The sequence below is a fragment of the Polyodon spathula genome, chromosome 8 (genome assembly GCF_017654505.1).
Source record: "Polyodon spathula isolate WHYD16114869_AA chromosome 8, ASM1765450v1, whole genome shotgun sequence".
In the NCBI taxonomy this organism is placed as follows: Eukaryota; Metazoa; Chordata; class Actinopteri; order Acipenseriformes; family Polyodontidae; genus Polyodon; species Polyodon spathula.
Genome location: NC_054541.1, coordinates 10,910,002 through 10,976,896, shown reverse-complemented (window position 1 = coordinate 10,976,896; position 66,895 = coordinate 10,910,002). Strand labels below are relative to the sequence as shown.

At 42.5% G+C, this 66,895-nt stretch overlaps 6 protein-coding genes and 1 pseudogene across 13 annotated transcripts; 5 read left to right on the top strand and 2 right to left on the bottom strand.

Annotated features, from left to right (window-relative positions):
• Window positions 1-6,451: 6,451 nt before the first annotated feature.
• On the top strand, window positions 6,452-12,383 carry LOC121319370 (serine/arginine-rich splicing factor 6-like). The gene is made up of 6 exons (XM_041256740.1): window positions 6,452-6,655; window positions 7,692-7,852; window positions 10,183-10,322; window positions 10,550-10,752; window positions 10,987-11,064; window positions 11,148-12,383. The coding sequence occupies exons 1-6, from the start codon at window positions 6,549-6,551 to the stop codon at window positions 11,608-11,610; spliced, it is 1,152 nt and encodes a 383-aa protein (XP_041112674.1). The 5' UTR covers window positions 6,452-6,548; the 3' UTR covers window positions 11,611-12,383.
• A 558-nt stretch (window positions 12,384-12,941) lies between these two features.
• Window positions 12,942-26,071, top strand: LOC121319368 (lethal(3)malignant brain tumor-like protein 1). Of its 2 annotated transcripts, none has more exons than XM_041256736.1 (22): window positions 12,942-13,203; window positions 14,960-15,125; window positions 15,546-15,739; window positions 16,167-16,293; window positions 16,904-17,027; window positions 17,208-17,340; window positions 17,649-17,733; window positions 18,176-18,267; window positions 18,666-18,770; window positions 19,004-19,139; window positions 19,315-19,406; window positions 19,628-19,779; window positions 19,888-19,964; window positions 20,104-20,189; window positions 20,488-20,598; window positions 21,110-21,224; window positions 21,733-21,829; window positions 22,052-22,252; window positions 22,481-22,530; window positions 22,918-23,075; window positions 23,234-23,296; window positions 23,800-26,071. In XM_041256736.1, the coding sequence occupies exons 1-22, from the start codon at window positions 13,165-13,167 to the stop codon at window positions 23,932-23,934; spliced, it is 2,538 nt and encodes an 845-aa protein (XP_041112670.1). In that variant the 5' UTR covers window positions 12,942-13,164; the 3' UTR covers window positions 23,935-26,071. The 2 variants fall into 2 exon arrangements, with proteins under 2 accessions (XP_041112670.1, XP_041112669.1); XM_041256735.1 differs by having other exon boundaries at window positions 12,944-13,203; window positions 19,004-19,154.
• Window positions 26,072-28,033: 1,962 nt separating this feature from the next.
• LOC121319369 (serine/threonine-protein kinase Sgk2-like) lies at window positions 28,034-35,337 on the top strand. 3 transcript variants are annotated; one of them, XM_041256737.1, is made up of 14 exons: window positions 28,034-28,109; window positions 29,497-29,566; window positions 29,928-29,988; window positions 30,236-30,288; window positions 31,495-31,552; window positions 32,029-32,112; window positions 32,199-32,330; window positions 32,613-32,725; window positions 33,061-33,097; window positions 33,278-33,364; window positions 33,741-33,836; window positions 34,084-34,239; window positions 34,717-34,806; window positions 34,912-35,337. In XM_041256737.1, the coding sequence occupies exons 1-14, from the start codon at window positions 28,049-28,051 to the stop codon at window positions 35,074-35,076; spliced, it is 1,263 nt and encodes a 420-aa protein (XP_041112671.1). In that variant the 5' UTR covers window positions 28,034-28,048; the 3' UTR covers window positions 35,077-35,337. The 3 variants fall into 3 exon arrangements, with proteins under 3 accessions (XP_041112671.1, XP_041112673.1, XP_041112672.1); XM_041256739.1 differs by lacking the exon at window positions 28,034-28,109 and adding an exon at window positions 28,181-28,235; XM_041256738.1 differs by lacking the exon at window positions 28,034-28,109 and adding an exon at window positions 29,147-29,223.
• Window positions 35,338-37,358: 2,021 nt separating this feature from the next.
• On the top strand, window positions 37,359-41,158 carry LOC121319367 (annotated as a pseudogene).
• Window positions 41,159-41,194: 36 nt separating this feature from the next.
• LOC121320189 lies at window positions 41,195-42,934 on the bottom strand. Its single transcript, XM_041258441.1, has 2 exons — window positions 42,929-42,934; window positions 41,195-42,337 (listed from the first exon to the last, which is right to left on the bottom strand). The coding sequence occupies exons 1-2, from the start codon at window positions 42,932-42,934 to the stop codon at window positions 41,549-41,551; spliced, it is 795 nt and encodes a 264-aa protein (XP_041114375.1). The 3' UTR covers window positions 41,195-41,548.
• A 1,306-nt stretch (window positions 42,935-44,240) lies between these two features.
• Window positions 44,241-59,587, top strand: mybl2b (v-myb avian myeloblastosis viral oncogene homolog-like 2b). Of its 5 annotated transcripts, XM_041256732.1 has the most exons (15): window positions 44,241-44,503; window positions 45,696-45,783; window positions 46,041-46,112; window positions 46,577-46,669; window positions 46,897-47,117; window positions 47,519-47,666; window positions 48,541-48,600; window positions 48,949-49,185; window positions 56,247-56,564; window positions 56,661-56,803; window positions 56,980-57,079; window positions 57,406-57,513; window positions 58,028-58,144; window positions 58,475-58,615; window positions 59,340-59,587. In XM_041256732.1, exons 1-15 carry the CDS (start codon window positions 44,484-44,486, stop codon window positions 59,466-59,468), a joined length of 1,995 nt encoding a protein of 664 aa, XP_041112666.1. In that variant the 5' UTR covers window positions 44,241-44,483; the 3' UTR covers window positions 59,469-59,587. The 5 variants fall into 5 exon arrangements, with proteins under 5 accessions (XP_041112666.1, XP_041112667.1, XP_041112663.1 ...); XM_041256733.1 differs by lacking the exon at window positions 48,949-49,185; XM_041256729.1 differs by lacking the exons at window positions 56,247-56,564; window positions 56,661-56,803; window positions 56,980-57,079; ... (2 more) ...; window positions 58,475-58,615; window positions 59,340-59,587 and adding exons at window positions 50,069-50,263; window positions 50,838-54,882.
• A 3,180-nt stretch (window positions 59,588-62,767) lies between these two features.
• On the bottom strand, window positions 62,768-63,696 carry LOC121320187 (E3 ubiquitin/ISG15 ligase TRIM25-like). The gene has a single exon (XM_041258440.1). It carries the CDS (start codon window positions 63,683-63,685, stop codon window positions 62,768-62,770), a length of 918 nt encoding a protein of 305 aa, XP_041114374.1. The 5' UTR covers window positions 63,686-63,696.
• Window positions 63,697-66,895: the final 3,199 nt, after the last annotated feature.

Below are 66,895 nucleotides of genomic sequence, written 5' to 3'. Positions count from 1 at the left end.
TTTTGATTGCCAGGAGTGGAATCTGTAAATGGTAAACGCATAGAAAACACTACAAAGCATGCCACTGCACATTATGGCAAAAAAAACGTGATGATTGGCATGGAATTTGCACAGTAAGGGTAAGGTCACTTCACTGTGTTCATTTCTCTGAAATACTGCTGTACCATTCATTTAGTGTAGGTAACCCACCCCTCACAGCTCCTCGCATTCCAGTTTAACAACTGGCATTTGTAGTTATGTTCTTCATTCTTAAGGAACCTCCTAGATTGTACAGTACTGATTGTGAGGACGTCTATTTGCTTGTTTAGCCCCAGATGGTTGGAACAAATAACCAGATGTCCTTAAAAAAATTGCTTTGAGCTGCTTTAAGAAACAATTGTATCAGGGGATAGGTGGTGCAGCAGGCTTATTCATGAGTTAAGATAGGGATCACGACACAATTGAGATGAGTTTGTTGGTCAATTAAACTCTCAGTGGACATTAATCCACATCACAAAACCAGGTACGGATCAGGAGCGGATCAGGGGTGGATCAAGAGTAGATCAGGAGTGGATTGGGGTGGATCAGGGGTGGATCAGGGACGGATCAGGGTGGATCAGGGGCGGATCAGGAGTGGATCAGGGTGGATCAGGGACGGATTGAGGGGCGTATCAGGTATGGATTGGGCGGATCAGGGGTGATCAGGGGCGGATCAGGAGTGGATCAGGGTGGATCAGGGTGGATCAGGGACGGATCAGAGGCGGATCAGGGTTCATCAGGGTGACTCAGGGGCAGATCAGGGAGGATCAGGGGCGGATCAGGAGTGGATCAGGGTGGATCAGGGGCGGATCAGGAGTGGATCAGGGTGGATCAGGGACGGATTGAGGGGCGTATCAGGTATGGATTGGGGTGGATCAGGAGTGGATTGGGCGGATCAGGGGTGATCAGGGGCGGATCAGGAGTGGATCAGGAGTGGATCAGGGTGGATCAGGGACGGATCAGAGGCGGATCAGGGTTCATCAGGGTGACTCAGGGGCAGATCAGGGAGGATCAGGGGCGGATCAGGAGTGGATCAGGGTGGATCAGGGGCGGATCAGGAGTGGATCAGGGTGGATCAGGGACGGATTGAGGGGCGTATCAGGTATGGATTGGGGTGGATCAGGAGTGGATTGGGCGGATCAGGGGTGATCAGGGGCGGATCAGGAGTGGATCAGGGTGGATCAGGGGTGATCAGGGTGGATCAGGAGCGGATCAGGTGTGGATTGGGGTGAATCAGGAGTGGATTGGGGCGGATCAGGAGCGGATCAGGGTGGATCAGGAGTGGATCAGGAGCGGATCACGGTGGATCAGGGGCGGATCAGGGAGGATCGGGTGGATCAGGAGCGGATCAGGTGCGGATCAGGAGTGTATCAGGAGTGGATTGGGGCGGATCAGGAGCAGATCAGGGTTGATCAGGAGTGGATTGGGGCGGATCAGGAGCGGATCAGGGTGGATCAGGGTGACTCAGGCTCAGCTCCTGACTCAATCACATCAAGCAGTCATTGATATATATCCAAAAGAGCCATATACTGAAGCAGCTATGGGCTAAATTTTCAAAGCTATTTACTCCAATTAGTCATTAGTGCAGTTTTTGTCAGAAAGGAGAAATGCACCCATGTGGCAAAGTGGTCAATTGTGTAAAGGAGCAGGTGATGCAGTGTGTGAAAGAAGCAGACAGAGATAACAATAATCTGGTTTGAAAATGTTAATTAATTTGTGATTCCAGGTCTGGCGACCAAACAATAATTCCCCAGCAGTACACGTCAATGTGTACAGCATGAGGTACATAATACAAGAACAGACAGTCCCAAATAATAAACAATATCAGTCCCACAATAATACAAACATGGTCACCAGTCCTGGGTCCGTGCAGTAATGCTCGTGGTGGGTGATACAGGTTTGTATTTGTGACAAAGGTGCAGTGTTGTTCGGTTTAGTGCTGGCCCTTGACGACAGCTCTGGAAACTGTGTTAATTGCGTGTAACATACAAGACAAGACAATTACAAACAAACAAAACACAACACTCACGATTACAGAAACTGTTTTGGTTTTCACTATTCTTCTCGGTTCTTACTCACAATAAACCGATGGGAAGGAACAGATTACGATTCTCCGTCCCCTTTTTTATCCTGTCACACATGACCCCTTGGTAGATGAGTGCAACCATCTCTCCAATCTGCAGCTGCCACATCATTTCCCTTCCAGGTCAATGTTTTCTTGCAATGGAGTCAAATCTTTTTCCAGACTGGTCGACTTCCCGACCCTGGGAAAGAACTGTCAGACCAGCCCGTCCAAAGAACTCTGTTCTCGCTGCTTAGTGCACTCACAGGTCGGGAAGAACATTTACAATCAAAAATCATTGTATCTCTGTCACAACCCAATATAAAGTTACCAAATCACAAATAAACAAGTGAGACTGTCGATTCAGGGGCTTGAATGCAGAATGAAATTGTTTCTTGTTCGTTTTAGTCGTTTACTTGGTGGGTTTTTTTCTTTCAGAAAAAAAACGGATTTGGATTAAAAAAAGGTTTGAGAATCTAGCCCAATGTATGCTGGATTTGTTGCCTTTTAAATGTTAGACTTCATTTTTTACACTGTTCCGGTTTGCTCTGCTTTCTCTCCCCCTCTCCATTAACAGACAGATAGACAGATTTCTCCTGGAGTTGCATTCCAGCTGGGCAGCCCCCAAAGTCAGTGACCATCTGTGTCGCTTCATACCTCCTTCCAGCATGAGCATTTATCAAACAGGACATGGGTTAAAGAGGCAGATTAAACCCTCCACTGCCTGATTGCTCACGCTGCAAATTAATGAAAACCCCTTACAGCCTAACAAGCATTCCGAACGTCGCTAAAGCATTTGTAAGCTGGTACTGAATTTTAGGATAAAGTCAATAATTACACTCTAACCCAAAATGGACACAAATCCGTTAACCTGCTTAACCTTTTGTATAATATTTCAATAAAATGAACCTAGGCTAGGGCCGACACGTCATGCGACAATTTATGTAGACAACTGAGAAGTCATATGATCTAGAGGGCAGCATCTAAGACAAAGGGCTGTTAGTTAGCAGCTGCTCTTGATGTGTGTAAAACAAAAGTCTGAAAGGACAGTATAGCGGGTGCTGACTCTTATGTAGGTCTTTAGGAATGGGAAATTTTACAAAAGACAACCACTGATATAACACATACAATAATCCAAACCCATGCTGTATCTACCAGAACAGTGTGCAGGACATCACAAGGAACATTGTTTTATTCAGAATCTGAGGGTATGTGTCCATCTGTTATGCTATATATATATATTACCAGATTAAATAAAGAGCCCCACGTTGGGTGGCCCTGCCTTTCATCCTTGAATCTAATCTGCAGTATTCTTACTGTTCTGGAGCCCGGAGAGTGGAGCCCTCTGATATTGAAATGTACTCAGCAGGGGTGAGGCCAGCGTTTGAAGCTTCCTGCTCCTTCTGTATATCAAGGGCTCTGATGCCACAAATCTGCTCTCTTTTTCTTTTGCGTGATCTGGTTCAGGAGAACAGAAATCTTGATAAAGATCATTTTTATAAGAAATGGTCGTCATTAAAAATATAGTTCTTCAATCACATGGTGAGACATGTGGAAGAGTTTCGGAGTGTGGGGATAGGGCGAGGGGGAATGGTAACACAAAAACTGATTTCATATATTGCAGTGTGGAGCAAACCACTAGATGGTGCTATTGTCTTATCGTTACAGAATAGCATGGGTTGAATAAACACCCTGTCATTGTTTTCTCTGTTGTAGCAGACCTTTCATTGCATTCCCAGGAACGGACACTACATCAGCCTCGTTGTTTGTAGTAGCATATTGTTATACTGCTTATTACAAATGCTGGCATTGTTGAACAGTAATGTCTCTGTTATTCGCAGTATCACTCCATCCCACCGTTCCTGGACTGGTGGCAATAAACAAACATTCATTCAGTATTTCATTCATTCATCAGCTTCCTAATTATGTACTGAAAGCCAAATCACTGTTTCAAGTGGGATTCCTCAGCTTTAACCAATTTAGCCACACTGCATCCAGGTCCACAGCTCTAACTTCTAAGCCAGTCTTGCATCTGCAAACTATTTTAACAACATTTAATTAGTTGCAGCATCAAAGGAGACTCATTTTAGAACTGAGTAACCATCATTTGCTGAGGTAGAAAGTACTGTAAAAGGAGTTCTGGCCCAGCAGTAACACTGTGCCCCTACTGATTCAACGGCAAAACACAGCTAATTACCATACAGTCTGAGATTAATTTCCCACCTAAGTAATGAACAGACCCAGCATCTGAGAATTGACAAGCTTTAGATTCAACGTCATATCGCTGTCCTTGACCGGTCAATCTCTTACTTTTTGTTGAAAGCTCTGTCGGCACCCAGGGTGTTTCTCTCAGCTGTCATTCATCCCTATCAGCTCTTTGGCTATCAGCACTTAACATTTTCTTAGTGCTTTAAAGATGGGAGTTTCGGGTTAAATATAAATACAGAAGCTATTAGACAAAAGGGTGCTTATTTATGAATTAATAACACCATTGCCTGTCAGCCAGTTACATGAAATTCTCTAATGCAAGGGTTTAATAAAACATGATATGCATTCTGCAATATATATATGTATAAAGTGCGTGATTAATATGACTGTAGAACGTTTTTTTTTTCATATTATTGAATTATTTGAGATGCCCTTTTGGTTGATTAGAATTGTCGCCACTTATTCAGACAATCAATAGCATGCAGTGATGCTGGATTCTGGTTTGCTGCATGCTTATTGTTAGAGTTTATGACCAGGATTTTCAGGAAGGTGTGGACGATGGTCTAGCACACCCAGGTCACCCCGCTGCTGCTCTGGATTAGGGGTGTGTCAACAGAACGAATTTACATTCTACCAGCAGGATTAGGGGTGTGTCAACAGAACGAATTTACATTCTACCAGCCGGTGCCTTTGGAGTGTTATGAAGTATTTGTATTCCGCTAAAGTAGGATAGTGACCTGTAGGGGGTGCTAGATGTCATAAACCGTCACTAAGAATTCAGACTAGTGACTAGTCATGTGTTGGACCATTCCATCTCACAAAGGAGGGGGGAGTAGGAAAACACTGCATCTTTGCAGGGGCGTGTCTAGATAAGGTGGCTGGAAAATTATGCGATATATAAAGCGGAAACATATGGTATCCAAACCGCCCCTGACAGAAAATAGTTTCAATTACTGACTCTAAAATGAGTTTGGGAAAAATCCCTGCAGTGTTTTCTTTTTGTGTTGCATTAAAAAATATATAGTCTATCTGTGTACAAAATATTGACAAACTGCAGGTAGAGAATGCAGAAACGGATCATCTCCTGCAAAATTATTAAATGGAAATGCGGTGTCATGACTGTCTGAATTGTTGACAAATGATGGTTCACCAAAAGATGAATCTATAAATAGAAAGCTGTATGCTCCTTCTAATGCCAGAAATGTAAAATACATTTTGTGGTGGAATTTCAGACATCTAAGCTTACAGTAGATCATTAAATGCACTCTTTAAAGACAGACTGTAGTTTGCAGTTTGCTGCTGCCACCTATTGGACATTCTTTAAAATAGCATTCCATTCCCAGTGCGGTGATTGCTCGTCAGACTGAGGTACCTTTCACTAAACTGTTCCCATCCACCAGGCATGAGATCAGTGCAGTTTGGCAAACCCCATTAAAGACAGCATCTGTATCCATCATGCCTGTGTAATCTGTGGGCAATATGCAGTATGCAAGCAGGTTTGGTGCTACTACAGTACGTTCTTGTTCAAGTTAGTTTGCCCTTGTTTTTCGCAGTAATAATGTCACATGTATTACTGAGTGTGTTGACTGAGCACATCTTGTACACGCATAGCACTCAACCAAAGCCTCTCTTTATTTAAATTATTCCACCTTAATTCAAAAGATACACGAAAACATACTAAATTGTTTTCTTTTAGGAATTGATCTATGAAGAAATTGGCCAAAATGATAATAAGTAACTGTAAATTTCATAAGAACATAAGAAAGTTTACAAACGAGACGAGGCCATTCGGCCCATCTTGCTCGTTTGGTTGTTAGTAGCTTATTGATCCCAGGATCTCATCAAGCAGCTTCTTGAAGGATCCCAGGGTGTCAGCTTCAACAACACTACACTCCAAACGCGTCATAAAGTAGGCACTAAGTATGTCTTAATAGGCCAATTCAAACCCTAACATTACATAAGGGTGAGATAAGTGCTCTTCCTCTTGAGATTTACAAAGCCTGTATTATTAATCTCAATCAATACTAACGGCACTTTCTGTTTGTTGCAAAACAGAACTCTTGCGCCTGCGTTGGTCTTTTTTGTGATTCGATCTCAAGGAAGACGTTCTACGCAGCCCCGCCCCTCCCCTTACGTCCTATAAAGACGAAATACGGCGTTCGCGCTTTCTTCGTGCTCAGGCAGGGAGGAGGGAGGGCTTCCCTTTGTTGTAGGTTTACTAAAAAACAAAACAGCAACAGACCGTACAATTTGAAAGAAAATGCCCCGTGTTTATATTGGCAGATTGAGCTATCATGTGCGGGAGAAGGATATCCAAAGGTTCTTCAGCGGCTACGGCAAGTTGCTGGAGATCGACCTGAAAAACGGGTAAGGAGAGGGGGAGCGCGTAGCGGCCGTTACCCCTGGGCTTGGAACCGGATTAAAAACATGTATTGCGTGACAGGGAAATTGTACTCCGCGTTATTTTGATGTAATTTGCTTGCTTGTTAGCTGGGATGTTGCGCAGGCGGGGTCAAATTTATGAATTGGAAGGATGTGTTTTTCTGGCAGTTGCCCAATGTTGTAAATTGCCGCGTGTACAAAATGGCCGCTTTGCACACAAAGACACACGTGTGGTTTTACTCGTGCGTTCGGAGAAATGGGACTAAACGTCTGTTTTTCAATTCTGATCTTGAACTGCTTCCCGAAAATGTGAAGCGGATATATTGCCATTTTGCAAACGTACAAACTGTATTTGTAACACAGTAAAATGCCTGAGATGGGGTTGATGTCTACATTAGTCACGTTTAAAATGTGTGTGTGTGTGTAAAATGTAGCGTGGTGTTCCTCTGAGACTGGGCCTTCTTGCCTAATAGTTGTTGATGTTTTAAACTATTTAGATTTATAAATTTGCCACCGCCATAAAGATATATTAAATGACTGCAATCAACGGAATAAAACAATTTGAACATGTATTGAACCGTGCTTTGCAAACTTAATAGACGACGTAAGAGGGGCGATGAGAACAAAGCATTGTAATCTATGGCGTGGGGAGCTGTCGATGTAGGCCACAAACGACCGATCCATATATATTTTTTGCACGATAGCGTGAAATCCTTGGCAGTGCATGACTTATCTGCTAAACCAGATGGCGTTTCACACAAAGGGGAAGTGTCGTAAACTGGTAGGATTGATGAAAAAAAAAATCTGCGCCATAGTTCAGAAGCGGACAAAGTCCAATGTTTTTTTTTTTTTAAATTGTAATCAGTGTACCTCTGGACGCTGCATATTTGTTTGGCTTCCTTTACAGTTTAAGACATGGCTAATTTCCAGTTTTACGTTCCCCTCTGCCGCATTTGCCATGGCTATGTGAGGGGTGGTTTGTGAATGTCCACGAGCTAAAACGTGTCTAACTTTGCTGCAGGTATGGTTTTGTGGAGTTTGAAGACACCCGTGATGCTGACGATGCCGTGTACGAGCTGAACGGCAAGGAGCTGTGCGGGGAGCGTGTGATCGTTGAGCATGCCCGCGGACCTCGCAGGGACCGAGATGGATACGGAGGCGGAGGAGGTTATGGTGGACGCAGTAAGGACTGTTTATCCTTGAGAGGGATTGTCATTTCTTAATTTGTGTAATATTTGACACTTTCAGGAAACCATTCAGACTTGCAGAAGGTGTATTCAATGCAGTTAGTGACGCTTTCAAATGTAAACAACTTTGAAACAGTTATCAAACTAGGGGGTACACACCTCTGGTGGTATGGGGGGGTGGGTGGACTCGTGAAGAAAAAAAATAGAAGTGACACATGGCACATCTTGATATGACATGTCAGCTTTTCTAGATGGCACTGTGCAGCTAGCTGGTGCTTTTTGAGCTTATATGTACCTGTGTAGGGGTTGGTGTCATGTGCAAGCAGGTGTATTCAGGTACAAGAAGTTTGAGAAACACTGTTCTATAGCAGTAGTGTGATAGAAAGCAACAGTTAATGCATGGTCCTAAATTTACAATGAATGAGCCCTTTTAGAAGGCAGTAAAATCATATTTACATTTACTGGGTAAGTTGGCAAGGAGTTTTGAGCTACACATTTGGTACACCAAGTGGTGATTCCCCATTTAAAATCCCAGCAAATGCACATGTTCCCTCTATTTAATTATCCACATAGCGCCAGTCAGATATCAAACGCCAAGTTTTTGAAATGTCTCCAAGGTGCACTGCTGTTTTATGAGTATTAGCAGGTGTTTTGGTCAAGTGGCATAGGTCATTGAAGATATTTCTTCAGTTCTACACTGAACTGGATGATGTGACTAGCTTTGCTAGCATATCCTGAGTGTCTTGCCTGGTTGATGGTAGGTTTTGGGGGTGAGTGTTGCCAAATGGTGCATCTGCTATTTTTAATAGCTACCTAAGCACCTATGTAAGCTTAACATTTGTACAAGTTATAATGTTAGGATATGGTTATTTAAATGGCAGCTGGGTTGCAAGTTTATTTCATGCAATCTGCACAGCACTGGACTCAGGTTATAATTAGGTCACAGATTTTGTAGTTTTATCAAGCACTTATGCTCTTTACTGAAATAACTGGATTCCGTAGGTAGCCTAGATACAATATAAAGATGTGAATATATTTACCCTGTCATTTTAATGACGTATGGCTGGTTATTCAAGGTTATTAATTCACTGAGGGAAGGTTTTATGATTTAAAATGAAGTGAGCTACACTGGCACACGAAGGACAGTAAAGAAAATGCCTTGTCTTCAACCATTGTATACACTTGCCTTGCTGCCATTTCAATAGCCTTGTAAAGATGACATTATGCAAAGTTACATTGTTTGCTACTTAATTCAATATTGTTAACAAAGTCCTTGATGTTTCAATTTGAAAGAGTCCTGTGCGGGCTGAGTCCGAGTCCATTGAGGCTAAGATGACTGCCTGTCCCGTTTGGCCTTGGCTTTCACCTTACATTGTGTGTGTGACCTTTGCCCTTTGACCCTTTGGCTGACCTAACCGGAAGCCATGATGACAGCAGCCTTTTGCCAATAGACCAGGGTGATGGTGAGGAATCCAGTTGGTTTTAATGTGTTAAATAATGGCGTGGTTAGCCAAAACTCAAGATGTTGCCGTCATCTGTTAACCTGCTTTGTAAAAGAGCAGCTGGCTTTCAACACTGTAATTTGATTGGTGAGTTGTAGAAAGACCATACATTAAATAAACATTTAAAAAAATACCAGTAATGCTAAACTACATTTCCAGGTCGTAAACTGGAATTTGGAGGTAATGCCTGCCTGTGTCTTAAAGTTGGGTGTCTGGATTTAAGGGTTAGTTCCAGAACAGAGCCTGTTTAACTGGCCTGGTAAATTGTCCACTCTGCCATCATTTCTGATGCTTTGGGGCATGTCTTTTGTATTTTAAACTTTGCAGTAAACAACCTGACAAATTGCTGTAAGTGAATCCCTCTTGCATACTGTTTAAGTAAACACATCAGGCATCTCATTGCACAAATGATAATTCCTAGACCATAGATTTAAAAGTACAAACATTGCAGCACGGTAGATTTTGATCTGCACAGTGATGTTGAATGATCTGTGTACTCTGCTCATTCCTGCTGTACACACAGGCTGGCTTTTACTTTTTTTTTTTTTATTTTTTTTTTTTTTTTTTTGTTTGGAATATTATGCTCAAGTATTCTCAATCCAGGCAGGAGTGGTAGTAAAATTTGTGCATGAGAAAGTGGCTTAACCCTAAATTAACGGTCTCCAAGGACTTCCTTGATAGATGTGAAATTGGAAAAGTCTTTGTACCCAGTTGAGTTGATAAGATGGTAGAATGGCTCCTTGTGTTTCCTCCCTGAGTCCCTATGGAGCAGCGAATGCCTTCCTTGGTGCTGTTCTTATTGTCTCTCCCTTTGTGTTTGAAGGTGGTGGTGGCGGCGGAGGCAGTGGAGGCGGCTACAGCAGAAGCCGTGTTGGCAGGGATAAGTATGGGCCTCCTGTCCGCACAGAATACCGTCTGGTGGTGGAGAACCTCTCCAGTCGCTGCAGCTGGCAAGACCTCAAGGTTTGTACGTAAGGATGGTTGAAACAGAAGTTGGGTGTTTTATTAACCTTTTAGTAGGCTCTAATATAGTGCTTTTATTATGTCTAAGTTATTTGACTATCTTTCATCTGTATTAGTTTTTCTATTTGAAATCATTGCCCTTTTATTAATGAAATGCATGCTTGCCAAGGTTAAAGTACAATCCTGTAGTTGCTCCACTTTAATGCATGTTTATTTTTTGAATGCAGGATTTCATGCGGCAGGCTGGGGAGGTCACGTATGCTGACGCTCACAAGGAGCGCACCAATGAAGGGGTTATTGAGTTCCGCTCCCACTCGGACATGAAGAGGGCGATGGAGAAGCTGGACGGCACAGACATCAATGGTCGGAAGATCCGTCTGGTGGAGGACAAGCCACGCCGTCGACGCTCCTACTCTGGAAGCCGCTCCAGGTAACCTCTGCCCTTCCCAGTTTTATAGTGATCTCATTCAGTACTGCATAATTTGACAGTCTGTCCCAAGTAAACCTTTCAGAAATAAGTCCTGAGCTTGAATAAATGAATGGACATGGATTTGCATTTTAGGAAGTTTTAATTTGCATTGTGTTTCTTCCATTGACCTGCATACAGTTCTGCAGTATTGAAAGAGTGGACCTCCTTACTGATGCTTGTGTTTTGGCCCACCAGGTCCCGCAGCAGGCGCCGTTCTCGTAGCAGGAGCCGCAGAAGCAGCCGATCCCGCAGCAACTCAAGGTCACGTTCCCGGTAAGCAAGCCTTGAATTGCAAGAATTTAAAATTAAACAAATTTTCTTGTCATCTGTGTGTTAATTGTAACTGTCTATTTCAGATCCCGCTCAAGAAGCAAACGGCGTTCTAGGTCAGGGAACAGGAAATCTCGTTCTAGGTCAGCCAGGAAGTCCCGTTCTAAATCCCCTGCCAGGAGGTCGCGCTCTAGATCCCGCACCAGGAAGTCTCGTTCCAGGTCCCGCACCAGGAAGTCCCGTTCCCGCTCTCCCAGCAGGAAGTCCAGGTCGAGATCAAACCGGAAGTCCCGCTCCAAGAGCGTGTCAAAGCCCAAGTCAGCCCGGGACTCCCGCAGCCCCTCTGAAGAGAAGTCTGAGATTAAGAAGTCCCGCAGTCGATCTTGCTCCCCTGTGGAGAATGGGAAAGGGGACCAGCCCAAATCTGCCTCCCCCTCAACCTCACCCAAGCCAGATGATCGTTGCTCCAAGTCTCCCCCATCCAAGCGATCAGCATCCCGTTCCCCTTCACGCTCAAAGTCCCGTTCCCGGTCTGGCTCCAGAGATTAGCAGCTAGCAGAATTGCCTGTACCTGTGTTTCTCTCACTCTGGGGGGGTTTATTCCAGTAACTGGGGATGATTTTTTGTTACCTGTTTACACTGATCTGCAGATTTAAGTGCTTGTTTGTTTGGTTGACTTGTATGGCTTCCTGGCACTTGGCTTAAAGGCTGCTGTTTTACTACATATAAGATTACTTAAATGAAATTTATGAATTGTATGTGACTTGATGAAACAAATGTGGGTTACTTTGGGCTGCAAAGAAGTGTATACCTAATGGATTTAAGTCCTGGTTTTCTTTTGACCTTTTGTTTGAGAGTGAGATGCTATTTAACCTTTTGTCCAGATTACTCTGGCTTCTCCCTCATTTTTTAGTTTGTTCTGTTTTTGGTCCATTGCCAGGTGGATGGTACCACTAGCAGATTTGGGCTTTGTATCTGTGCTGATATTCTGCTGGAATTAAAGCAGTAGTGTGACCATTAACCACTGGGTGGATGACATTTACTGAAGTGTTTGCAAATTTATATAATTTTTTTTTTTTTTTTGTATGTTGCCAACTTTAGTTAAATAGACACCATTTATTGCCCATCTAAATAGTTGCATGTTTGTTGCACTAGTCTTGCTTCCTGGTGGCATGAGATCAGCAATAACAACTATTGATCACTGATTCAGGACTTCCCTGCCATGTGTGTTTCTTTTATTGCCAAAGCATAGACCCTGAAACAAGCATGTTAACTTTTTACTGTACAGTTGTATTAAAGGTTCTTAAGAAAAATAAAATCCATTCAAGGTCTCCTTTCTTTTTGTCAATTGAAGTGTGTAACTTGTGCCAATAGATGCTCGCATTCATCCAGTGCACCATATTTTCAAAATATGCTGTTAACACTGCCAGTTTTTTTTTTTCTGTAATTTGCCGATTTGGGATCAGCTAAACCATATAAGTATATTGCGACTAACCCCCCCCCCCCCCCCCCCCCCCCCCCCCCCCCCAAGGGCGGATCTCTTTCGTAGCAGCAGATGACCCTTATGCGATACATGCACTAACTTCAGGAAGATTGTAATACTTTCACAATCAGAATTAAGTGGTTTTTAACTAGACTATAATCGTGAGATACCTTGCACCTCTAGGTGTGTAGTAATTTACATACAGTATGATTTATATATAATGCATCCAAATATACGTTTGGAGCACAGTTTGAGTGATCTGCACTTGAAAAGTGACAGCCTGGTAATATTGTCAGATAAAGTATACCAGCTTTATTGATGCGAGCTTCCTTTACCTATGCATTCACCAGTTTGTGGACTATTTTCACTTTTGTAAACGAATACATAATACCAAATGTCAGTATACTCGAATCAATGGGAATGTTTTTTGTGCTTATAGAACCTGCTGAGACCATGATGAGGGACATTTAAATTATAATCATTCAAATCAATGTGCAGGGGAGAAAATACGATTAAAATGTATAAATCAGATTGTGAGTTTGGTAGAATGAAACCAATCCCCAACTCGAAACTGACGGCGCCTCTACGCTGAATGGTAGAGCAACCTCTTGAACACGCGCATGCGCAGTGATAAGCCCCTGCCCGCAAGACAACCTCGGGTAAGAGATAGGGTATTTTAATCCATTTACCACATTGTGCAATTATATCATTTATAAACATTAATCTATCAATCAGCCAAGATCAACTATTGCATATTGCGTTCTGTATTCATCTGTGTTGTTTGTTTAGAGAACGCCTTTTTTTCTTCTTTAAAGAATGTCATAGATCTGTACAGTATAATATATAACAGTATTATAGTGAATATGGTATGTTGTCCATTTTGTTACATTCAAAAATAAATGATTGGGGTTTTTTTAGACCCGATTTTATCATCATAAGCATACGTACGGTGGTTTTCCATATCATTCTATCTCTGGTTATACGGGGAGTGGGAGCAGCGCGTGTTTTTTGTTGCATAACGTGAAAATGACCATTACTGTATTAAATAAGAAATGTTGTATCATTGTGTTGCAACGGCACGCAAATGAATTAACCAAATATGCATGAATTATAAACAAGTCGCTCCGCCATTTTGATGTTAAAATGCAAAGGTTTAATTTAAATATGTTAATTGTAGAATGCGGGATGAATAATTTCAATTAGTTATAGAAACTGCAGGTGGCCACGAACAAAAATGCTTCTTAAATAAAACGTCCGTCTGTTACGTTTTATCAGTGCAATTAAAACGAGATCAACATGTGCAGATAAAGCAGCAGTTTTAGTAGAAAGCTTGTATTGCAACAACATTCATTCATGAGAGCTGCGATCTCACTTTATTCTTCAGAACAACACAAGCAAAATGCATCTGAACAAATCGATATAAAGTGTTTGACATTTGCAAACTAAAAAATAAGATTATATCTAACATGGCATAAAATATTTTAACCCCCCCACCCCCACAAAAAAAAAAGAAAAAGAAAAAATAAAAATGAAAAATTTACCACTAGATTCTATATATTTAAAAAATAAGTTAAAATATAAAAGTCTGATTTTTATGTAAATCTTAGCAATTGATAGATGTATTATGTAGTATTTATGTAATAGTCACAGTTTATCGATAGTGCAAATCTACTGATTTTAAATATGTTATAATAAGACATTTCTTAAAAAAAAAAATTACTTTGTTTGCTTCTGTTTTAAAGGTAAAATAGGTTAATCGTTTTTAGTTTAAATATTACTAACAGCACCAAAACAAATCATATATTGGTGACAAAAGTAATTAACATATCATCATTGAAGCCTGTACACTGAACATTTCATATTGCAGTACATTGACTTTAATCATACTATATTTCAATTATTGCACATCTGAAGGTGGGAGGCATTTTCCCCTAATGTAGATTTATAGTGGTGCAGCAACTTTTGAATGTGTTTAATTGTTTTGGGCTCAATTTTGGGGTCAGTTCCTGTTTGTCACATCCAATTCCATTTCAGCTCCCAATTTCCAGCACATCTTGGATCAAAATGGCAGTTAGCAGTATTCTGTTAAAACAAGCTTCTCACTCACAGTGGCAACAGATGATTTAAACTGAAGTCACTTGTTAATTAAATTGGCTTCAAATGAGAGCAGCTGAACAATCGCAATGATGGAATTGGAATTGGAATTGGTAAATGGTTCTAAAAAGGAATTGGAATTGAAGACTGGAATGTTTGGGCTCATGTTCTATTTATTTTTCTCCACCCTGTAAAGTTTCTGAACACCTGCAATAAGTCATTATATCACAGATGTTAAAGCCAAGCTGTGAAATCAGCTTGGAGAAGCTATCAACCCTTGTGGGATCGTTTGGGGATATCTCTGCATGATCTGTTTTTCAGTTAGACTGTGCAACAGCAGCTTGTGAGGACATGAGCGGGAAGGTCGGTGTCGAGGTGCTGGTGGTGGGTGGAGCCAGCCCCCCCACTGACGCCAGCGTGCCCCTTGTAGCCAATGAAAGCTTGGCGCCGAAGACACGCCCCCAGACCACTGCCTTTATTCTCCCAGGTATATTATAGTCAAAATATTTGCATCTATTTTATTAAACCAGTAAAAATAGCTTCCTGGTTTAACAGAAGATGGGAACAGTACAGGTCATATGCTACAGTGTGATATCCAGCTGTTACGGATTCTGCTCTGTCCCACGTCGGTGAGATGAGATGAGGTTAAGAGCTCTAAAACCACAAATGCAGAGGAGCCTGGCTCTTTTGCATAGAGGTTGAGACGCTTGCTTGTGGTGCACGGAGTCGCCAGGTTCGCTCCCAATGGTGATAGATGGAGCAAGGCCCACTTAACCCTAAACGTCACAGTGTTTCCACACTAAAACATGTTTGGGTTATGGTAGATAGTGCAGGTTCTCCTCGGGATATGTTGAGCCCCTCTCTAAGTGGTGCGTTCCTTTTTGATGATGTTTGTCTAACCCCTCAGCCACCAGCTCCCCTCTAAGCCTGGCAGTGCGGAAGGGGGAAGGGCCAAGAGTTGCCACGGAGACGCCGAAGGTGGGCGGTGCTGGGGAGCCGGTGACCTCCACACTGACCCCTCAGGTGGGCGGTGCCTGCAGCGTGGTCCGTGTTTTGGAGTGGAAGGAGGGTGTCGCTGTGCTCCCAGGCAGCAACCTAAAGGTATGTATGCAATAAGAAGTCCAATATCAGTTTCTTCCACCCACTCAATATCATAGAAGAAACATCAGCACCAATAAGGTGTTGTGTTGTGTCCATATACTAAAAGGCTGCCAGGTTCCACCCTAGTGTTTGCTAATTGATTGAGCTGAACAGTATTTAGGATCCTGTATATATGAAAAGTGCAGTATTCCCATGGTTCTGTTATGAATTTGGTTTAGCAAGGTTTTCCATATTTTTAAATTTGATTTTCCATACCTCTCTGGGCTTTATAATGCTTTCACAATGCTTTATTACTCTTCATTATGCTTTTGCTACTTTACTCAGTACACAGAGCAGAGTTAGGGATGCTAAAGCCTTCTTTAAGTGAGCAGCCCTTTGTCAGAATTCAACTGCTCTGGTGTTTGAAGTCCCTCCTTCTATTGTCCAGTTCCGGATGAGTGACTTTGGCACTCTGCAGGTTGTGAGTGACAGGAAGGCCCCTGTCCTTGTGCCAAGCACAGAAGGGCCTGCTGGGAAGGAGGTGGAGACAGACAGAGTCCCGGGACAGAGCTCAGGTAAGGGAGGCTGCATTGTCATCTCACTGTCAAAACCCTTGCATTGTGTAGTACATAAGGATTTCCACAGAATACCACAGAACCCAGCCAGTATGCTTTTTAAAAGTGTGTCACCATGTTGTACTCATGCAGCTTCCACAGCAAGGAATGTCAATGTCGCAATTTTTCCCTACCTACTTGATGTTTACAGGCAGCCAGGGTATGTTAGTTGCTGTTAAGAATCTCCCACGAGGGTTGTCTCTGAGATCTTCAACTCTCTAAACTCTAAAAAGTGGCAGCCATTATAGGTTTTTCTTGTAGGCGCTGTATCTCCAAAATGGTTGTGTGGTTTGATTTCAAACTGCTATATGTACTTACCCTTGATGTAAAGATTTGGAAGCAAACCTTTATATCCTACGCAGTGGCGAAGTGAGTGAGTACTATAGGGGTTGTGATATAGGGGGAATTTTTCAGGTTTTTCTTTGTTTTTTTTTTTTGATGTGCATTCTTTACAAATAATGTTACGATTGTATTGTAACAGTAGAATGTAACTAATCAAGATTGTGTGACACTGCATCCTCACCCCCTTTAGTAGATGGTATCTCCCTCACTGCTGTGATTCCTCCTGCAGGAAAGTCTGTTGAACCCACTGAGGAGGACTCGATGGTGGGGAATGTTGGTCCCTGTGCAGGCTGGAGCCCGGGTGGGGAGAAGGGGTGCGTGGATGAGCTGCGGAGAGAGCCGCCAACAGACAAGTAAAAGACGAATAATATACACTGCCAATTAACACCTCAAAGCTTTTCTCCCGAATTTTGTCAGAAGTTTATTACAAACCTTCTTGTAATTATTGGCGTGCAGTCTTTGGCAGAAGAGTGAACATTTGTGTGTGCACATGCGTCAGGCAGCAGTCTCACTAATGCTTGGGCTTGTCTCAGGTCAGCACGTCTGGACATTGCCACGGTGGCCCAGGTGTCTGTGTTGAACCCCGAGGATCTGAAACCAGTGAAGAAGAGGAAGAGGAAGGAGTACCTGAGCCAGTCGGATGAGGAGTCAGAGATGGAGTCGATGGTAGGTAGGCAGGTATGAGGTGTGGGATGGAGGGGAGAATGACACAAGGAAGACAGGCAAATTGATCATCTCTAGCAAATATGAGACTGGGTATAGACCGGATAATGTTCCCTTTATTGCAACTTTATGGACCCCCACCCCACATCATTTTAGAAACACTATATAAATTAGAAATGGAGAAGGGTATTCAAGATTGATCCAATGAGTTCTGGGAGTTGGGGAATTTAAGAATGGAATTAGCCGAGGCCAAGGGAATGGATTTAGTGTGTAATCTTCATTATGTTATAATCGCCTCTCTGTGTGCCCAGGAGGAGAGGGTGGAGAGTCTGAAGGTGCTGGAAGTGAACCAGTCTGGCTGTGGCCCGCTAGGGGACGGGAGACAAAACAGGACAGGTATGCAGGTCTGATCTGGATTATGCAGAGTGGAAAGAAAATGACATTTGTATTAAATATTTAGCACTACTGGAAATGGGAGCTGTTGCGAATGCCTTAGTGGTACGGTCAATCAAAAACGAAAACAGTACCTGCGTAAATTGCTTTATGACAACACTCGGTTCAAAGGCACTATGTGTTTTAAGTGAAGTGCTGATCAAAGGTTAGTGTGTTTTTGACACTTGCGCTGTGTGGTCTGTGTGTAGCCATTGAACTGCACTATAAAACAGGGAAATAATACTATAATGTATTTTGGATTGCATCTACTCCTTGGAATGCACCAGAACCTATATAATCATGTGGCTTGAAAATATCTTTGTGAACACATTGGTGTTAGAAAGGAGCACTTTCGTTGGTTGCAGCCCCGTATTAATGTGGCTCGTATGATGTTTGGTGTTTGTAGTCCCTGGAGAGGTGAAGAAGGAGGCGTGGACGTGGTCATGGTATCTGGAGGAACAGAAGGCCGTGGCTGCCCCTCTTAAGCTCTTCCAGGAGGTACCAGCTGTGAAGGGACCCAACAGTTAAATAAATCCTCCCTCAAAGGCAGTGTTGTGCACTGTGCTATTGATTTAGGTTATGGGAAGTGTGTATTTAGATTTTTAAATACTTTGTTTGCAAGGGGGGCGGGGATACTGATTGAAGAGACTTATGGGCAGTGAGAAAATACCCAGTATTTTGCTTCGTACCGACCCTTATAAAAGGCTCCCATAGTAAAAGCATAGCAAATTGTATTTGTGGTAAACATTTATATGGGACATATAACTGGAGGAAGAGTTTTAAGCATATATGAACTGCAAACGATTCCACAGATTGACCATGCTGAGTAATGTTCAGAATAACTGCAACTCCACCCCCTTAATAAGCTTGTTAATGTGGAGTCTGCTGGTTCACAGTGCCAGAGCATCCCCCAGACAAAGAACAGCTTCAGAGTGGGGATGAAGTTAGAGGGGATCGACCCCCAGCACCCCTCCATGTACTTCGTCCTCACAGTGACTGAGGTAATGCACACACATGCACTCACACACACACACACACACGCTCACACACACACACATAAACAGCACTCAGCACTCTCTCTCTCTCTCTCTCTCTCTCTCTCTCTCTCTCTCTCTCTCTCTCTCTCTCTCTCTCTCTCTCTCAAACACACACACTGCTAATGCATGTTTCACTTGCTGTGTTGAGTTGTTGCTCCGTTGGCTCTGCTTATGGCTGAATACTCTCCCTCTCCCAGGTGTGCGGGTATCGGATGCGGCTGCACTTTGATGGCTACTCCGAGTGCCATGATTTCTGGGTAAACGCCAACAGTCCGGACATCCATCCAGCTGGCTGGTGCGAGAAGACTGAGCACAAACTCTACACTCCAAAAGGTCAGAGGGCAGAGGGTAAGCAGAGTTATTTGCACAGTGTGAATGGTTAAATGATACCATGTTTATCAGTTAGCATTAGTTAACACCTACAAGGCTGTGGGTTACAGTGCCTGCTGTTTGGCTCTTGGCTTCTCTCAAGCCTCCAAAAGGACACATCTTTCACTCTTACCTGCAGGGTGTAAAGAAGAGGAGTTCTCCTGGGCCAGCTACCTGCGACTGTCCAAGGCACAGGTCGCTCCACGGGAGCTGTTTGTCAGTCCAGGCGGGGTAAGCTTATTTACCGTATGTTTTATTTATTGAACTGGGAGTGCTCCCTCTGAGATAGACAGTGTATGTTTTTTTTCAGGATGTCCTAAGTGTTTCATCTCTTCATGCTTCTATTTCCAGCCCTCTTTTTGTTGTTGTCTGTAACTCTGGAAGCAGTTCCTTGAATCCATTTTCAATTCCCTACTCTTTGCTCATAACCTGAAGCTTCCTCCCCACCTCAGACAGAGCTCCCCAGCAGTTTTCAGGTGGGGATGAAGCTGGAGGCCGTCGACCGCATGAACCCCTCCCTCATCTGCGTCGCCACAGTGACCGATGTGGTGGACAAACGCTTCCTGGTTCACTTCGACAACTGGGATGACACTTATGACTACTGGTGAGGAACAGCAACGCTCCCCCTGTTGCATGTAGCAGGGGAATGTGTGTTTGGAAGATAGGTGTGTGTGTTCTGCTCACCCCGAATCTTTTCTCTCTCTATTACTAGGTGTGATGAGACCAGTCCATACATCCACCCTGTTGGCTGGTGCCAGGAACGGGGCCGTCCCCTCACCCCACCGCAAGGCAAGTTTAATCCAGACTGCCAATCGCATGCAGCCAGGAGAAGGCATTGGTGCAGGCTATCTGTACAGAACACCACATCCACACTTTGCTGTCAAGTACAAATCGTGTTTCTTCACATTTGTTTCCCTGTGTTTGACAGATTACCCAGATCCTGATAACTTTTCCTGGGAGAAGTACCTGAAGGATACTGGCTCTACCGCTGTTCCAGCACATTGCTTCAAACTGGTTAGTACTGGCCACCTGGAACCACAAACTGGGACGAATAAGCTGAATAAATGTTTTCCTTTTCTGCTAACATGACCCAGAAGTTGTGTCTGTATTTCTGTGCTTTGTATGGCCACGGTGTGCTATCTACCCATTACAAACGGTCACATATACATTGTACACTGTAAGATGAGCCTGTTTTTTTCCTGTGTGTGTGATAGAAGGATGTGGATGGCGGAGACGCTCTTGTGACGTGTCATGGAAGCATGGTTTTGTCGTGGTCTTCTCTAACAGTGGCTGTCCTGTCTGTGTTTCCCAGCGCGCTCAGCATGGGTTCCAGGTCAACATGAAGCTGGAGGCCGTGGACAAGCGCAACCCCTCCCTCATTCGTGTGGCCACAGTGGAAGATGTTGACGAGTACAGGATTAAGGTAAACCGTTCTCAGTGAGGATTGGAAGACCTTTTATAAGTGAAAATAAACCTACAGCATAATGAGAACATTCACACAGGTGTCTGATTGTTTTTCATTGTGTTCCATGCCACAGTGCTAGTTCACATGATAGTCATGTTTAAAATGTAACAATTATTCTGTTTTATGTATAATCCATTTTTTTTCTTTTGCTTTTCCCTGGGAAAATAGGTACTTAACAGGACAAGCAGCTCAAATAATGATGCCAAAAGAATGGTCCTGATGGACTACTGATGTGAAATCAGTAACTATAAAGACTATATAGCCTACTTATGCTTTTTGTGTACCACAAATCACAAGCTTTGTTAAGGTAAAGTGCAGTGAAGCACAAGTCTCAAAATATACACACAGATACCTCTGTGTGCAGAGTTACACTGCGCAACCTTCTGTACCCCACTACTCTCTGAATGAATGAATTGTTCCAGTGAAAGAGAAGCGGTACCCAGGCCGTGACCTATCCCAATCCCCACAGATCCACTTCGACGGCTGGAGCCACATGTACGATTACTGGATTGACTCAGACAACCCCGACATCCACCCTGCAGGCTGGTGTGAGAGAACTGGGCACCCCTTGAAAACGCCCCTCCGTGAGTCAAATACACAGCAACCCGGTACAGGCTAACACATACCCTCTCTCTGCATGAACCATGCATTCACACCCCAGCAGCAACCAGCAAACCTCGAGAGCAGCTAGCGTGTGTACATTTCAAGCGGATTGCTTTTTTGCAGTTTGCAAAACAATATCGCAGCTTACGTTTACTTGCTTAAAAAGAAATGTAGAATAAGTTTCAGAAATCTTTTAATAAGCATTTCCGGAATTAAAGGCCCAAAGAATAAATAATTTACTGTATTTGTAATTTTTCTTTTTTTTTTGGTTTTTTTTGCCAGGATGTTTCGATTTTGATGTGCTTTTATTTCATTTCAAATGTTTATACACAATTTAGTTCAACTATCTAGTTTCAAAGAGTTCTGAAAACAAGGACGATGTTACAAAACCTTCAAATCATCCCTGAATCATTCCCAACAGTGAAATGCAGGAGTATGCAATCTCTGATATGCTTTCTGTATGATGTCGCATGTTGTTTGCATGTGCAGGCCCCCGGGACACCTTGGCGTCAGGACAAGGTGGCTGCGCTTCTCTCTCCTGTAAAGGAATCAGCCATTCCCGAGCCAAGTACAGCTTCAATCACAGGTCAGTGACTGCCATATATCACAGTGTCCGGGGGGGGGGGGGGGGGGGGGGGGGGGGGGGGGGGGGGGGGGTCTCCACATGGTTCCGGCCCTTACACTGTACATATTTTACTAACACATAGCTTTTTCTTTTTGTTTATTGAGATGCAGGCTTCCTTCCCCAGTGCCAGCACTCTCTTTCTGTTCTTTGAGAATTGTAGATACACTGTGTTTTCCTCCATAGGAAGTGCCCCACCCCAGGCTGTGACGGCTCTGGTCATGTGACCGGGCGCTTCACAGCACACCACTGCCTATCGGGCTGCCCATTGGCGGAGCGGAACCAGGGCCGGCTCAAGACCGAGCTCTCCGACGCCGAGGGCCCTGGGGCCAAGCGCAACCTGCTCGTCTTCGGCCAGCGCAGCAAGACATCCCGACACCACGGCAGGTAACAACGTCCTAGGACTGGTGGTGTGTCTGTTATCTGGGTCTGTAGCGTATGGACAGCCATTGTACTGAAAAGTGCTGTGACATGATTTTCTTTTGTGCGAGAGACAGGGTTACTGCAGTGCAAACTGAGGATCGCGTTCCCTCTAAAACAGAGGCAGGGGGCTGCGTTGAGCTCTCAAGAAGGTGTGAGCCGAAAGTCTAACACAATGTACCTTTCTCGTTCCAGAATAGGCCGTCCGCCCAAGTACAGGAAGAGCCAGCAGAGAGCCTATCAGAGTGAGTAGACTTGCCACTCCCTCAGTCAGACTAAATCACGCTCCATTAAAAGTAACACATTGCCAGCTGTATTTATTAGAATCCATAAGAAAATAATATTGAGTACTTTGTAGGTGCTCCAGTGCAACAGAGTACCAGTTTACAAAACACCTTAAACAAATGACAACTTCAATGAATAAGGGTTCAACTCATTTTCCACTGTTGTTAATGCTGCCTTATTCTTGTGTGGTTCCATTCTCTTTGGTCTTAATCCATGCAGTTGCTCTATGGGAATGTTTCAATCGTGGCATGCTGCAGTCGGTAAAAGGTCTCTCGCCCCTATCCCTTGCTGTCTGTCTCTCCTGTCCCTTGCTGTCTCTCACTGTTCTCACTGTGGTCCTGTCTCAGGTGTGTCAGCGGAGATCATGCACCCGTCCTTCTTCATGTCAGCCCTGTCTGCCCACCCCAACCGCACCCTCTCACTCTGCTGGGAGCAGCACTGCAAGCTCCTGCCCGGGGTGGCTGGCATCCGCGCCAGCAACGTGGCAACCTGGAGCGTTGACAAGGTGAGAGAGGCACCAGCACTCCCAATCTGGAACTGTCGCTAAAACACCCACACTTGAATCATCTCTTCCTTTACAGTCCTGCAGGGACTATATGTGTTGCTGACATACCTTGTCGTTATTATGCTGCCTTTACGCATGATATCGTTTTATTGGCACAGGTATCCAGTTTTGTCCAGAATCTCACTGGTTGTGACGAGCAAGCCCGGGTTTTCAAAGATGAGGTGAGAAAAGTCATTTTATTTCACTTTTGCTGCATTTGAACCAATTACAGCTTGGTACTACCAAGCCCAGTCGAGGAGCGGCTTTAGACTTTGGTCATTAGGTCAGAATGTTTTAATATACTGATATCAGATGAGAATTGTTCTAGATAATATTGGCAAGTGAAAGCAGTTTACACAGTGCTGATTCTCAAATAGTCCATGCATGCCTAATATTGTACTAAAACAACACAAACACACAGTGTGCTTACCTAGGTGTGATGTTTAATTTAGCACGGTTTGCTTTACCGACATTGCAGTAATGTTGCTGTATTTACCTTCAAATTCTTATGCAATCTTTAGCAAAGTAGCCTGATTGTGGTACTATTATAACATCTGTAAAACAAACGCATGTGAAACTGAGAGATAAAGGAAGTGACAGAAACGAATAGGGTGACGTGCATTTTGAATTGTGGAACTGTGGCGATGCTGCATTGTAAAAGCTGCCTGGTCACGTCTCTCGTCAGATGATCGACGGCGAGGCGTTCCTCTTGCTGACGCAGACAGACATTGTGAAGATCATGAGCATCAAGCTGGGCCCAGCGCTCAAGATCTACAACGCCATTCTGGTGTTCAAGAGCACTGACGACAGCCTTAAGTGATCCTCCCTGCCCTCCCAACACACACCCCTCCACCTGCAGGCTTTTCTATGTGTGCCAGTCTGCAGAAGCATCCCTGCTACCTCCCTGTAAATATGCTTTCAGCATGTATACCCCTCAGAGACATGCAAGAAGGTCCTGTATGTGCCAATGCTTTCAAATGAGTTCTAGAAACCAGTGTCATTACTGTCTGTACAGATCAGAAACAGCGAGGAAAGAATGCTGACCAACACGCTACCCTTTTTGCACCGTTCCTAATATGGCACTTTCCTTGAAACTCAAAGTGTTCTGTTTACAATAAACTCAACACATTGCATTTTACCATTCCATAGATTCTTGCTTGTTAAACCGTGATCTCCCTATTGCTTTAGACAATAATTATTATTGTTTCCATATTTTCATATAGATATCCTGGGTCCTGTTAATCAAAGCTGTCGGTGCAACTACTTTTGTGAGAAAAACGTGTTTGAACTTTGATAACTCAACAGTAATTGCACAGGCATCTTCAGTTCATTCCAAACCAATTTCTATGACTCTGTTTGTAAATGTAGACAACTCTTTTTCACAATGGTTATAAGCAAGGATGCAGCGGTGTGTAATGTGCATTGTAAATATAACACATTTTTTTTGGAGGTCACAATGCAACATTTGTGAACCTACAAAAACCTAACCAATGCATTACCACAGCTGTCCACCGGAGGGCGGTGTCATTGGGAAACTCGACTGCAATGACTCTCTGATGGGTATGGTCTGCCATGTAGATAAGTAGTCGGTCAGTCAGTCTTTCAAGCCATCATACAATAAATGTTCTGAACATGACTGCTCTGCTCGCCTGTATTTTTTATTAAATCACTACTGTCTTTTCAGAAAGCTGTTGTATATTTTTTGTGATAGTGGAGATTGAAAAGTGGGCCAGCTTCCACCTTGACCAGAGATCAACCAATTATTGGAAGTGTGAACAGGACATGCCAGAAAACAAGACCTCAAAAACAGCATTGGAAATAAAACGTACAGCTCTGTATGTATTTGTAGGGTTTATTTACACAGTTCTTGTTTTCCATTGTGTTGCTTTTTAACATCAACAGGATGTGAACTAATATTATCTGTCACAATTTGTAATCCACCAAGCTACACAGTGCATACTGTATATTTCCGATAATTACAGCATTTGAAGACTGGACTGGAAATAAGACTCCCATTGCGTAGCAGTTTGGATCCATTCCTGTTTTTACTGGGAGTTTAAGAAGACAGACCCGAGCTCATAGCAAAGCCTGGAATGGGTGAAACTGCTACGCACTAGGAGTCTTATTTCCACCCCTATGAAGATATTCTTGGTGAACACCCCAGTGGAATCTGACTGTCTAGTTCTTTACATGTGGCCTGCCTGGCCCTCCAGCAGCAGATAGTAAACAGCACAGGGTTGCCAATTATCAACAGAATGACCTCCCACAACAAAAGATAAGTCCTATCAGAAACAGGGTTTATGAGGGTGTAGGGAATGGAAGCTGGCCCAGCTGTTTACCGGTATGTGTTTGTGCTTTACCTGCCTGTCTGGTTTTAATTTATTGAGTTACAGAAGGTACAAAGTCTCAGAAATAGAGCACAGCATAAATAATAATACAGAGAAGGAATGCAATCAAAAGTAAATGTCCCTGGCCTTGCGCCCATGTTTGGGTCCTGCAAAGTTAACCCTAAACTAACCAACACCCTCACAGTGATGGATTGCAAGTAAATCATTAGATGACACAATGGATTGGTCAGACAAGAATACAAATCTGTATTCTTCTGAAGCAAAGATGAGGGCACATAGGGATATAGCAGAGTTATACATTTCCCAACAAATATTTTGACTAGAGTCTTTCTCAATGTTTGTTACCAAATTTCACAAGCTTCTTTTGGTATTGCTACCAGGGTGTTTTATAGTTCTGACTGAAATACAGTTGATTCGGGATTAGCATACCATGGTGAATGATTTACCTGCAGTTAAGGTATTAGTTAAGAACAAGCTGACCTTCAGCATGTATTGACTAGAGGGAACTAGTGGTGCAGAACAGCAGAGCAGGAGTATCAATGCAAGAAAGGAATTTCCTGGATCTGTCCTGGCATGCATTACATTATACACAGTGCTGGCTCGTCTAGGTAAAGGGGGGTGAGTGTTTCACATTCTCTGTGCTTATGAAAAGCACTACCTTTACAATTGTAAATTTGCTCTGTAATTTTAGTTTCCCCATTCTTTTCCTATAGTTGTATGATGCTTTTAACATGGTTTACCACTGTTTGCCATGGTTTTTAATGTGCAGTAACATACCTCTCTGGGTTTTACCTATGCTTTACTATGTGTTATTACTCTTTGCTATGCTTTTATAAGGATGTATAAATTGTACTGACAAACTTCAAACAAGTTCTGTTGGTTTTGAGTCCTTTTTATTGAGCTGGGAAAATCCAGGTGTGTTTGCATATTATTGTCTGCTAATCGGGGTTCTATTGCACACCAAAAGGTAGTAAAACAAAATGTATTTGACAAGAGCAAGTCTTTTCATTGTATTGGTGAGGAAGACAGATAGACATTTCTGTTCGTGTCTTTATCAGTATCAGCCGAGTACCACACAGATGAAGACAGTAGCCGAAACACGTTTCATATGACTCCTTAAAAGCTCAAAATTAAAAATGACTGCTGGGCGCTTGGAGGAACAGATGATAAGTTTGTGTGAAACAAGACAAACAGTCACCCTTTACAGAACTTCCACTTTCGCTACATTCAGGAGCAACTGATACTAGCAATACAGTACATCCATTCAACAGGTGAAGAATTGTGCATGGTCCTGCATGTGTCAGTGTGTCGTGCATGCATGTTTGCATGAGTGTGTGTCCTGAGTATTCTGAATATAATGTCCTAGTTTTCATTAGGCTCTGACAGATGGATCATATTGCTATCAGTGAATGAACTCCGCTTGACAAACCTGCATAGAAACAGAGTTCAACTCTTATTAACACTTGCCTTGCCTTACTGCTGTTACTTCTGGTGGATTGCTGTATATTCATTTGTGTACCATGTAGTATAATTTTAGTTGCACACTTTCATTGCCAGTAGGGTAGCACTCTAGTAGTATGTGTCCATTTTCCCTTGCCTCCTGGACTGTATCTCTTTATCTGAAGCCACTCTGTTCAGCAAAAAACATGGATGGTAAGGTCAGCCATCTGAGATAGTGTGCATACAAATATTGTGTCACCTTTTATCTATCTGCCATTAAACTGTTTTACTTGTAACTCTAAAATGCAACTATTTGTCGTACAAGGCATAAAAAGTGCTTCCCTCAGCTTTGCCTAGATGGCAGCATCACACTTCTTGGCTCCCTCTAGTGGATTATGCAGGAACAAGGTTGGCTTGCCAAGGCAAGCAAACATGCCCTGCCCTCTCAAACCAGACCAGTGTCATGCTTCTTATCTAGTATGTTCGTCAGGCTGCCAATACACAGAGAGGGTTAAGTAACATGCTGTGCAAGATTGCTTGGTGACATTTCTACAGCGGAACATTGCTGAGGCAGCAACTGCAAAAGATTTTTCCAAGTCGATTGCATCAAGGTGTTTCTCAAAGCTTGCAAAAATCTGTAGATTTCCATGAAGTGCTCTGCTCCGTCTGCTTTACAGCAAACTAGGTAACCCAGTTACAGTCGGCTTCTTGTTACAAGGTGATGGGGGAGGGAGAGAGAGAGAACATGAATGCTATAGTATTCTGCAGTAATGATTAAAAACACTATCGTTGACTGCAGTGTACAATATGGAATGTGCAGGATGATGTTATAAATATAGGGTTCTGCCAGTTCTATAGAATACAGAATATAGACACTTGTGTTTGTTTGTTTGTTATAGGGGTCCTGCCATACAATGAGTTTATTTTATACTTTGGGCTACAGTTACATACGTACACAGGGTAAAAGCAGGACTACAACACATACACTGGAAGACACACAAATTCAGCATGGCGCAATCCCACCAGCTGGATTTAGAGCTGTAGACGAAGAAGGCTTCGCAGAGGCTTTGCAAAGCTGTGAAACATTTTTTTAAATTGATGTTGCAATGTCCATTGTAATCTGCAGTTTGCACAATACACAAACAAATGGTGCCGTTCTGCTCCAGTCATGCGAGTGTCTTGAGCGGTGGTTGTTGGTTGCACCCAGGTTAGTATCACATAGCACAGTACAAAAACATTCTGTCTCTCGAGCCCTGTCTCGGTTTGTTTTTTGGTAAATATTTTGCTGTCAGCTGACAAATGTTGTCATATAAAGCAGGGGACACAGCAGAAGGTAATAATTATGTGAAACTTTAAAACCAACGACTTGAGTAATAGAAACGCAGGGCGGTCACAGCGGGTGATGTGGTGTAGTTGGGAGTCAGTAGTCCAGAGATTAGCAAATTGCTGAGTGACCGAGTTGGACAGCTGGGATGGAGCGGTAGGCTTGTGCTCGCCTTTACTTTGCTGGAACCGAGACGTGGATTTGGTGTGAACATTTATTTCAGTTTTAATTGTTCTACTCAAGCCGTGCTGCACACAGGTATACAATGTGACTTGTTATTATTTTTCAATTTTAAACGTACGATACTTTTAAATATATTTTTAAAGTACATCGACGTTGTAATAGTCTAGTGCTTGTTTGTACTGGTTTGTACTGGTTGCATTGGTTGCCCCAAACCTTTCACTCAAAACCAAATATCCCTAATCTTAACTTAATCATTACTAAATAATAATAATAATAATAATAAATAATAATAATAATAATAATAATAATAATAATAATAATGTTATTACCAACCTATTTATAGTGGCCCAAATAAGGGTGGAATTGCTTTAATTTGAACAGTGTGGCGCTTCTAGAGTATATTATTATTATTATTATTATTATTATTATTATTATTATTGTTTTTTTTTTATTACAACTGGGGTTTAACCGCTTTCATTTGCTACCTTCTTGCACAGTTATGCGTTCCTTCTGAAAGGTTGCAAAGCTGTCTATAAATAAATAAATAAATGCCCACAGCTGAATAGCATTAATGAGGCGGAAACTAGTCAAGTAATTACTTAATGATAAGTCAAACACACGATTTTGCGTCCGTCTTAGTTTTCTGACGACGGAGCTGCACACTGTTTTACCAGATTAAATAGGGGTTAGCCCTAACTCCATTAATCTTGATACAATAGTTTGTTGTGAGCGGTGTTTTGGAAACAGTAAACTGACAGTATGGAGCTGAACGCCTGTTTCCCTTGCCCGCTGCAAGCCGCTGGGATTCTGACAGGTTTGTCCTATTTGTTTTAAACAAGCGCAGCGCCGCAGTGTAATAGTTTTTTCATGTGTACTGTTATAAGGTATGGAAGATATCGGTGTCGGACTGACTTTACTGTGTAAGGGGGTTTAAACTGTATACAGTAGGTTAATGTGTTTTTTTTTTTTTTTTTTTTCTGCATGTAGCTTGAAATTTCCAGTTAGGAATATTCAACAAATGTATTACTTACATGTTAATATTAAATGCATCTTGCTGAATGTTATTATATTTAATTTTATTTTACAGGATATATAAAGAAGAAGAGAGACACAATTCAGGAACTTGTTAAGAAATCTAAAGAAAAGATATGCGTGTAGTAAGTGTAAGCTTGTTATTATTTATTATTATTAGTAGTGGTAGTGTTAGTAGTTGTAGTAGTCTTAGTTTTAGTAGTCAGTAGTAGTATTATGATTAGTTGCATTTCTACACTTGTAGTGGAATCCGGTATTGAAAGGGTTAGTGATATGGGAGCCTGTTTCCACACAGCATAAGCCAGGTTCTTTACACAGTCATGTGGCTTATGTTACATAAGTTATGTAAAGCTGGATTTGGCTCTACAAACAATTACTTTAGCACAGTAACAAGACCATGAAGTTTCTTATTACGGAGCTCACAGTGATCATTTCATTATTGGTGTGTGGCTGTTCTTTATTGTATTTTTTTTTTTTTTTTTAAAGCTCTGAAGCTGTGTCTCTTTTGGAAATGGATTGGACAAAAAACATGGCCAACCATAGCCAGGTAAGTGTCTTTCTGTTGTTGGCTGGTGTGGAGGCTGCTAGTTGACAGCACTGCAGTCTGTAAACCTCTCCGTATGGCCCCTCTAACGTGCCTGGTCTGCCTTGCCCTACCTTAGGGGTACTTTTTCTTTTTTTTAAATGACAGCAATATATTGAATTCTTCAAAAGTTGCGTACATTTTACACAGTGATAAGCAACCCCTCTAAAGCTGTGTCTCTCTGCATAATGGCAATGCATTTCTCTTCCAGCCACGGTCGCCGACCACAAGCGATATTAACCTGGGACCCTCGGCCAATCCCAAGTAAGTGCTCTGCTTTCAAGAGTTGATTTTGTGTGACACGGGTGACATTCCGTTGATGTCGGATTAGTCCTCTGAGGAAAGCTGTCTAAACTGCGTGACAGTGGGCCTCATTTACCGACTTGAAACTTTTTTTTTTGTGCTTGAAAATATTTTCTAAAGTTAGATCATGATGAAACATAAGGCTGAACAATACTCCAAACCCTCTGTGGAATAAGCAGAAAAAGATTTCATGGACACTAACCCCCATTTTAAAGGAACAAAACACACAAATTTAATCCAAAAAAGACATTAATAAAGCAGGACTGTGCTTTGAGGTTTATTTGCAGTGTCTACACAGCTCTCGTGCATGAAAATGCATTCCAGTCTCCGAAAAGAATAAACACAAGTCTGAACTGACTTCTAAACATCCTTGCATACATCAACATTTACTATAAACATCTGACAAATGTAACCTTGCTCTGGTAGGTGTACCACCAAACCTCTAGCAGCCTGTCAACTAAAACAATCTCATCCATTACTTTTACAAACAACTCCAATACAAAGTGCCCGACATGTATAGCACACACTCTGTTTAAAGTTGGTTTTGGTGAGCAGGACTGCCAATCTTACAGCTCGGTTGGCAGGTGCTTCCTTATCCAAGACTGAGCCAGGATAATTGAAACGACTTGGAGGTGGTTGTCCTGTGTCCTGTTGATGTTGTTTTGGCAGGTGTTTGTCGTGTTTTTGTTGGCGCCAGTGCCTTGTAACAATGGCACCTTCCTCGGAGTGACGTCTATGGCAGGGTCCGTGCCTGCAGTAAATGCAGGCTTGTTTAGTTTAACATTGTCTGCTGGTGTCCTTGCGGTGTCAGGGTAGATAAGAGCTTTCCATGTTAATTTGAATTGGGCCAAAAAGAGAAGGAAATAAATCGATCCATTGAATTCTTTGCTTTTCATTGTTTGAAAGGTACCCTCATGGTGATATACGTGTGCAGTAACCCTTTATTTCCCAATGCAATTGACTGACAGAAGCACAGTGAATAAGCAGCAATTGTTTTGTTTTCATTGTAATTTATTCTTAAGTAATTCATGTTGTATTGCATGAACAAGGGGCTGGAAATGTGTGGGTTCGTTCTTCATGTCGTTTGTTAAAAGCAGGTGGCTGTGCCGACAGGGTTACTGAAAAATGAAGTGTTAACTACTTGTATCTTTTTGTTGCCTCTTTCAGTGCCAAACCTACAGACTTTGACTTCTTGACAGTTATTGGAAAAGGGAGTTACGGAAAAGTATGTTAATTTCTTTTTTAATATAATTACATTGGAAGGGCATCCGTTCGTGCACCAGGTGTACCACCTGTAGCTTTGCATCCAGTCCTGGGTTTCAGAATCACTGATTAACTCTACCACTACAGACTTGGGGAGGTTTATTCCTACAGTGATGTGTGTGATCAGTGATCTGAGCAGATTAAGTAGCTTAAGCTCCTAGTGCCTGGCCATTTTAATAATACACATAAACAGGGGATCTCTGAAACCCAAGAGTGGGTGCAACAATAGTGCCAGTGTCCAACCTTGACTGTAGCAGATGTTACTATACAAATTGTCCAATTTATTGATTGCAAAATTGGTCACCTCTAAAACCAAGATTCAAGGGCATTAGAATCATCGGGGCAAGTTACCAATCTTACAAATTTCACTGATGTTTGCATTTTTAATTTGTACTGTTCAGTGTATACATTTCAAAAACCTTTGGACTCTCCTCCCAGGTGCTGCTTGCGAAACGCAAATCGGACGGCAAGTTTTATGCTGTGAAAGTCCTGCAGAAGAAAACAGTCCTAAAAAAGAAAGAGGTGAGAGCACGTTAATCTAATATTCATTGATGCTGGAGTAATTTTTTACAGCTTAAAAACTGAAGCGCTTTTGTGATGGTTTTCAGCAAAAGAACATAATGGCTGAGCGCAATGTGCTGCTGAAGAGCCTGAAGCACCCTTTCCTGGTAGGGCTACACTACTCCTTCCAGACCCCGGAGAAGCTCTACTTTGTCCTGGACTATGTAAATGGAGGAGAGGTATGGTACCAACACCCAGAGGAGGTCCATGGAGCCTTGACCCACTGCACCGCTCCCAACTGGAAGGCTTCAGTCTTGCTCATTTGGAGAGTGGTTTGAGGGAGTTGTGGTCATGCTAAGAAATTTACACAAACTGTAATCGCAGTAGTATTGTTTGTACATGCATCATCTTTTTTTATTTGGTATGTACACAGAGGAAAAACATGCAGTACCTTAAAAACAGGAGTTGGCGATTGCATGGCCCTCTATTGCCTCTCACTCTCACTCTTTCGTCTCTCCCAGCTGTTCTTTCACCTGCAGAGGGAACGATGTTTCCTGGAGCCCCGAGCGCGATTCTACGCAGCAGAGCTCGCCAGCGCTATAGGCTACCTGCACTCCCTCAATGTTGTCTACAGGTGAGTTGAGCCCTGCATTAAGGTTCTTGTTAGTCGCGTATCCAATTCAAAACAATAGAGGTTCAGTAATGATCCTGGCATTCATAGTTGTAGTGTAATTGCATGCAATTTAATCCTTAAGAACTGTTTTATTTTGCCTTCTAAAACTCTCCACTATTTGTTTAGTGGAGCAGAGTTTGGAACCCACCCCATCTTTAACTAGTTGATCAACCAGACTACCGGTCTATCATCTCTTATAGCCACAAGGTCATGCTGCTTTCCCTTACAACTATCGCTCCATGTTGTATGCATTCCCTTCTGTTTTCTCACTGGTTTACTTGTTGGATTTGTTTCAGAGACCTGAAGCCGGAGAACATACTGCTGGATTCTCAGGTAAGCCCTTGCCAGGTTCAAATGGAATAAAAACGTCTCTGAACCTCGCACAGACCTTGACCAGGAAAATCGTTGTTTAAGTTTTGAATCTGCTGGCTGGGCTGCTCCAGGTTTTGTAGAGATGGGAGGTGAATAGATTGTTTGGTTCTTGAATTGCTTTTTTTCCCTTTTCCGTTCCAGGGCCATATTGTGCTGACTGATTTCGGCCTCTGTAAAGAAGGAATAGACCCTGAAGCCACCACCTCCACTTTCTGTGGCACTCCGGAGGTGAGATCTGGATTCTTTCAAACTTCAGAACAAAGAGAAAAGTTACGAACAAGAGGAGACTGTTCAGCTCATCACTGCTCATTAAGTTGCAGACATTGTGTTTTTATATATTTTGTAGCACAAGCAATTTGCTTAAATGCTAGGAATAGAACTGTTTGTCATAGTATCAAACCTCTCTGTGCAGGTTCTCTAAACAAGAACCAGTCATTTTTTGTCATTACAATCATAATCCATCAAACTTCAAAAACATTTAAGTACATCCACCTGTGATTTCAATTGGAAGTGCCATGAGGCATTTAAAGAAAGTGGTGGGATTGATGGGAGAGGAAAGTGTTGGGAGTGTAACTGAGGGTTTTTCCTTATCTCATGTGCACAGTATCTGGCCCCAGAAGTGCTGAAGAAGCAGCCCTACGATCGCACAGTGGACTGGTGGTGTCTGGGAGCTGTGCTCTACGAGATGCTGTATGGGCTGGTGAGTTCACGGTTTTTGGACTGCTTCTTTTCTAATGATCTCTAATTTCCAGCAACATTTTTGGTCCAAATTGAGATTTCCATTCAAACTGGGCTGCATGCACATTGCTGGTAAAGGATCCTCACTTAACCATCATTCAGCTTTACTCACTGGTAAGAAACATTGAACTTACTGTGCAGTGCAAGCCTATGCGATAATATATTCCTTCTGGCTGTTTAAAGTGCTGTGTATGTGTGTGCTGTTCCAGCCCCCGTTCTACAGTCGTGACGTTGCGGAGATGTACGACAACATCCTACACAAAAAGCTGGAGCTCCTGGGGGGCAAGACCGTGGCGGCCTGTGACATCTTGAGGGGGCTCCTGCAGAAGGACCAGCGCCACCGCTTGGGGGCCACCGCGGACTTTGTGAGTTTTCTGCATCCAGATTTCTACCCTTTTTGCTCAATTTCAAAGTTTGCACTACTCCTTTATTCATTTATCTATTTATTTATTTATTGATCCAAAAAGGATAGTAGTGCCTAGTGTGCCAAGATAATGCTTTTTCATACAGAGGTGCCATACTTAACCCTTTCATGAAATATTGAAAATGGTTCTAGACACATTAAATTTTTCACTGGGGGGTGGCATCCTCCTATGATGTCATTATGCATTTGTATCTTCCATATAAAGAACGTCCCCATATGAGGTCACCCATTTATGAAGGGTGAATTGAGCAGTTGCACTCCAGTGTTCTCTGAATATGGCCATAAACCTTTTAAGTATAGTGCTTGTTTGTTTTTTAGTTAGTGCTGAAAGAGTTGTTTGGTGTCATATGTTGTATTTCAATGAATCAAGTTTCCTGTCCTACATTAGGAAATTCAAGAAAATCTGTATTCCTTTCAGTTGGAGATTAAAAGCCATGTGTTTTTCTCGCCTATAAACTGGGACGACCTGTATCACAAGAGGATCACTCCACCATACAACCCCAATGTGGTGAGTATCTTCTGCTGACAAGGGTGTTCTGTTAATAGTTAAATGCTTGTGTGGTTTTAATAGTGTACCTGCCTCACTACTTTTGTAATCCCTCCTGTCTTCCAGAATGGTCCAGCAGACCTCCGACACTGTGATCCCGAGTTTACCAATGAGGTGGTGCCGAATTCCTTGGGGCGCACACCTGATCTGACCTCGGGCTTGTCCTCCAGCATCTCCAATGCCTTCAAGGGCTTCTCCTACGCCCCCAGTGACGACGCCTTCCCTCTCTAAAACCAGAGCTCAGACTCTCTTCCAATTTAACACCCCAAAGGCAGGCTAATAATTCTACAAGAAACTGCGTGGGGGAGAGGGCACTGAGCTGGAGGGGTTTTTTGGGATCATGGTTTTATAAGGGACTCTCATTCCTGTTCTGTATTTATAACTTTGCATAATAGAACATGAAGGGATTACTGTAAATATGTGATCGTAAACATCAGACAGCAGATTTTGATGGCTGAAATGTTGAATACAGTGCTTGTGATATGTTCTGGATTGATGGCAGTGGACATTTTTTATTTAGCCACAGAACAGGTACAGCAAAAGGAGCCTTGGTAATGAGATCCCCTTCTCCCACATGCACAGCACAGCACCTCTCCCAAATGCTTTGATCTCCCCTTTAAGGTCAGAGAAACTGTCGATTAGGAACTGGAGTGAGACCTTTGGAACTTATTCACACAAACCTCAACACCCTTTAGGTGAAGAGAGTTTCTATCATTGCCAGCTGGTGTGAAAGACTTCATACCCAGTCCAAGGCTGATCACACTGAGCCACTGACATATCTATCTCCTTCAGTCGCTATGTGCACAATTGTACCTTGTTAAGTTTCCTATCCATGTATCAGTTTTATAATACATTTTGAAGTTCAGGCAGGCCACCTTTTCACACTCCATAGAGTTCACACAAACTTTTTTTTTAATTTCTAAAGATTAAATAAAAAAAAATTGTGACCAATGTGGAGATATATAAACTGCTGGTATCACGGACCGTGATTGACTAATGTTGGACTATTATAAACTTGGGTAAAGCAGTCCAGGATTAGTGCTAGTGTGAGTGTGTGAGAGAGAGAGAGAGAGACACAGAGAAACTAGCAGATGCAAGACAATGTAAAACAGACAGGTGTGTGGTAATGTGGGCATCTGAACCACTCAGCAGCACAGACTGCATTCCAGGCCAGAGAGCAAGGGGTGCACAGCCACTGAGAGTATCAGGGAAATTTGTAAGAAGCAAGAAATCTGTGTTAGAGGTGGTGCTGGGATTTAGAAGTATTTAGACATTATGCAGTTACTTTTAATTATGTACTACTTGATTAAAAATTAATAAAGCTGACTATTAATAGCTGTGTTGTATGCCTCTTATTGTCAGGAAAGCTTCTTGCTTCTGTACAGTACACATTAATGATTAACACCAAGGGCTATTAGAAGCTGTCTTCTTAAAGTGGCCCAGAGCAGACTCTGAGTGACTCAGACCTTAATGCTCTCGCTCCTTGCAATTCACACAGATCACTGCGGAAAGAACCATTTTTGCAGTCCTGGTTTAAACCTGCCTCCGCATTGGTTCCATCATGAATTTATATAATTAGCGATCTGGTCTACCATTGCAGCTCCAGCACTGTTTCATGACTGGTGCTGTTTTTTCCCATCTTGGCCCCAATTGGTCTGGGGGGGGGGGGGGGGACACAAAAATGCCCCACAACACAGAGCCTGGTTTCCATACAGCCACATGCACGCTATAGAACAAGCAGGGGATTGAGACACACAGCTTGGCTACCTGCTGGGTTTGGAGTGTGTCTGCCTGGATCTCTGATAAAACCTGGATCAAGGTGTGATGCAAAAACACTAGTTGAGTCCATGCTGTGTTCGGGCTCTGAAAAAAAAAAAAAAAAGATGTTACGTACAATAAATCATGATGAAAATGCTTTTGCCAAAATAATTAATAGGAAAGAACACTATGCAAACATTTAATAAATATCACATAAAATGTCACTGTTGTATTTTACTGCACTGGGCTATGAAAAATGTGGAATGATGACACTCCAAACCAGCAAGTGGCGCTTTCTTTGAGGAAAATAATGCTTTGTGGCTGGGTTGCCAGATTTCTGCTGGGTTTATAGTCCAAAGTTACCTCAGAAATAGCCCAATTATTTGTTTTAACTTAAAGCAAACTTATTATTAACACACATGCCTATGCATAAAAAAGCCTTTGTAAGAAAAGATATCGCGTATACTTTTAATAAAAACGACAAGCCCCAGTACAGCTCACTGTCAACAAATTCGTAAGGAAGCTCTGAAGGGACAAATCAGTATTCATACCAGGCCACCAACCGAATTACAGCGTGATCCCTTTATTGAAATACTAATGCTGGTACTGTATCCCAAACAATATTGCAAACATGAAAACAGTTTCAATCTTTTAAAGTTATACTACCAATCTAATTACATTATTAACCCGCGACTCCTTAACATTTCCCGCGGCTGTGTTTTTAAAGTAGACCAATTCCGCGGGAAAACCGCGGACCTGGCAACACTGCTTTGTGGGGAGCGCCTGGTCTTTATCCAACATATTTGGCTAATCCCACAATCTTACCACCCCTGTTGATTTAGAATGGAATTCTCCGTTGTCAGGGTGAACGCGGCCTTGGTTACCGCTGTTGTTGTTTGCTCCCAGAATGCATTTGGAAGAGAGGTATGGAAGATGGTGACCACCAGACAGGTAAAGACAACGCAGAACCGAAGGCTGTTGCGGTCCTTAAATAAACTTTGATTAATATTATTTAAAAGCGTCTCAAACTTGAGGAAGGAAGGAAAGAAAGAACATATTTGCAAAACAAAGAAGTGTTCAAAGCAGCAGTTCGTATTCAGTGCGACACCTTTAACAAACGCGTTTTAATTAAAATGTGAAATAAATAACATGTCTTTTGTCAGCTTCTCCCGTCGAATATTTTGAATATTACTTAATTTAGAATACAAGTTCGATTTATATAGTAGATACCGGCATCATATTTGTGGTCAGGGCAATTTAAATATAGGCACACGTACTCTCTGCCCTTTCAAATGTTTTTCTTTGTGTGTGTGTGTGTGTGTCAACCTGTCTGTAGTGTAACTTACTTAACAGTCGATCTACGTTGTCTCTCCAGGACAACATAACCCGATGCAGGTGATTGCTTGTTTCTAGGGGAAAAACAATAATTGAAAAACAAAAAAATATACATCACAAAGTTGCCATTTAATGTAAACATAGTAAGAACGTTTACCAGTGTGTGCTCATCTGTTCAGTAGTACTAGGGCTCTAAATTTTATCCTCTAACATGTCTTTAACACAGACAGTCTTCACCTCTTTTGCAGGAAAACATGGAGAAGGACCAGCGCAACACCATTGTGTTAAACGCTTCTAAGCGGGAGAAGTTTACAGCGAGTAGCGGTTACAAATCCTTGCAGAAGAAGCTGAAAATGCACTGGAAAGTCCAGAGGTACTGCCTCCAGGCTTTGCCCCAACCCTGGCAGGGCTAGGAGTGAGCATCTTATCAGGGCTTGGCTGGTGATTGAGCCTGCCAAGTCCTGTGTTACATGGCTTTTGTAATGACCTAAAACATTGCTTTGAAACAAAATAAAATGTAAGCTGGAACCTCAAAGTTCAGTAACAAGCTGTGTGACGACTTATAGTTTCAGATGACATGGCTGGTTACTGCAGTACTTTCAATGACAGACATGTTTATAAATTTGGATGTACGTCATTCTCAAATTTTGAAACACTCTTGTACTTTTTGTAAACTAGGTTTTAGCTCTAGTGATTGCAATGTTTAAATGAATTGGTAACTCTGGGTTTCATATCCCACTTTAGTTTTAAAGAGGAGATTTCGGAGGAGAAGCTGAGAGGAGTCAAATTGTGGATCACAGCTGGCCCCGAGAGAAATTCACTGTAGCTGAAGTAAGAGGCTCAACACTGGATTTTGCGGCATGAATATGTTTTTTCCTTATTAATTTAGGATTGGGACCAGAATGTCATAGGGACTTTTGTGATCATCTCTGTTAACTCTGCCCATGAAGAAAACAAATGATAACGTTCTGGCTAGGCCATGCTATACAGTTCACACTGTAGCTTGTCTGTGTTCGCTCAGTTTGAGGTGCTGAAGAGATACCTGGACAGTGGCGGGAATGTCCTGGTCATGTTGGGTGAAGGTGGGGAGCTTAAGTATGACACCAACATCAACTTTCTACTTGAGGAGTTTGGAATCATGGTCAACAGTGGTGAGTCTTTACTAGTTAATACACCCTTTGCTTTGTGCTAGAAGGCTTGGTTTCCAACACCTAGTATCCTTGTAGTTATTGTATGGATAGTTTTGTTTCACTGTGCATTTCTGCAGGGTGTGTGGGCTCACAACTTCTTTCTACCTTGCAGATGCTGTGGTGAGGAATGTTTATTAGAAATATTTTAACCCAAAAGAAGCACTTGTATCCAATGGCGTCTTAAACAGGTAAACTTAGAGAATTTACTTCAATTAAAACTTTGATATAGACGCTTTCTACAGAGATGCAAGGGTTTGTTGTTCCACTAAAATGCTTTTTAGTCTGTGTTTAGTCATCAACATTTGTAGCAATAGTATAGTTTGTGTTTATGCAGGATTATGTGAAAAATATATTGTACTTAAGATATTGAAAACTTTTGTTTTTTTTAATGTGAAGGTTGGCTAAATACAACAGTGTTTGCTGATTTGTGGTATGAGAGCTACTGTATAGGCTTTTACTGATAAATGATTACATTAAAATGCTTTTACCTCCAGAGAGGTGAGTCGTGCTCCTGGGAAACTGGTGACTGGAATTATTGAGAATGACAGCAGTGAAAATAACTCACAGTAGGTTTCAGATTTTATTTATGCATTGATTTTGATATGTTATTATATTCATGACATATTTTTGATGCAATCATTTATCAAAGTCAGTTGTTGTAGGAACATGGTGTGGTGGTCTGGTGTCCTGTCTCTTGAACCTGTGTGTGTTTCTTGCAGAGCCTTCAAGCAGCTGAATGTGAAGCATGAGCCTCTCCAGCTGATTCAGCCTCAGTTTGAGACACCTCTCCCTACGGTGCAGCCTGCTGTGAGTAACAGACTGCTTGGGGAAGGGCTTCAGTTGTCTTCCATAAGACATTGGCTGCTGTCTTTCTCATAAAGTATGTAAAAAGGTGCTTGTTGTTTGTTTTCTCTGTTCTGAATTGACTGCACATTTGTATTTGCTTTTAAACAGTCCCAGCTGCTGTACGGCTCCTTTCTCAACCTGCTTTGGTTTGTGTTTGTGCAGGTTTTCCCTCCCCCTTTGAGAGCTGCCCTCGCCAAAACTTGAACTCTTTGACCTCTGAGAACTTCTCCTCAGAGAAGGTCCGGCTCGCTGAGCTTTCAAACAAGTGTGAGTTCACATCATTAAACAGTGCAATTGCAATGGATTTCCACGGTAATATAATACTAAGATCTTGTTAGGCAAATCTGAAGGGCAACACTAATGCAATATCAATCCTCCCTTCCATATTTCTTTCTTAGTTTAGTTTGATGGTCTTGGCTTAACCACCGGTGGACATTTTCCACATGCCAGATTCGCAAGAACCCAATGGTGATCTTGTATATTAAACCCTGTCTCTGCTGTCTTCAGGCACTGATGATGACTTAGAGTTTTATGTACGGAAGTGTGGGGACATCTTGGGAGTGACCAGCAAACTCAACAAAGAGCAGCGAGATGCTAAACACATCCTGGAGCACATCATCTTCCAGGTCGTGGAGTTCAAGAAGCTAAATCAGGTGGGTTCACAATCTTTTGATTTTGTAATGCAGGAATAGCAACGGTATCTAACACCTCCCCCCCCCTCCCAAAATAAAAACATGCATACACTAATGAATCTGCTATAGTTCTGTTTTCAGCTTGTTTTTTAAATGAACTTTGTGCTCCTGCAAGAACACTTTTTTAAAATGATTCCTTTATTTCTCCCATAGGAACATTACATTGATACCACTGAGGCAGGCTTTTCTCCCTTCTGAAACAGAGATTTGAGGTGTGGCTCCACTGCTGACTCTTCATACAGACTGCATCCCTAATTAGTCTTGCTGAGATTTAAACAGCAAAAAGGGGTTTATTTCCCCTTTTCATTGATTTGTTTTTGAAATCAAAAGTGTGTTTCCCTACACGTTTAGCTATTTCCCCTTTATTTTGTGACAAGTATTTTATACTTCACATGTACATATTGTAAAAAGTGATGATGGAATCTAATTCCACCAGTCTATGATTTATTTTGCAATTAACTGCACAAAAAAAAAAAAAAAAAAAAAAAAAAAAAAAAACTTTAAATAAAACAAACTAGTGCATGGGAAGTTAACAGTATTTATTTCAAACATTTATACAATATTTTATTTATTAAAAACAAAACAGACTTAATTGGAGGACTTTATAACCTGGATGCTCGTAGGTACCATAGTACTGTACAGATTTGTCAGTCTCTTCAGCGCTCTGATCCTGGCCTGTGGAAAACATCCATGTTCACAGGCCATGTGAACAAAGGGGCAAGATATAAAATGTATCTATTGAATGTATTGCAAGGACCAAGTACTGTACAGACTTTTAGGGCATGCATTAAACTGTAGCACAACCACCAACCTGCATGACGGCAAATATAATTTCCAAATCCAGGAGCATTCCTTTCAGAGCAGGGGGAACAAGCTAGCTTTTCAGAGTTTCCATTGGTTGTTAGGGGAGGCCTGGGAGAAGGTGAAAGGTCGGATGCTGCAGCCCAGTGCCATCATCTCCTTCCAGGATTGCTGGTTCTCACAACTGAAGCGCAAACCACCATCATTCACTTGAGGCCTCATGCCCGCCCAGTGCAGGGACAGGCTTTCAGCAAAGGAGGAGGGTGTGATCTTTACCCCAGGACTCCAGGACGCACTTGCCGGTGCCTCCCCAAAGATCTCTGGCATCTCGTGCTGGGTCGACTCCAAGGGAGAGCAAGGATCCTGGGAATGCTGGATCAAAGAGACCTCCCACAGGGGCTGGGAGGCTAGTGGCAGGGCTGAGAGGTCCACACAGGAGAGATCGGCAGAGCTCTCCGTGGAGGAACTTGGGTGGTGCTCTCCCTGGCATGGGGTGGAGGCCTTGCTATCCAGAGTGTGGGTTCCCACTAACTTGTGGTCGTGCTCCAAGGCTAGGAGGGAGAGATTGTGAAGCCCATGGGATGGAAACAGCAAGGCGTTGGGAGAGTGGCAGAGGGAGGACAGGCTCCAGGCACCCCCCTCAGCCTCAGACACTCCCAGCCTCTCTGCACACTCGTTGACAATTTCAGAGCGCAATGCCTTGTTCCCTCCGCTGCTCAGCTGAAGGTCCAGAGTCAAGGAGGCCGATGCACTGTGGTCCTGCAGCTGGACAAAGCCCTGGCCCAGGTCTGATAGCACTAGGCTAGACAGAGAGGGACTTTGGGTGCTCCAGGTTGCAGACGTGGCAAGAGAACCTAGACAAAAGAGCAACTTCCATCAGTTTCCATTAGTGTTTAACATTTTGTACACAGGTTTTATTGTAAAGGCACCTGGACATGCTGTAGCAGCAGACAAACTCGAGCAGTGCTTAGATTAGAGGCCGGGTGTTAATCTCCATTCCATCCTAAACATTTGTAAGACTGCTTGTGCATACAGTTTTTAAATTAAATATTGAATCTCATGCATAAACCGTGTATTTGCAGGATGTTAAGGGACACCTAGCACTCATCTCGCAACACAACAAAATATTTTTTCACTATGGCAGGATAGACTGGAACCCCACTGTAAAAATACTGTGCAATCACTACAGTGAACTGCCTTAAAAAAAAAAAAAAAAAAAAAAAAAAGTCACACAATTACAAAACTCTACTTCATTACATATAGGGTTAAACCACAATAGGTGTTAACAGAAGATTATGCTAAACAAGAACGAATGTATAGTGTCGAGCTTTCAAAGCGAAACACTATAGACGGAGTTTTTCTGCATGCTGCATAAACATGATAGATCTTTGTGGAGCCGCGGCTGACCCTTCATACATGCTGCATGTGGTTAGACTATATACAGGCACACACAATGCATACAGCCATGTGTCCACTGGTTCTTTAGACTAAAGCGAAGCTGAAGACAAAGACTGCAGAAACACATCAGTATTGAACTGCATTAAAGAATCACGGTTTCCCAAATTACTTGTTCTCGTTTCTCTTACCGCTGTAGGCACACTCCCTCTCCATCACTGCTGCGTAATCTACTATAACACGTGCTTCAGCTGGTCGGAGAGACTGACTTGATAGTTTATACTCCACCTGATGAATGTGGAATGCCAATATAAATCTCTTAATCGTTTGCCGTATTGGCAATTCAATTAAAACGAGACGCCTTTCTAACAATGCACACATTTACAAATTAGGGGACATGTTGTTGGGGGTGATTACAAGTAATGGTTATCAAATCAAGCGACCTGTAATGTTTTTGGCAAGTAAATTACACACATCGGTTTGCCAGGTTGATCTGTTTAAAATTGGATTATTTACAACAAATAAATAAACATGCCAACTAACAATGCATGTGCTATAATGTTTTACTCGATCGTTCTTGTCTTATTGTGATCAAGTTTTTGAAAATTGACAATCAAGTTTTAAGTACGTGTTGATCTGAGCGTACTATCAGTAGATCGTGGTGACTGGCAGTAAAATTGATTGCCCCGACTCCTCTCCTAACCAGTGTGGCAATGAAAAAGAAATGCTATCATTTGTATTATTATATCAGTAAATAGTACGGTATCTTTCATAAGGTAACTGCAGAAGATACAGCAGTATTATTGCCACATCATATAACGGGTGAATATATATATATATATATATATATATAATTATATATATATATATATATATATATATATATTCTATTATACTTAATATTATAACACCAAACCAGCATTATTATTATTGTTTATTACATTTCATTTTTACTTCACGTGTGTACAGTCTTCCAAATAAAACATACTAATATAGTTCTAATCAAAGAAAATAGTTTGAAATATTTGAAATGTTTTCTGAAACTGTGCTTTGTTTTCACATGCGAGGAGAGAAAGGGGGTGCGCGCTCCGGCGAATTCACAGGGTAGCGATTGAGCGCTCGGGAGAATTCACATGGGTAGTGATTGCGCGCTCGGGAGAATTCACATGGGTAGTGATTGCGCGCTCCGGAGAATTCACATGGGTAGTGATTGCGCGCTCCTGAGAATTCACAGGGTAGCGATTGCGCGCTCCTGAGAATTCACAGGGTAGCGATTGCGCGCTCCGGAGAATTCACAGGGTAGCGATTGCGCGCTCCGGAGAATTCACGGGGTAGCAAGTGCGCGCACGACTGACTCAGTTCCTGTTCCCTTACGCGCGCTAACGCGTAACTCCAGGGAAAGCTGTGTGTACGCTCGGCGCGAGATAGGAACTGTAGTTAAGAAAAATAAAGAAATAAATAAAAAAAAGCAGACTGGTTGCAGAAAAAAAAGCAAAACACCTTTTTTATTAGTATAAAGTGAAAAGGAGCTAATTGAAATCTTTATGCACTGGGAGGCTGCGCTTGCTGCACGATTGCTGTTTGGGGTTTGTTTGGACACTCGGAAGGCAGCGAGGAGGAAATGTCCTGGTGGCCGCGCGGGTAAGAAACCCGGGGGTTCATTATGTCAGAGTGTTTGCAATTCTGTGAATTTTTTTTAAAGGCCTAAACTTATGAGATGAATTGCATGAGCAGTTTTTTTTAATGCATTTACCACTGTATCTTTTAATTCAAGTATTCTAACTCTCTTGTTGTTTTAGGAAAAGTCTTTGTTCTGCTAGTATATCTGCTGTAAATCAATATTGTTGTTGTTGAAAAAGTCTACATATACTGTCGGCATATCGTTTAATAAAAATATGTAAAAAAAATATTTAACTTGAACAATTTGCATAATGTTAATACAGTTTGCATTATATCTACGGTGTATGTTTTATATGTATTAGTAAAACATATTTCCTCCCCAGTTATACGAGTCATCTTAATTTGAAATGTGCCACAGCCTTTTTAGTTGTAACCGAGTTATTAAAAAAAAAAAAAAAAAAAAAAATCCCATTTGAGAAAAAGCTAGTTTGTATTCGGTTGCTTCTTTGTGTGTCAGTTGTACACAACAATGAAAAAAAAAACCGCCTAATTATATTCTTCTGCTGTGAACGAGCGGCAAATTACTTATGTAAACCCTTTTTGATAGTAGAACGGAGAACAGACAATACACGTATTTCAGTGTCGTGTATTACTTACAGCTCGGAGAACATTGCCAAGCAGAAAACGGTTTTTAATTGCATGCCAGCAACAGAATCACTGTATTGTAAGTTTTTGTGAGTTCTGTGCAGAACCTCCTCCAATCTATACGACTTTCATATCACAGACATTCGAAAGGAATACTTGAGCAGTTTTTATACAGTTTAAATATTCTGTGTCTCATAATTTTAAATGCAGTTCTTTAAACCACCAGGCTCTGCAGACAGTAGCCCCAGATTGCCTTAAGACTGGCAAAAAGGCCTCGACAGTAGGTGATAGGCATTGTTTGCTGTTCTTCCAGAAAGGCTTATGGAGAATGCACAAGAGAGCAGTGCGGTTTAAAAGAGGGCGTCAAACGATTCGTCCTTGCTGTTTCCCTAAAGAATGGTAAAGATGCAATCCTTCTGCACTTGCATCAGATTGAAACTAAGTTTTAGGAAACTAACTGTAGGCAGTGGCTTTTACTGCATGAGATGACAAGGTCAAGCGCCTGGGACTGGGGTTCTTATCACCCCTCTGAGATGTGTCCTGACCCCCTCTTTTGATGTTGTTGCAGTGAGGAGGGCGAGGAGACTCAGTACCAGGACACGGACTCGGACGTCCCAGACAGCGGCAAGGTCAAAGTGAAATGGACACAGGAGGAGGTGTGTGTGTGTGTGTCTCTACTAGGGATGGGCATTTCTGTATATTTTAAAAATCAAATAGACTTAATTTACTAAACGACTACTTTAAATCAACGTGCCCCTTGAATGGAGTATCCGTATGAACGATTACACACGCCCATCCCTAGTGTCTTCCAGTAGTATATGTCAGTAAAAGCAGCTTGTTTTAAGACATCTGCTAAAATTGCACAATGTCTAATTGCCAGAGTTTTTTTTTTTTTTTTTCTCTGTCTTTCCAGGATGAGAGTCTAAGAGGTTTGGTTCAGAACTTTGGACAAGGAGACTGGAAGAGGATCGCCAGCTTTTTGACGGTAAGGCTCTGCAACCAAACTGAAAACAAGGAATCGAGATGAACTGGCATTCCCTAGCCTGGGGTGCATATCCTTTTTCACCAGGATAGAGCCCACCCATCTGTATGCATTGCTCTTGCAAATATCTAGATATATCTGTCCAGTTGTGTTGAAACCTAGTTTGGACATTCTGTAGCACCATTGAGAGGAGCAGAATGGGGGGGATATTTGGAGGTTCCTGTTTTCTGCCAAACCTTTATTTACATACAGCAGGTGTAAGACGTGGTGTTCTGCTTTTTCTTGATACTGAGTGGTCTCATTTTATATTTACAACTGGGATGTTTATTACTTAATACGTATTGTATTCAATAAAAAAAGTAGTTTACTTACAGGCTTCTCACGATGTTCCTGAAGGTGTGGTTGTAAGTATGCCAACGTTTAAGAATGTCATTTAATGGATTCTAACATAGCGCTATATTGTTCAGAACCGAACAGAGCAACAGTGTCAGCACAGGTGGCTGAAAGTGCTCAATCCTGACCTGATCAAGGGGCCCTGGACCAAGGAGGAGGATGAGCAGGTAAGTCTGGGGAAAGGAGGGGAGAGTGGAGGCTCTGGGATTTCTCAATCACTGATTTAAGCTTTGCCTATTGGGAACAGATTGATTTATATCCAGCTCAGTTAGAGGTTCTAAGTCTTTAGTGCGAATTTATTCAGTTAAATTATAAATCCCGACCCAGTTTTCAGGCTGTCCAAATTTTCGAATCCACAAATGACATTTATTTTTCTTTCTTGTTATCACTTCAGGTGATAGAGCTGGTGAATTGCTATGGAACCAAGCAGTGGGCGACGATCGCCAAGCATCTGAAGGGCCGTCTTGGCAAGCAGTGCCGGGAGCGTTGGCACAACCACCTGAACCCTGAGGTGAAGAAGTCCTCCTGGACTGCCGAAGAGGACCGCATCATCTACCAGGCACACCGCGTGCTGGGCAACCGCTGGGCAGAGATCTCTAAGCTGCTGCCGGGAAGGTGAACCTCGTTGCACTCTCCGAGGGAACACATTATCAAGACACTTGGCTTGGTGGCAATTTGGCTACCTCTGTGCTAAGCGTCGTAGCTGTTTAATCCAGCTCAAGTTTGTTTTAAACAAATTTGTTTGCACTGGCTTATTCTGGAGCTGGATTGATTGGCCAATGGCTTTTAAATGTTTTATTTTTTAAAGATATATGTATATATGTGTATATATGTTTAGATTTAATTAATCTACCACGTGTGAAATTCAATTAATTAATTTATTTTTTAATCGCAAGTCAGATTCAGGATGCAGTATGCCTGGAATCTTGACATTTTAAAAGTGTGTTTGAATTTCTTTACCCTTGAGTTTTGTGAAAGGAATTCTGAAACCTTGTCTTTGTGCCCTGCTTCAACAGGACAGACAATGCAGTTAAGAACCACTGGAACTCGACAATCAAGCGCAAGGTGGAGATGGGCGTCTACTCGAGTGAGGACGATGTGCCTCTCAGCCAGCTGGCCCAATTAGAGGAAGGGGAGGTCACTACATTTCACGGGGATGACAAGGTGACTATTGTGTGAATGCATAATGACAGTAGCGTTCACCCATGCTTTGTTTCAGCTCATTGTATGGCATGGTCTTTCGTTTAGGAATGTTATTCAATTCCCAGTCACTGCCTAGCCAGAAGATAACAAATATATACAAAAAGTGTGTTGAGGACTGTAATAAAAAAAAGTGTGTTCTAGAAAGTTCTAGAAATGCGTTCGAGTTCATCTTTGCCCTTGCCCTATAATAACCCCATATCTTATATAACTTTTTTTTGTCACGTTTATATAACTTGTTTTGGTTAGAATGTTCTAGGGAAAGGAATAGTTTATTCAGATGGCCGAGCCTCGAGGGAGTGATCTGGCCAATTACTCTCTCGCATGCAAAAGTCTAACTTGGTAAGTTATAAAGGACGGGGTTCTCCTCTGCTCTGATGAGAGTCAGTCGTGAGGATTAGCACGCAGTCCTGTTCGGTAATTTCTTGGAGACAGCTGCTTTCTCTTACCAGGGTCGAAGGGCTCTCCCGATCCGCTTGGAAGGGTAAGAATTAGTTCAGTTGCGTCTCATGGATTGTATTGATCTGTGATTAATATAATCTTTGTATGTAACCTTGTTGGGTTGTGTCCCGTTAGGGATATCGTTATTCGCAGTATAGCATCTGTGTATGTAACTGCGTGTGTGTGTGTGTGAAATAATAAAGGACCTTTTAAAATTACTCTGTGAAGTAATTGTCTTATTTACTTCCACATCAACTTCCTTTTAAATTTAAAGTAATTAAATTTCACACAACAAGGACATGTACACTTTGTAAAATCTCTTATTTGGCTTTTCATGTCCGTGTTATTTCTCAGTATGTGTTAAGGTCAATAACCAAGCCCATGCTTTCACTTTCAGATGGCGAATCATTGTGATGTGAAGCTGGAACCAGATCAGGATAATCGCGATGCAAACCAGGTGAGCAAGGAATCTGCTGTGTTTTAATCCTATAAACCTCTTCATCTCTGCGCACTGCACTTCTATCTACAATCTTGCATCTCAAGTATATATTTGTTTACTTTCTCATTCTTGGTTTGCAAAATCTGAACTTTTTATACATGCATTTTATTATTATTTTTTTTTACATAGGTACCTTAGGATTTTGCAAGGGTTTTATGTAGATAGACATGTATATTACCTCTCATAATGTTGTCTTTCTGGTAGTTCTGCCCCCTTTTCCCTGCACTCCAAACACACATTACTGCAGCTCTATCTCTCAGACATCTTAACTTGTCTGTGTGTGTGTGTATGTGTGTGTGACTGTAGGATGACTCCCCTGATGAGTGGGAAGCCCCGGCCTCTACTTCTAATAAGAAAGGTGCAGCCGAACAGGGGGTAATACCCAAGACACCCCCGCCCCAGACTGCCGGACTGCTGACCCCTAAGTCAGAGCCCGATGCTTCGGGGGACCCCTGCCCCAGTCGCTGGGTTGTGGACAGTTCCGGCTTCCTGTCTCCCACACCCGGCCCCGCCTTCAAAGAGGCGCTGGAGCTCATTGAGGGGGTGAGTCTCACTGCAGGCCACACTGAGCAGGGCAGGGTGGGTTCCAGGGGAGTCTCTGGGAGGGGAGTGGTGGTGAAACTGCATTGCATAGAAATATTTTATTTTGCAAGAGAGAGTGTGTCTGGGTGTGGATGAGGGAATGCGAACACAATCGACCGTTGCCGTAAAATGGTGAAACATCTGGTTTCAAAGACCCAGATCAACACTAGTCTTGGATTACCTAATGGGATTTAAGGTTATCCAGGATTAGCACTATTGAAGATCTGCAAAACCAGCCATTCATGTCTATAAATCCATTAACGAGTGACTGGGAGAGTCTGGGCATATGAGAGTTTGTTTTTATTTTAAAGGGCAGACTTTTCTGATTGAATGTAGTGCTGTCTTAGTAATAGAGCAATTTTGAATTTATACAACAGATAGGTGCTCATCTTAAAAAGATCCAGTGGGTGAATCTCAATTAAAGGATTTTTTTCTTCTAAGGGACTAATGGAGGCACAAAAGAAAATGTGCACAGGCAGTCATCCCTTTAAAACACCCTGTTAGATTGCTTTCTGCGTGTCTTTACCAACAAGAGCCAAGCTTGCCCAGGAACACCATATTCGCTAATTGGCGACTGCTGTAACTTTCTGGTTTGAACCAGAGGGTTGAATCCTTACATTGTTCTCAAGCGTGAATAAAACTAAACACTTACGACAAAAAGTAGGCAACTGCTGCAGCTGTTTTGCGTGTACAACTACTTGTTTGTGTCTTTGTGTGTGTGGGTGAGCGAGTTCCTTTTTTCTATTTTTACAATGCACCACACCCTCATCGCTGTGGCGATGGGGGTGCTGGTGGGGATGGTTTCAATACTCTGTCTTGCAACTTGTAATCACTTAAATTACAGTCTTCTCCTCGCCCCAAACTGGATGCAAATAATGGGAGCGCTGAGAAAGATCTGAAGCTTCCGGATTCGCTGAAACCCTTTTTTAAAGACTTGAAACATCACGAAGGCGGCACAATCACAATGGCTTGCAAGCTCTGCCGTTTCCAAGTCCACTCGAAAGCAGGCATCACCTCCAACTTCCATCGGCACATCAAGGTTAGACCTGCCCCAAGCATGTTTTATTACTGACTGGAGAACCTGCAAACAGCTGCCGTTGTGAAGATGTGTTTAAAACTGTAGTTTTGTTTTTTAAGCAAGACGCATCGTTAGATAGAGCTGAACATTGGTGAAGCAGAATCAATTTGTTTGATGCATTTGCATTTTTGAATGATGTAAGAGAAATAGACATGCAATATAGAGTAATGTATATTTGTTAGTACTTTGGATTGCAACGTTTTGCGTATGATGTATTTTGGTGTTAACTTGAGGAATGAAAGGTAGTTCAATATTCATAGCCAGCCCTGTCTATTCAAGGGTTGTGGGACTGCCCTGCTGCTTACCAGCACAATTTGAATTGCTTCAGGAGCTGCTGAAGTTTTGTTTGAGCCATTTATTTTAAAAAAATATGTTCCTCCCATCCAGCTTATCTCGTGTCTACAGTCTACTTAAATTGGACTAGCAGCAGTGTTTGTTGCTTTGTTGTGATAATCTTTTATTGAACGATAACCATTGCTGACAATGTTCTCAATAGAATAAGACTTTTTTTTTTTCATGTTTTCTTTCCTTATAGACGAGGCACACAAGAGTTTTAGTGGAACAAAAACTGAAAATAAAAATCAAAAAGGAGCACCAGGAGAACGCAAGGAAGTCTGTTACTCCCCCACCCCATTCCCCTCCTCCGAAAGCCCATGAAGTGATCGTCCCCTTGGGCACCAGCCACCAGTCCAGGCAGAAGTCCATTACGGAGGCCATCTTGCGTATGATCGCAGAGGACATGCTGCCGCTCAGTTTTGTGGAAGGGGCCGGCTTCCGTAACTTCATGACGGTGGTGGAGCCTCGCTACCCCCGCCTGTCGCAGCGCACTGTCGGGCTCAAGCTGTATGATGAGGTGGAGAAGGGCATCAAACCCAACTTGATCAAGGACCTAAAGAGCTGCATCGTCACTGGAGGAGCTGACGGCATCATCCACACCACGCTGGACCTGTGGTCCAGCCGCCACGGTGACCACATGATTGGCGTGCAGCTCCACTACTTTGACGACGAGTGGAATATCCGTCGGCCCACCGTGGCTTTCCGCCACATCAGCCGGAAAAACACCACTGCAGCGCTGGCGAGGGAGCTGGAGGCAGTGCTGCTGAGCTATGGCCTGTTCCCTCACAACGTGGGCTATGTGGTTACCGGAGAGGCCAAAAGCACCATTGCTACCTACGACTTGTTCTGCGACTACCGCATGGCAACCTCAACTCAGAATAAAGACGTGGATGAGGAGGAGGTCTTGAGCTTCCTGGCTGACTTCTTCCCCACGGAAGACGAGGAGTTTGCAGACATCCAGTTTGGGACGCGAGTGGGCTGCATTGCGCACTCCCTGCAGCTGGTCATCAAGGAGGCCCTGAAGACCTCGCGGGTGGTGGAGAGCGTTCTGTCCCAGATCCACAACGTGGTGGCCTTCTTCCGCCGAAGTGCCTACTGGACAGAGGTGCTGACCAAGGAGTGCGGCGTCACCCTTGTCTCGCCTCACGGCCACAACCACCGCTGGAACTCCACCTTCATGTCCATTCGCAAGATGGCAATGGAGTCTGTGTGGGGGGCGGTAATGACCTTGCTGGCCCAGGCTCGCATTGAGGCAAAAGACTCCTCCAGCTCGCCACCGCCGGTCCGGGCCAAGAGAGAGCAAGTCCTAGACATCATTGGCCTGCTGGAGCCCTTTGAGGAAGCCACCCAGGTGCTGCAGGCTGAGGGCGTCACGTTCTCCCTCATTTTCCCTTCCCTCATTGGGCTGGATAAGACACTGGAGACCAGATCCACCAACTACTCTCATTTCTGCAAGGCTCTGCGCACTGGCTTGCATGCCAAGTTCCAGCCGTTCATCCTGCAAAGGGACCTGATCCTGGCCACTGTCCTGGACCCACGGATCAAGTTGCAGCCCTTTGAGGAGACCAAACGGGAAGCAGACCACGCCTTCTTGGCTGCACCCTCCAAGTTCCAGGCCAGGTCGGTGGTGGAGTCTGCTATGGGAGACCTGGGCTTCAGGGGGTCCACGGAGGAAGGGGGGCTGAAGCAAGAAGACAGCCAGGAGGAGGCCATGGAAGACCCAGATACGTCCAACACTTCTACCAGCAACCTCAAGCGCAAGAAGATCTTCAGCTTCTTCCAGCCTGCCACCAAGTCGGTCAAGCTGTCTGAGGTGGACATGTATTTAACGGAGGGCCTGCTGGACGGAGATGCCTCAGCGCAGGCCTACTGGAAGGAAGCTACTCGGTTCCCACAGCTCCAGAGCATCGCCAGGAAGCTTCTGTCTGTGCCTGCCACCTCAGGAGGCTTTGAGCGCCTCTTTCCAATTGCCGGGTGTATTGTGCGGGCGAGAAGGAGCAAACTGCCACCCCACACTACTGAGAGGCTCCTTCTTTTTAGGCAGACTGTTAAGGCTGGAGACTACAAGTAGCCCGAGTGAAGAACCATCCTCCACCCCCCCCCCCATTATTGAGAAATGTCTACTGCTGCGCTTAAATATTTAGCTATTCTGTTTTATAAGTTAATATGTACCGGTGACCCTGTCTTTTTATGGTATAGGATTGAGCACTTAGTTATGAACCTCAAACTAAAAGATACAGGGTCAACTACATGTTAAATTACTACTAACCCTCTTTTGTTGAAGTAACAGCACATCCTCTGTTTTTAGTAATTTCAAGCATATGAATTTTGCTCATGCCTTGGAAATGGTATGTGCCTGACAGGTTTTGGTTTAGTTGTTTTCTATTCACAAGAAGACGCTTCTTTTTCAAGATGTATGTGAATCGGTGGTTTTGATTGCCTGAATGGGATGACTTTGAGTCCCACTAATGCATATGCAAGACTATTATACACTTGGCCATTATTTGAAAAGTATTGAAAACTGAATACAAACGGAGATGTATTCTTCTGTTTAACACAAATCAAGAGAACAGTAATACAGGGACTGTCCTTACAGGAAACATTAATCCTCTAGTTGTTTGTGACCGTGGTTTATAGTAAAGTTGGATGCACAATTAGGAAATTAACAATACATTACTCCATGTGTTATAGCTATTCCTGCTTAAAAAATAAACATTTAGCCGTGAATGTTTGCTTCCTTTGCTGTGAAGAACAGTATTTTTGATACAATGTATAGTATTTGTTGCTCCCGCTGGTCAAGCTTCTTCTGGCAATGGAAGGGTGTTGTGATGTCAAAGCTGCTCAAATACCCCAGGTTTCAGTAAAGTGGATCCAAATGGTTTCCTCTGCCGTCTACGTTCCTTTGTTCTTAAAACGAAGCTTCTTTTGCAAAGCTTGCCCATAGTTTGTAGACAGCGTTGTATTTTCAATGTCATGAATTTAACTTTCCTTTTAGAATGAAACTTCTGTTGCATATACACACACAGAAAATGATCTAGTAGGCAACACATTGTATCGCTTGCAAATATTGTCTATAGAGGCTTGTTTGGGAACCCAATATGCTGCAGCTGGTGGCAAAGTATGATAATGCCAGTATTGGGGCAGTATGAACACGGGTAATATAGATTATTCTAATCATGCTGATTTACTTTGTGTAATGAATTGAATCATGAAAGTATGTTAAAGAAGCTTGTAAATAGGCAGTTTGGTGATAATACGCAAATTGCAATTTCGTCTTAACTAGAGTACAGTAATCTCGATTTGCACATTTAACTATATGAACTCTATTACTGGTAAATGATATTCTTTGTAGGACTTGAAGGCAGTATTTGTTTCACTTCCAAGCGATAAGTCTGGAAGATGCTGTCTGTTTTTTTCAGCATTGTAAGCCTGTGCTGTTTAACTCTGGAATGGCAGCCATACTGTTAAATGCATATTGAAGTAAATACTTTTTTATATTTTTAAAATAAAACAGTATACATGAGCCTTTCTGATTGGCTGCGGTTTCCTGTTACTTCCATTAGTTGTTGGGTATAAATGTCAAGACGCTTCGATTTTAGATCTGTTAACGTAAAGCAAACATTTAAGTGAATTTGACATCACACCGGTGCCCTTGAAACAGTAACATGATGAGTTCAGGATGTTCCTAACATGGCATGAGTAAGCATCAGATACAGAAACTTAATGATGTTGTTACTGTATTCAAGTCTTGCTGCTTTCACCCTGAAGACTAACCTCCATGCACACAGGGGAAGCCTTCACAGTAGAGAATTAAAAAGCTGGGCATCTCAGTATTTCTAAGCTCTCCACAAAGTGTAGAACCGAGCTTGATACTTCCTGCACCCCCAGAATTATGATGAGGTTTAGACAGAAACATGCTGGAGAAAATAGAGCAATCTGTCCTCTATAAAGTGATCTTTCTATGATCTAACGTTTGCAGCTTTCCAAGACTAAGTTGTGTCAAATTGAACAGTAGATGAAGGCAGTATTCTGCCCCTCTGCTTGCCAAGACCAGAGTCCCTTTTTTATTTTGTGGTCCCTCCTTGTGTGCATATATCTATATATAATATATATATATAACTCTGACTGTAAGGGTTGCTGAGCACTTGGGTTGTTCTCTAGTAAGGTTTTTATTCACTGACCTTTTCAATCATATCTGCTTGTCACATGAGTGCATTTTATTTTCTCCCAGCCATGTTGTAATCTGGTGGTAAAGGAAATAAATAAAATGCTGCTGTTTTTAAACTAACTCTCACTGTGTTTATTTTATACCCATATTTGGTGGTGCGTGGGGCAGGTTTTGCCACAGGGGTTCTTGCCTTGTCATTAGCCCCTTTCACAATGCTTTAACTATGAACAAAAAGAATAAAACCTATAACTCGAGTTATTTACTTTAAAGAACAAAATTATTAAAATTAACGTATTTTAATAAATGTTGGGGCGGAGGGGGGGGGGAAGGGGGGGGGACTGGAGTTTGTGAGTTAAAGCTTTGTGAACAGGGTGCACAGTTACACGATGGGGGGGGGGGGGGGGCAAAGGCCTGTTGCTTCTCCAGGCAGACTTGAAGTAGTTCTATCAAAAGACACCCCACACTTCAAGGAATGCTCAGGAATCGTTCTGTCTGTACCTCAGACACAGTTCTGAGCTGTTCACTTGGTTGATTGTCATGGTTCAGGACTTTTCACAATGTGTTGGCTTGTGTTTTAATTGGCAACAGCTAACAGTGAAACATCTAATGGGATAGTTAAGTAGGTAAGTAGAAATAAACACGACATCACAAGAATTTAATCCCCCCCGGCAAATCTGGAGTGTCTTCTTTGAAACGAGCAAGAGCCTCGCTGTACTACAGCACACAAGACATTTTATTAACTTAATTCTTTACCCTTTCTTGACCAGCTTCCTTCATGATTACTTGTTCAGATCCTGTACTCCTTGCTTCAGTTAATAATCAAAGGAATTAGTTTTACATACTGAAGCATCTCCAGATGCTTTAAAGGACAGAGCAGGGTGTAGCAGGTGATTATATTGTGGATAAACCATCATAATGTGGAACTTTGTGCTTTAAGCAAAGACATTTCCACTTTGCTTTGCAGGCTGCATGTCTTCTCTACATGAAGAATGTAATGCAGTACATTCTTAGCCAGCTTGAAGTGCCTCTGCTGAGCCCATGTTTATCACTGCTTGGGAGAACACAGGAGGCACTGGATAGAGGACTTTTACACTGAAACTAGCTGGTACGGTTCAATGATTCATTGAGGCTTACCACTGGGGATAACCTACGAAGCAAGCTTAGAGTTAAACTAATTTTTTAATGCAAGCCAGGTAGATATTTCATTAAGAGCTGGAGGTATAAACTGTGCCCTTCATATGTTATGGACAGTTTGCATTACAAGTGTAACTAATTTAGATGACTTCTATGATTTAGAAATGTGATATTGGGTGTATTTTACAAGGATAAGGAAAATTTTATGTTTGTGAGCCTTCAGAACATAATGCACAGGGAAAATATCTGGGTGGGAACAAGAGGTTACTGTAGCGCATACTTTATAATGACGTTCTGTTCTTCCAGGATCTGGAGGGTTGGTGTGACCTGTCAACCTTTGACCTCCCGGAGGAGCTGGTGGAGGAGGGCCCAGCCCCCGCTGATGTGCGCAGTCAGTTCCGCCTGGAGGGGAACGCGCTGCATGAGCTGAGCCGAGGGAACCGGGGAGAGCTGATTCCTATCTCCCCACGCTCGGCCATGGCCAGCACACCTCCCACCATCCTTGCCAGGCATCGGCGCCGCTGCATCACCCAGTCCCCTGGCATCGGGGACCTCGGCGACTCGGTCAACACAATGACCCCCAAGAGCACACCTGTCAAGACTCTTCCCTTCTCCCCCTCGCAGGTAACTCCCTGGTCATTGGAGACCACTAACAATCCTGCGGAACTCTCCCATGAATTCTGCTGCTTTGTCCATTGATCAGACTCTGTTTGTCTGTAGTTTCTAAACATGTGGACCAAGCAGGACACCCTGGACCTGGAGAACCCTTCCCTCACCTCCACCCCTGTCTGCAGCCAAAAGGCGGTCGTGACCACCCCACTGCAACGTGACAAGACCCCGCTGACGCAGAAAGAGAACTCTGTGTGAGTAAACCTCCAATGCGCACACGCAGAATAAGGAGGCACTTCCCCCTCCGAGTTCTGTGCAAGTAAAGGTATTGATCTGGTCAAGCCGATTGGAGCGCTGTCCCTAGTGGGTGGCCAACCAGCTAAAAGTTGCATCAAGATCGAATTTATTTTGCATTGTTTGTGTTTTGCAGGTTCATCACTCCCAATCACAAGTCTGATCTGGACAACACACCCCTGACCCCCACGCCTTTCAAAAACGCCATGGAGAAGTTCGGACACCTTCGCTCAATGGTAAGATGCCAATTGTGTACCTCTTCATGTCACCAAAAAGATCTAGGGACATTAAATGTCTGGTATTTATATACTTTGTTGGAAGGGTGGTTTCATTAAAGTGTAGTAATGATAACAATGAAATGGTTTACATGAATCCCCTTATGAGAGAACTAGTACTGGTACTTCAGTAGGGCATTTAAAACCCAAATGCAATAACAAGGTAAACTTTTTCATACTGTAACGAAAATCAGTTTTGCTTTATGTATACGTTCTGTAATTTGCTGGTGTGCCTTTTCCTTTCTGGATCGACGTTTATTCTTTCGCTGCCTTTGTTTGTCTGTCAGCCCCCAACCCCCAACCTGGAGGACCTGAAGGAGGTCCTGCGGAGTGAGGCTGGCATTGAGCTCCTGATTGATGACGAGAGCCCACAAGAGCAGAAACGCAAACAAGGGGTGAGTGGGGGGCATGCTGCATCATCTGCCCACATGAACTAACCAGCACTAGAAAGAATCTTCGTAGCACTAGAAATACTGTTTAGACAACTAATGCTAGAACAATTCTTGCCAAAACGATGCATATTCTGATTGTTTGTTTCCAAGTAATGGATGAACTAACCAATAGAAATCTAAGAAACAAAATGTTATGTTTTATATTCACTTTGGCATGATCAGACAACAGAAGCTGTTGATGCAGTCTGTGCCACTGTTGTTGCTTTGCAGAGTGTGGCACTTCACTCCACACAACACTGAACAATTGGTATTGGTCACTTTTATAGGACAGTTTTAAGAGAGATCAAAAATGAAATCGACTCATGTGCTTGTGAGGCACGGCTCTGGATAAATTAACAGTGAGGATTTGTGTCTGTCTGGAGTGCTGCAATTCCAGTACCTTTCATGAGAACCAAAATTAATATTTAACAATGATAATGATAACCTGTATAGTAACCCTTCTGGTTTCTCGCATCAGCATCGTCCCCCAATGAAGAAGGTGCGGAAGTCGCTGGCTTTGGACGTGACGGATAGTAAGAAGAGCAGCTCTATCAGGGTGCAGTCCTCAAACACCCTCCCCACACCAGATCTGCAGGTACACTCAGCCCTCAAACACCCTCCCCACACCAGATCTGCAGGTACACTCAGCCCTCAAACACCCTCCCCACACACTTCTAAAAATGGTCTATATCCAGGTCATATACTTTGCAGTGCTTTGGTGTGTTTTTGCAATCTGTCCTATACAGAGGAGAAGTGTTAGTGTTAGTAGACTGGCCTATCTGTAAATGAATTGAATTTATGATGTAGCACAGAAGCACTGTATATTTTGAAGTTATATGTACAGGCTTAGTATTTGTTTTCCCACGCTGTGATAAGACTAGCTTCCTGCCCTTGTGTCCGATTTGTGTGTGTGTGTTTGTTTCAGGAGGAGAGCCTGCTGTCTGCTTCCCTCGACACCTCTTCCAGCCTCTCCCCCTCCATGAAGAAGGACAGCGTGCTGGACCGAGCCTTCGTCCTGCCACCCTGCGAGAGCGACCCTGAGCCAAGCACCACCCCACCAATACCGGTGACGATTTAATACAACGCAATACAGTACAATTCAGGCTTGATGGTTTCAGGTTTTATTTTTGATCATGTGACGTCCCTTTAAACTTATTTTGAGCCAATTCTGTTTCCTAATTAAACTCAGAAAAAGCTGTTGATTACAAAATAATCTCGCTTGTTTTTACCTGTCGTGACAGATTTTCTTTTCAGCATAAAATACCCAGTAGAGTGTACACTGATAGCAAGTCCATCATTTAAAATCTCATTGTTTTTATAGCAAACCAAAAAAAAAAAAAAAATCTTAGTCTTTTAATTGGTAGTTTTCTCTTTATTAGGATGCAGAGACAGCTTAACAACTACTAATTAACATTTAAAGGGAGGTAGAAATTTGGAAAATAAAAACTGAAAAGTTCAAGCCTTGAATACAATGCAATATAATAGTGGTGTATGGGGTGAAAAAAAAAAAAAGTTTAGAAAACAGGTACAGTGCAGCTAGATTTGAAGATCACGACTTGCAGACCGGGTCGATCTTTATGAAAAGTCCAGGGCGCATGTTAAAACCTTTTTCTGATGAGCACCAGTCATGTTGAGCCCATTCAGAATCCACACTGATCTGACCAGGGAGCAGGTTCATTCTAGTCTTAGTGAGATTTATTGGTAAAGCATTCAGAGCAGAAGTGAGTGCACAGGATAGATGGAAGTGGACGTGTTCCCTCTTCTGCTCTAACCCCCCTTTTGCCTTGCAGATGTCTCTGGCCTGGGAGGCTGTGGTGTGTGGCCGGTCGAAAGACCAGCTCTTCATGACCGAGAAGGCCAGGAAGTACTTGCGGGCGCTCAAACCCGGCGCACCCAACCGAGCCCTGATCCTGTCCTGAATACAACGACCCTCCTAGAAGAGCCGGAACTGTCCTATAAACCAAGGGGGTGGAAGGGTCTCTTCCCTGAGAGTACAGCTTCCCAACCCTGGTCCTGGGGACCCCATGTATCTACTGGTTTTCATTCCTTAACTGAACCCTTAATTGAACTAACAATTTGCTTAATTAGATCTTTTTAATTGTTCTCAGCTCCTAAAAAGTTAGTTGAAGTTACTTAATTTTTTTTTTATAGCTAACTTGAAATCTGTAACTGTTTAAGAGCTGAAAACAAGTAAAAAGGTCTAATTAAGCAAATGATTTGTTAAATTAAGGGTTCAGTTAAGTAATTGAGAGCTCAGTTGGAATGAAAACCAGACGACACATGGGGTCCCCAGGACCAGGGTTAGGAAGCCCTGTTCTAGAGGATGTTGATAATGGGCTTTACTATGAAACGTTACTTATTTTTTAAGTGTCTTTATAGGTGGGGTTAATTGACTACCTTGTTTTGTTATTATTGTTTGAGCTTCTCTCTTGATTTGGAAGGGTGTTCATGTCCTGCATTTTGGTTCAGTGGCTTGTTGCAGAATTTAGAAGCTCGTTCCTGGCATGCTAAAGCATCTAAAATGTGTGTCTTTAGTTTAGACTGAGCAGTTAGTGCTGCAGTGATGTAAGCTATCTTAATTTAGCTGGAACAGCTTGGTGCTTCCACTGAGGTTAAGAGGTGCAAATCAGGCTGATTTCATGGCTTATAGGCAAGACCTCCATTGAAAACAGAATAGGGATTTAAGTGGTATAAAAAATAAAATAAAATCAGGGATACTGGGAAGCTCTGCTGATGGGGTCAAGCGCACTGGGTTCCAGGTCTGTCCGTGTAGACATGGTGCAGTGAAGGGGACAGCCTTGCAGGGGCTCAGGAGCAGGAGAGAGGCTGTGTGTCCTTCAGCTGCTTTGCTCCCTATGGAAATATGTAAACCAAAATAATATATAACTACAAAAAAAATACGACCACCAGATACCATATTTTGACAGTTTTCTTTGACTTCCCTGTCTGTGTGTACATTTATTGTCTTTCTGTTTACTTAATTTTATTCATGTTCCTTTCCTTTTGTTCTATAAGTCTATATATTTTTTTCTAATTGATTTTCATATGGCTCCAGGTTCAACAGCTGCTCTTTCAGCGGACTGTGTTGTGTGATACACTGCTGTTGCGTATTTTTAACTCTGTTGCAGTGATGAGATTAAAAGCTCTATATAAGTACATTCAAGCCTCTCTTGCATGTTGGTTAAATCAACCGCTTGCAGTGTTTGGGGTTGATGGTTTGTGCGGATCCTTACCCGTTACACACATGCCTGTACTTGTGCTGCTGCGTCTCAAAGAAATGAAACCGGTAATTGTAGTTACCTGAATGCATCAGGGTCCTGAGGAACACGTGGGCTCTTTAGGTCGGTCTACCAAGACCCACTGTAGGATCCCGAGAAGGGAGGACATGCCGTTTGCCATCTATCCTAAACAACACCCACTGCCAGGAGTTGCACAGTTGTAATTAGCGCCCAAAGCAAGAAGTCCTGACACGACTGGTAAAGCCACTTGTGTTGGGACTTCCTTATTTGGTGGTAATGAGGCACCTAAACATTTGTACTTCAATGTTGTATCATATTTGTTTTCTTTTTTTGGTTTGTTTTCCTGTGGCAGGGCTGTAACTTAAGCCTCAAAATAGCAATTGATTAACTGGGCACACAATATAATCATTCGAATAAATATCGATGATTGTACTGCCCACATACATTTCGCTCCATTCCTCCGCCCGGACGTGATTATTTCAATATCATTGCTGTTTAGTAAAAGCTTGTGCACAACAATTGAATGCAAGCGTTAATAACGCCTTTGGTAGGGTCAGGAAAAAAAAAACACATTCGCAACAAGCCTAAAGCAAGTTTAACATACTACAGTTGATAAATTTAAATAATCTTATTAACTATGCAGGTTACAAAAATGGAATTATTGAATCGATTATCAATGTATAGAATGGGGAATTGAATCGGTTTATTCGTAGCAGCCCTATTCTGTGGTAAGGCACAGAGCCACCTCCTCGCTTCACTTAAGCGAGCATGCCCTGTTATTTTTGAGTGATTTAACCCTGGCGTGCATCCTCTTTCTCAGCCAAAAGTAAATGTCAACTCTTGACATAACTGACACCTCCGGTGCCTATGGTACTGTTTGTAAGGTATGAATACTTCAAACTGTAGAACAACTCCCCTCAACACAAGCTTTGTGTGTTTTCAGAGAATACTGATAACTTTGTATGGACCCTTTCTAGAATGGTTTCCATAGACATAAATTCACTGGTTTTACAAAGTACTAATTAAGTTAAATTAAAAGTAGTAAATAAAAAAAAACAGATAGTTTGGTTTAATGCTGTTTATTTATAGAGGCATTTAGTATAAGTTGCTTCATATACAATATCATTTCAATAGGTTTATTACACTATAAACACCTGGTAAACATTACAAACACTGCACTAAAGCAACCATGTTTTAATCTGTAGGACCTTGTTAAACTGCTGTCCGGCTACAAACCCATAGTCCTTACACCCCCCAATAACCACATGCACTGGATACCACGTTTGTATCTGCATTGGAACAGATGTGGGCTGCTGAAATGTGTCACTCCGTGTATAATGTGCTCTTCAGAGTTATCCAGTCTGTTGGTGTTTTAGAGATGATCCAAACTGCAGGATACACTGGTTCTGTGAATGTCGTGTTAAACATGTGTAGGTGGACCCATCTGCCACTTACACTGTGAAACAACAGCGTTCCTGCATCATAATTCAAATGCACTTCAACTCTGATAGGTTGAGGCTTACACTGAAGAGTACAGATGCCCATATCAGAGGCACTAAGCTTCTTGTTGCTCCATTGCAAAATACACCAAGAGACTCCATTACTTTCCTAGTGCACTGCCTAAACCTGTCGTTACGAATACTTCCTAACAGACCCCCACACCCCACTGACACTCCCCAGTAGTTTCCACTTCCCAGCGATGTTCTCCTGATGAGAAGGCCTGGAAAAACAGAACTGGTTAAAAACTGGCTGTTTCACAGAAGTGATCAGCAGAAAGAACCAGGTTGGGGTGAACTATATTTGGATCAAAGGTTAGTTCTGGGGGGATTATCAATGTTTATAGACCTTTCTGTTTTCTTTGCAGTATCTGCTTGAAACTCAATGTTTTTCTTCTTCAGATAATCAAAGATTTTCTTTCTGTTTAAACACTTTGCAGTTGGTTCCATTAAAGGCTTCTTTATTGCTTCTGTTAGTTTTGACTAGATTGTCAGGAGCTTCTGAATGAACAGAAACTCATCCATTTCAGTCCAGACAGAGTCAGCTTGGAGCTGTGTGTGCTTCAGAAGACTCTGCTGCTCTGTGACTCTGCGAATGCTCTGCTGCAGACTCTCCACAACGGGGCGCTGTTCTGCTTCAATCGTTTCAATCACGTGTGCTTTGTAATTGGCAACAAGTTCAGCAAGGCTGTCTAACAGCTCCACGGCTTTCTGTTTCATTTCAGCGTTTGCAGCTTTAACTGCAGTTTCATTCTCGTTTGCCTTCTGCAGGAGGCTCTCAGACAGATTCAGTTTCTCTGTTATTTCTTTCAGCTGCGATTCTAGTATTAGTTTCAGTTCAGCATGCGCAGTTTTGAAACTTTTTACATCATGACTCTTGTGATTACCTTCAATGCAGCAGGAGACACAGATGCAAGACTTGTCATCAACACAGTAATACTCCAGGGGTTTGTCGTGCAGTGAGCATTTCCTTGCACTGAGGTCTGCCGTGGCGTCCACTAGAGAATGGCTTTGAAAAGTCTTCTTTTCCCCGTGTCGTTTTAGATGCAGAGCACACAGTGAGATTTCACATTTAAGGCATGTTTTCACTGCAGGCAGTGCGTTCTCTAAGCACATATCACACAGCACCTGATAAGCTGCGGTGCACTCACTTGATTTGAACCCCTCCACAATGTTGCAAAGCTTGAAGTTTCTCTGCAGCGCAGCTTTCCCTTTGTGTTCGCTCCGGCACTCAGGGCAGGTGTGCTGTCCTTCCTCGGCTTCTCTTTCAATCACCTCCCCGATACAAGAAGCACAGAAGTTGTGACCACAGGGCAGCACGACCGGCTCTGAAAAGAGCTGCAAACAGATCGGACAAGTCAATTCTTCTTGGAACAGACTTTCTGGTTTAGACGTGGCCATTGCGCTGCTTCCTTGCGTGTGCCTCACGAGACCACGAAAAGCTGCTTCAGTGTGTGAAAAGTGAAATGAAATTCGCGACACAGTGAAGTGTGGTCACTTTACTTTAAGCGCTTTGTCACTTCACATCATTGTTGCAATAATTTTTTGCCACACGTTTGAGCCTGTAGTAATCAACGTTACGAGGAAAAAAAATCCCAGAAACTCTTCAAATCTCGAGCACAATTATCTGGGTATTTTCGTTATGCCTGAGTGTAACTCGTGACAGTCCGTGGTTCTGACGTGTTGCATGAGCCCTTACGCACAAATATCGAAAGATTACAAGAAACGTAGTGGGCAGCAACGTGTTTATAACAACAAAATAGATGGTGCACAGGACCCGTAAGTTGTTTATATAGATGTTTATATCTTTTTTAAAGTTTTTTATCTACTTCAGTCCTTATGAAATTTTCTTACAAAAAATTTCATATTTAAACTCACTCATACATGAATGAAGACACGGTAAATTTTACAAACTAAACCTCCGTCAGGCCATGACAATAAGAACTTTGGAGGCCCCGATTTCTTAAAGAGTTTATTTGAGGGAGTTGTTCAAAGATGAACTGTGCAGAGATACCCAAGATGACGGGCTACAGGAAATAATCCTAAATGAAGGATACACTGGCTCTGTGAATGTTGTGGTGATAGTATGCAGGTGGACCCGTCTGCCACTTACACTGTGAAACGCCAGCGTTCCTGCATCATAATTCAAACGCACTTCAACTCTGATAGGTTGAGAGTAAAGAAGAAGAGTACAGTTGCCCATATCAGAGGCACTAAGCTTCTTGTTGCTCCGCAAAATACACCAAGAGACTCCATTACTTTCCAGTGCACTGCCTAAACCTGTCTTACGAATACTTCCTAACAGACTCCCAAAGCCCACTGACACTCCACAGTAGTTTCCACTTCCCAGCGATGTTCTCCTGATGAAAGGCCTGGAAAAACAGAACTGGTTAAAAACTGGCTGTTTCACAGAAGTGATCAGCAGAAAGAACCAGGTTGGGGTGAACTATATTTGGATCAAAGGTTAGTTCTGGGGGGATTATCAATGTTTATAGACCTTTCTGTTTTCTTTGCAGTATCTGCTTGAAACTCAATGTTTTTCTTCTTCAGATAATCAAAGATTTTCTTTCTGTTTAAACACTTTGCAGTTGGTTCCATTAAAGGCTTCTTTATTGCTTCTGTTAGTTTTGACTAGATTGTCAGGAGCTTCTGAATGAACAGAAACTCATCCATTTCAGTCCAGACAGAGTCAGCTTGGAGCTGTGTGCACTTCAGAAGACTCTGTGGCAGACTCTCCACAACGGGGCACTGTTCTGCTTCAATTGTTTCAATAACCTAGTGAAAGGGGCAGAGACTGGGGCACAAATTCAATAACTTGCACAGGTGAGCCTGGAGAGACTGCAGAGTTAAAGATGCTGGATGGAAACTAGAAGATTTGCATTGCTCCAGTGCAATTGCGTGTTTGAGCCCATCATCCACCTTGTTACATTTGCTGGAATGAGAGCAGCAGACACACATGTCAGACATCTACCTTTGTGAACCTATTAAACAGTTCACATAGCCTGTCTGAGGGCTGGAGTCTACTTCATTCCATCCCACTGTCTCATAGGCCACCTTATTTTAGGAGCCTATTTTCTTGCTAAAGTGCATTTAAGTGCTCAGCAAACAGAATGGAATGCAATTAAATACTGATGGTGTGTTTTTTTGTGTTCTCAGCTTTGATGCTGGAAGTGGCATGAGGTGGGTATTCCTATGGTAGAGGCCCGTGGAAGTTAATGTTGCAATGTTTACAGCGGCCTCTTGTTCTATTTTAGTTCTGTTCTATTGCAATTCTGTGAATTTTTTTTAAAGGCCTAAACTTATGAGATGAATTGCATGAGCAGTTTTTTTTAATGCATTTACCACTGTATCTTTTAATTCAAGTATTCTAACTCTCTTGTTGTTTTAGGAAAAGTCTTTGTTCTGCTAGTATATCTGCTGTAAATCAATATTGTTGTTGTTGAAAAAGTCTACATATACTGTCGGCATATCGTTTAATAAAAATATGTAAAAAAAATATTTAACTTGAACAATTTGCATAATGTTAATACAGTTTGCATTATATCTACGGTGTATGTTTTATATGTATTAGTAAAACATATTTCCTCCCCAGTTATACGAGTCATCTTAATTTGAAATGTGCCACAGCCTTTTTAGTTGTAACCGAGTTATTAAAAAAAAAAAAAAAAAAAAAAATCCCATTTGAGAAAAAGCTAGTTTGTATTCGGTTGCTTCTTTGTGTGTCCGTTGTACACAACAATGAAAAAAAAACCCGCCTAATTATATTCTTCTGCTGTGAACGAGCGGCAAATTACTTATGTAAACCCTTTTTGATAGTAGAACGGAGAACAGACAATACACGTATTTCAGTGTCGTGTATTACTTACAGCTCGGAGAACATTGCCAAGCAGAAAACGGTTTTTAATTGCATGCCAGCAACAGAATCACTGTATTGTAAGTTTTTGTGAGTTCTGTGCAGAACCTCCTCCAATCTATACGACTTTCATATCACAGACATTCGAAAGGAATACTTGAGCAGTTTTTATACAGTTTAAATATTCTGTGTCTCATAATTTTAAATGCAGTTCTTTAAACCACCAGGCTCTGCAGACAGTAGCCCCAGATTGCCTTAAGACTGGCAAAAAGGCCTCGACAGTAGGTGATAGGCATTGTTTGCTGTTCTTCCAGAAAGGCTTATGGAGAATGCACAAGAGAGCAGTGCGGTTTAAAAGAGGGCGTCAAACGATTCGTCCTTGCTGTTTCCCTAAAGAATGGTAAAGATGCAATCCTTCTGCACTTGCATCAGATTGAAACTAAGTTTTAGGAAACTAACTGTAGGCAGTGGCTTTTACTGCATGAGATGACAAGGTCAAGCGCCTGGGACTGGGGTTCTTATCACCCCTCTGAGATGTGTCCTGACCCCCTCTTTTGATGTTGTTGCAGTGAGGAGGGCGAGGAGACTCAGTACCAGGACACGGACTCGGACGTCCCAGACAGCGGCAAGGTCAAAGTGAAATGGACACAGGAGGAGGTGTGTGTGTGTGTGTCTCTACTAGGGATGGGCATTTCTGTATATTTTAAAAATCAAATAGACTTAATTTACTAAACGACTACTTTAAATCAACGTGCCCC

Bases quoted from the DNA above. Each gene is read 5' to 3' on its own strand.
- LOC121319368 (XM_041256735.1), top strand. From the start codon at position 13,165: ATGCGCAGTGATAAGCCCCTGCCCGCAAGACAACCTCGG. The intron at 20,599-21,109 runs GTAAACCGTTCT...CAATCCCCACAG, and splicing joins TTGACGAGTACAGGATTAAG to ATCCACTTCGACGGCTGGAG. The intron at 22,531-22,917 runs GTGAGTAGACTT...GTCCTGTCTCAG, and splicing joins CCAGCAGAGAGCCTATCAGA to GTGTGTCAGCGGAGATCATG.
- mybl2b (XM_041256729.1), top strand. From the start codon at position 44,484: ATGTCCTGGTGGCCGCGCGG. The intron at 46,670-46,896 runs GTAAGTCTGGGG...TTATCACTTCAG, and splicing joins CCAAGGAGGAGGATGAGCAG to GTGATAGAGCTGGTGAATTG. The intron at 49,186-50,068 runs GTGAGTCTCACT...CTTAAATTACAG, and splicing joins CGCTGGAGCTCATTGAGGGG to TCTTCTCCTCGCCCCAAACT.
- LOC121320187 (XM_041258440.1), bottom strand. From the start codon at position 63,685: ATGGCCACGTCTAAACCAGAAAGTCTGTTCCAAGAAGAATTGACTTGT.
- LOC121319370 (XM_041256740.1), top strand. From the start codon at position 6,549: ATGCCCCGTGTTTATATTGGCAGATTGAGCTATCATGTGCGGGAGAAG. The intron at 6,656-7,691 runs GTAAGGAGAGGG...ACTTTGCTGCAG, and splicing joins GAGATCGACCTGAAAAACGG to GTATGGTTTTGTGGAGTTTG. The intron at 10,323-10,549 runs GTTTGTACGTAA...TTTTGAATGCAG, and splicing joins GCAGCTGGCAAGACCTCAAG to GATTTCATGCGGCAGGCTGG.
- LOC121319369 (XM_041256737.1), top strand. From the start codon at position 28,049: ATGGTGCCGTTCTGCTCCAGTCATGCGAGTGTCTTGAGCGGTGGTTGT. The intron at 29,989-30,235 runs GTAAGTGTCTTT...TTTCTCTTCCAG, and splicing joins ACATGGCCAACCATAGCCAG to CCACGGTCGCCGACCACAAG. The intron at 31,553-32,028 runs GTATGTTAATTT...CTCTCCTCCCAG, and splicing joins GAAAAGGGAGTTACGGAAAA to GTGCTGCTTGCGAAACGCAA.